General features: G+C 44.1%; 1 protein-coding gene and 1 long non-coding RNA gene across 4 annotated transcripts; both read right to left on the reverse strand.

Moving 5' to 3' along the window:
* Window positions 1-6,387: 6,387 nt before the first annotated feature.
* trim46b (tripartite motif containing 46b) lies at window positions 6,388-28,472 on the reverse strand. Of its 3 annotated transcripts, none has more exons than XM_045694608.1 (13): window positions 28,376-28,472; window positions 28,066-28,169; window positions 21,791-22,055; window positions 21,439-21,592; window positions 20,090-20,288; window positions 19,853-19,999; window positions 19,366-19,461; window positions 18,587-18,840; window positions 12,297-12,418; window positions 11,437-11,775; window positions 10,105-10,334; window positions 8,544-8,611; window positions 6,388-8,236 (listed from the first exon to the last, which is right to left on the reverse strand). In XM_045694608.1, exons 2-13 carry the CDS (start codon window positions 28,087-28,089, stop codon window positions 7,771-7,773), a joined length of 2,364 nt encoding a protein of 787 aa, XP_045550564.1. In that variant the 5' UTR covers window positions 28,090-28,169; window positions 28,376-28,472; the 3' UTR covers window positions 6,388-7,770. The 3 variants fall into 3 exon arrangements, with proteins under 3 accessions (XP_045550564.1, XP_013997580.1, XP_045550565.1); XM_014142105.2 differs by lacking the exon at window positions 28,376-28,472 and adding an exon at window positions 26,689-26,760 and having other exon boundaries at window positions 28,066-28,367; XM_045694609.1 differs by lacking the exon at window positions 28,066-28,169.
* A 235-nt stretch (window positions 28,473-28,707) lies between these two features.
* LOC106570102 (uncharacterized) lies at window positions 28,708-38,910 on the reverse strand. The gene is made up of 3 exons (XR_006758859.1): window positions 38,444-38,910; window positions 32,094-32,258; window positions 28,708-29,359 (listed from the first exon to the last, which is right to left on the reverse strand). It is a non-coding gene; the product is annotated as an uncharacterized lncRNA (long non-coding RNA).
* Window positions 38,911-72,089: the final 33,179 nt, after the last annotated feature.

Here is a 72,089-nt window from a genome sequence, read left to right on the forward strand (position 1 = left end):
AGTATGTGTTCTGGCTTTACACCTCCTGCTATTTTGTGGAAAAATAGTTACCTGTCTAACAGATCACAGAGGGTGTTCTTTAATAGAAACCTCTCCAACATAGTCCTGGTAGAATAAGGAATTCCCCAGGGTAGCTGTTTAGGCCCCTTAGTTTTCAATCTTTACTAACGACATGCCACTGCCACTGGCTTTGAGTAAAGTGTGTTTATGTATGCGGATGACTCAACGCTATACACATAAGCTACTACAGCAACTGAAATGACTGCAACACTTAACAAAGAGCTGCAGTTAGTTTCAGAATGGGAGGCAAGGAATAAGTTAGTCCTAAATATTTCAAAAACTAAAAGCATTGTAATTGGGACAAGTCATTCACTAAACCCTAAACCTCAACTAAATCTTGTAATGAATAATGTGGAAATTGAGCAAGTTGAGGTGATTAAACTGAGTAACCCTGGATTGTAAACTGTCATGGTCAAAACATATTGATACAACAGTAGCTAAGATGGGAAGAAGTCTGTCCATAATAAAGTGTTGCTGTGCCTTCTTAACAAGACTATCAACAAGGCAGGTCCTACAGGCCGTATTTTTGTCGCACCTGGACTACTGTTCAGTATTGGGGTCAGGTGCCACAAAGAAGGACAGGAAAATTACTATTGGCTCAGAACAGGACAGCAGGGCTGGCCCTGAAAAGAACACAGGGAGCTAACATTAATGATATACATGTCAATCTCTCATGGCTCAAAGTGGAACAGAGATTGACTTCATTACTACTTGTTTTTGTAAGAAGTGTTGACAAGCTGAATGTACCGAGCTGTTTGTTTAAACTACTAGCACACGGCGCAGACACCCCATGCATACCCTACAAGACATGCCACCAGAGGTCTCTTCACAATCCCCAAGTCCAGAACAGACTATGGGAGGCGCACAGTACTACGTAGAGCCATGACTACATGGGACTCTATTTCACATCAGGTAACTGACACAAGCAGTAGAATCAGATTTTAAAAAACAGGTAAAAATACACTTTACGGAACAACGTGGACTGTGAAGAGACACACACACAGGTACAGACACACGCACAGAAGCGCTAGCACACGCACTCTACACACACGTATATTACAATATTATTCTTTGGTGGTATTATACATTTTGTATGGTAGATATGTAGTGATGTAATAATGTTATATGATGTACTGTTTTATATTTTGTTTGATATGTAATGTATGTGTCACACCCTGATCTGTTTCACCTGTCTTTGAGCTTGTCTCCACCCCCCTCCCGGTGTCGCCCATCTTCCCCATTATCCCCAGTGTACTTATACCTGTGTTCTCTGTTTGTCTGTTGCCAGTTCATTTGTCTGTCAAGCCAACCAGCATTTTTCCCCTTGCTCCTGTCTTTTTCTATAGTTCCCGTTTTCTAGTTTTCCCGGTTTTGACCATTCTGCCTACCCTGACACTGAGCTTGCCTGCCGTTCTGTACCTTGTCACACCGCCCTGGATTATTGACCTCTGCCTGCCCTGACCCTGAGACTGCCTGCCTTTCCCTACCTTTTGACTCTGATCTGGATTACTGACCTCTGCCTGCCCTTGACCTGTCGTTTTGCCTGCCCCTGTTCTGGTAATAAAATGTTGTTACTTCGACACTGTCTGCATCTGGGTCTTCCCTAAAACGTGATAGTAAGTGCCTTGATGTGTTTGAACCCCAGGAGCAGTAGCTGCTGCCTTGGCAATACAGAGTATGCACATTTACAGTCGGAAGTTTACATACACCTTAGCCAAATACATTTAAACTTAGTTTTTCACAATTCCTGACATTTAATCCTAGTCAAAATTCGCTGTCTTACGTTAGTTAGGATCACCACTTCATTTTAAGAATGTGAAATGGCAGAATAATAGTAGAGAGAATGATTTATTTCAGCTTTTATTTCATTCATCACATTCCCAGTGGGACAAAAGTTTACATACACTCAATTAGTATTTGGTAGCATTGCCTTTAAATTGTTTAACTTGGGTCAAACGTTTCAGGATGCCTTCCACAAGCTTCCCACAATAAGTTTGGGGAATTTTGGCCCATTCCTCCTGACAGAGCTGGTGTAACTGAGTCAGGTTTGTAGGCCTCCTTGCTCGCACGCGCTTTTTCAGTTCTGCCCACACATTTTCTAAAGGATTGAGGTCAGGGCTTTGTGATGGCCACTCCAACACCTTGACTTTGTTGTCCTTAAGCCATTTTCCCACAACTTTGAAAGTATGCTTGGGGTCATTGTCCATTTGGAAGACCCATTTGCGACCAAGCTTTAACTTCCTGACTGATGTCTTGAGATGTTGCTTCAATATATCCACATAATTTTCCTACCTCATGATGCCATCTATTTTGTGAAGTGCACCAGTCCCTCCTACAGCAAAGCACCCCCACAACATGATGCTGCTACCCCCGTGCTTCATAGTTGGGATGGTGTTCTTCGGCTTGCAAGCCTCCCCCTTTTTCTTCAAAACATAACGATGGTCAATATGGCCAAACAGTTCTATTTTTGTTTCATCAGACCAGAGGACATTTCTCCAAAATGTACGATCTTCGTCCCCATATGAAGTTGCAAACCGCAGTCTGGCTTTTTTATGGCGGTTTGGAGAGTGCTTCTTCCTTGCTGAGCGGCCTTTCAGGTTATGTCGATATAGGACTCGTTTTACTGTGGATATAGATACTTTTGTACCTGTTCCCTCCAGCATCTTCACAAGGTCCTTTGCCATCGTTCTGGGATTGATTTGCACTTTTTGCACCAATGTACCTTCATCTCTAGGAGACAGAATGCGTCTCCTTCCAGAGCGGTATGACGGCTGCGTGGTCCCATGGTGTTTACACTTGCGTACTATTGTTTGTACAGATGAACGTGGTACCTTCTGGCATTTGGAAATTGCTCCCAAGGATGAACCAGACTTGTGGAGGTCTACAATTATTTTCTGAGGTCTTGGCTGATTTCTTTAGATTTTCCCATGATGTCAAGCAAATAGGCACTGAGTTTGAAGGTAGGCCTTGAAATACATCCACAGATACACTTCCAATTGACTCAAATTATGTCAATTAGCCTATCAGAAGCCATGACATAATTTCCTGGAATTTTCCAAGCTGTTTAAAGGCACAGTCAATTTAGTGTATGTAAACTTCTGACCCACTGGAATTGTGATACAGTGAATTACAAGTGAAATAATCTGTCTGTAAACAATTGTTTGAAAAATTACTTGTGTCATGCACAAAGTAGATGTCCTAACCGACTCGCCAAAACAATAGTTTGTTAACAAGAAATTTGTGGAATGGTTGAAAAACGAGTTTTTACTCCAACCTAAGTGAATATAAACTTGCGACTTCAACTGTATATCACAATTTTGCACAGTGCGTTATTTAGGACAGGTTTATAACCTTAACATCAAAACCAAAAAAATAACTGTCACTTCTTACCATGTGCCTCACTGTGTAGAATCCCTGTTTGAAGCTTGCTCTGCCTTCCTCTATGATGTCACACCAATGAAGTGATGTGATTTTGATCATCAGGTTGATGCATCAGGATTAAGATGTCCCAGTTTACATGATGTCTCACTTTTTCTGAATTCATCTTACACTAGATGACTGAATTGGATGCTGTTTTGTAGCCACCGCACCTCAATGTTGGTGCTCCTCCATTGTAAAAAAGATTTTGGAAGCTAAAGAAATTAATGTATATTTGCCACATTTATTCTATTACATGCGTCTTAATGCATACATTTCAATTATATTGTGAGCTAAACATAAAAAATATATAAATACATCTTCCTTAAAGTAAATTTTTTTGAGAGTACTAATGTTACTGTCCCCACTTCAACAAGAAAATACTTAAATACATGTAATTTGGTCCTTGAAACATTTAACTGAAATACATTAGAATTCCAGTCATTCCTATGGAGGACTGCTCCTTCTGGCCACTGGTGGCTTCAAAGTGTATTAATGGACAATTCATAGCATCAGCAATCTAGTGTTTATATTCAGCACCAGTCAAAAGTTTGGACACACCTACTCATTCAAGGGTTTTTACTTTATATTTTACATTGTAGCATGATAATGAAGACATCAAAACTATGAAATGACACATATGGAATCTCGTAGTAACCAAAAAGTGTTAAACAAATCTAAATATATTTTATATTCTTCAAAGTCGCCACCCTTTGCCTTGATGACAGCTTTGCACACTCTTGGCATTCTCTCAACCAGCTTCACCTGGAATGCTTTGCCAACTGTCTTGAAGGAGTTCCCACATATGCTGAGCACTTGTTGGCTGCTTTTCCTTCACTCTGCGGTCCAACTCATCCTAAACCATCTCAATTGGGTTGAGGTCGGGTGATTGTGGAGGCCAGGTCATCTGACGCAGCACTCCATCCCTCTCCTTGGTCAAATAGCCCTTACACAGCCTGGAAGTGTTACACACTTTGAAGAATCTCAAATATAAAATATATTTGGATTTGCGTAACACTTTTTGGTTACTACATGATTCCATATGTGTTATTTCATAGTTTTGATGTCTTCACTGTTATTCTACAGTCTAGAAAATATTACAAATAAAGAAAAACCATGGAATGAGTAGGTGTTTCCAAACCTTTGACTGGTACTGTACATCATTGGTCAAAACACTTGCAGTAGTCACCCCTATGCAGTTGTTAGGTCCCCCTCACAAAATAGGTAACTGTTGGGGATAGGGGGCAGTATTTGCACGGCCGGATAAAAAACGTACCCGATTTAATCTGGTTACTACTCCTGCCCAGTAACTAGAATATGCATATAATTAGTAGATTTGGATAGAAAACACTCATGGGAACCCTTTTGTTCCCGAAACGTTTAGTAAGACAATGCAATCGTCCGCCTTGAATATTATTGAAGCTCTGGTTGAAAAAGGCCCTAAAGATTTATGTTATACAACGTTTGACATGTTTGAACGAACGTAAATATATATTTTTTGCACATTCGTGACGACAAGTCCCGCGCGCTTCAGTACATTATGAGTAGCCTTCGGAACGCGCTAACAAGAAGGAACTATTGGGACATAAATTATTAACATTTTCGAACAAAACTAAATTTGTTGTGGACCTGGGATTCCTGGAAGTGCCTTCTGATGAAGATAATCAAAGGTAAGGGAATATTTACAATAGTATATTTGATTTTAGATGGTCCCAAGATGGCGCTAACATGTATCGCCTAGCCTATTTTTTTGAGCATAACCCGTCGTTTATTGCAAAGTGTGATTTCCCAGTAAAGTTATTTTTAAATCTGGCAATGCGGTTGCATTCACAAGATGTTAATCTATAATTCTTTGAATGACAATATTAAATTTTAACAATGTTTTCGAATAGTAATTTTGTAAATTGTAGCGCTGATTCACCGGAAGCATTTGAGGGAAAATATTTTCTGAACGTCACGCGCCGATGTAAAATGCTGTTTTTATATATAAATATTTAACGCCCTGGCCATAGAGAGGGGTTTTTTGTTCTTTATTTTGGTTAGGCCAGGGTGTTACATTGGGTGGGCGTTCTATGTTCTGTTTCTATCTGTTTGTATTTCTTTGTTTTGGGCCGTGTGTGGCTCCCAAATCAGGCACAGCTGAAGGTCGTTGCTGTTGATTGGGAGTCACACATAAGTGCATGTTTTTCCGTTGGGGTTTTGTGGGTAATTGTTTCTGTTCTTGTTACAGTGGTTGCACCTGACAGGACTGTGTTGGCTGTCAAGTTTATTGTTTTTGTAATTGTATAGTGTTCCGTTTCATTAAATATATCATGAACACTAACTCCGCTGCGTTTTGGTCCACTCTCTCTAAAGGCAGTCGTTACAAAATATGAACTTTATCGAATGCATGTATTGCATGTATTGTGTAACATGATGTCCTAGGAGTGTCATCTGATGAAGATTGTCAAAGGTTAGTGCTGCATTTAGCTGTGTTTTGGGTATTTGTGATGCATGCTAGTTGCTTTGAAAATGGCAGTGTGATTTTTTGGGGCAGGGTACTCTCCTAACATAATCTAATGTTTTGCTTTTGCTGTAAAGCCTTTTTGAAATCGGACAACGTGGTTCGATTCAGGAGAGGTGTATCTATAAAATGGTGTAAAATAGTCATATGTTTGAGAAATTGAAGTTATAGCATTTATGAGGTATTTGTATTTCGCACGACGCGATTCCACTGGCTGTTGACTAGGGTGGGACGCAAGCCCCACGTTCCCTGACAGGTTAAATAAAATGTTAAATGTTAAATAAAAAGTGAATGGCAAGAGTCTGTTTTGACATGAAAGTACTCAGAAAATGTGACACATGCGGATGCAAAGGACAATGAACTGAAGCTGGTTTGACTACTACTACTACTACCACCCATAACAATAAGGAGGACAGGTTTTTCTTATTTTCAGAATTTGTGTTTATTTAGCGTTAATTGTTGGTCTATGTTTTTTATTTTTATTTTTACAAACATTCTGCCAGCAGGAGAAATCTACATTTCGTCTGCATCCCACTTTTGACCAAGAATCAAGTTGATCGAAAGTAGTGCACGATATAGGGAATAGGGTGCCATTTCGGATACAACCTACATTTCTAGAAAGCTTATCATTCATAAGAAGCACTGCTCATTAATTTACAATCAAGCCCACTTTGAAATAATCCCAAATATTCCTTAAACCTAAATTATCATTTGCCATGATTATCAGACAAGTTCATTACTGCATTCTCGCTCCTTCTCCTACACACACACACGCACGCACGCACGCACACACGCACACACTGCAGAAGTTAAACTTTGGAAAAACAATCAATGCACAAACGTATTAATCAAGAAGCAAGTGATAAAGGTGGCTGAAGCCGAAGCAGTATCATTCAGTTCCTAATTACAGTATTGCCTCATGTTCATGTTATCCTCCTAACTAAATCTACTGTCTACTCAATTACAACAGTATTTAGTCCAGAAAAATCACTTTGGTTGGGGTTGTGATGGAGTGAGTGGGAAGATTTCACTAACAGTCAGGACTTTTTTCCATTGGAGATACACAGACGTAGATGTGTAAATAGTGTCAGTACACAGTGAAGGGGAACCTGTTACATGAAGTATCAAAAAACATAGATCCCTCAAATTCAAATCTGGACCTCAAAGCCAGTTCCACCAGGTACACCAGGTAGGTCCAATTAATTATCAGGTAGAACGGAAACCAGCAGTAGTCCGGACCTTGTAGGGTAAGATTTGAATACCCCTGACATAGATGAACACCCAGACATAACATGACTGAGAAAGAGTGTTTCTAAAATATATATGTTCTTGCATATATATAAACATATATACTGTAAATATATACAGTATAGTGTGGTTAATAGCGCAAGTGTCAAAGATATGAGACATTACATAATTGCTGTGTGTGTAATTTGACAGCCCCTACTTAAGCGATTTAGTATTTCTGACAAACCAAAAAATAATGTAGTAAAGTTAAACACATTTGCATATTGGTTGCAATAAAAACTAGTTTTCTCATACAAATGAAATACAAAACAACACAATCTCTGAGGTTACTAACTTTTTGCTTCGGCCAAGTAAATAGCTTACAATTAACTTTACATTCTATGTCCAATCAATCACCTCAGATGATTGATGCGCGTTTTAAAGGCAATGTTACCGCATTTGCGGAGATCGCATTCAAGGTAAATGTTGCAGATGTTGTCACAATTGGAAATTACCTTTAAATGTCAAGCGCGCTTTCACCGTGGTTTTGGATTGAATCTGGCCTAGTTATTCAGATTAGTGACACGTGATTGGATGGTGACCCTCCTGACTGGAGTCTGGTCTGCCATCCGATTGGCCACCAGCTCCTGTAACTGCAGCGCCCCTCCGCCAATAAAACAGAAAGCCGGGCAAACGGGGCCGGAGCAATCGACAGGCCCTTCCCACAATGGACGGAGCGAGTGGGCATCGTAGAAAGTGACGCGACCCTTCTCGAAGTCAAGGCACACCCCGAGCCTGGGAGGCAGGGGGTAGGTGAGGCCCGTAGGCGAGGAGGCGGGGATGTTTCCGTTGGAGATGGTGGGGCTGCGGCGAGGGCTTGTGCCGTTGGCGGGGCAACCGTGGTTGTTATGATGGTTGGGACCGTGGGGCAGGAAGATCTTGCCCATCCCCATGGTGAGGAAGGAGAAGGGGGGAGGGGAGTCCAGGGAATCCTCCGCCCCACTGTCATGACCACTGTCTGGGTCATAGCTAGAGATAGAGAGAGAGAGAAAATGAGATTGAGTCATACATACACACACACACACACACACACACAAAACTAGGGCCCGTATTCATAAAGCATCTCAGAGTAGAAAGGCTGATCTTCATGTCCCCCTGTCCATGTAATGTTATTAATTACGCTGTAAAAGGCTAAACTGATCCTAGACCAGCACTCCTACTTTGAGACGTTTTTTTGAAAAGCCCTGATGTAGGTCAGTCTCTCCTCAACATATTTTCCATTGACTACTTCCTGTACTCCATGCACTTTACAACCTTAACCTCCAGCACCACTCACCGGGGACTGGCCATGTCTTGGGGAAGATGAAACCACTCCTGTAGTTTTGCCTCTAGGCCCACCCCCACCTGTGGAACAGACAGAGAGAGGCACTGAAAACGGGCAGCAACATACAATGGGGTCGAAAATGATTGGCACCCTTGATAAAGATTAGCAAAAAAGACAGTATAAAATAAATAATACAAATACTGAGCTATATTGTATGCTCCAGAATATTTTTAAATTACATTATTTTATACTAATACAATTGCTCAGAGAAATAGATTTTGCTTAACAAAGTAATATATATATATATTTTTTTAAATTGTTTGTTTTTGTCATCATTATTTTGACGGCAAACCCACCACTGGTGTGTGTGGTAAAAGTCTATTCTAGCTCTATTTTCACTTAATCTTGACCATAGCACCAGTTCCAATCGAAGTGCCAATGCCGTTTAGCAAACTCCAGGCATTTACATTTGTTGGATGACAGAAAAATAGAGATCTTTGGCCATGCATACCAGTGGTGGGTTTATCGTCGAAAAAATAAGTAACGCATAATCAGAAAAGAACCCCATATCTACTGTAAAATATGGTGGTGGATCTTTGATGTTATGGGGTTATTTTGCTTCCACTGGTCCTGGGGCCCTTGTTAAGGTCAACGGCATCATGAACTTTACACAGTACCAGGACATTTTAGGAAAAAAACTGGCTGCTTCTGCCATGAGGCTGAAACTTGGCTGCAAGTGGATCTTCCTGAAAGACAATAACCCCAAGCACACATCGATATCCACAACTGGTAAATTTCCACAAAATCAACATTTTTCAATGGCCATGTCTCCGGACTTGAACCCCATTGAAAACCTGTGGTTTGAATTGAATAGGGCAGTCCATAAGCACAGACGAAGGATATCAAGAATTCTGTATGGAGGAACGGTTTAGAATCCCTCCCAGTGTGTTCTCCAATCTCATCAAATATTTTTGAAAAATAACTTGCAAGGTGAGTTATTGAAAGGTATTGAAAATGGGGTGCCAATAATTTGGACCCCTAACTTTTTGAGAAAAATATGAGTTGTTAACTATAACTCTTTCTCTGAGCAATAATATTATCATACAATATGATTCTTTTCATATTTGTTTTGCATACAATATAGCTCAGTATTTTGTATTATTTATTTTTTACTCATCTTTATCAAGGGTGCCAATAATTTCAGACCCTAGAGTACATCATTACCCACGAGGTCAACATGCAAAAACACATATGATCACACATTCAGTTTCATACACATTTTTGTATATAGCCTACAAAAACCATACAAAATGCACCACTCCATCTACAGTACAGTAAGTGCCAATCCCAAATTGTTCTTGAAACCCTATGCAGTAGCGGAGATCTGAGAGGATTTGATTGGTATAGGTAATATGGGTAAACGTCCACCTAGCCTATCAGAGGGCAAGGTAGAGTTATTACCAAATGGATTTCACCTGTCAAATCCTCTCAGATCTCCACAGGTGAGTATGGTACGGGGCTTTGGGGACGATATGGGATTGGGCAAAACTCTCTTCCCAGCCGTTCCACTTGCCTTGACCAGATAGGAGCCGGGCTCCACTGAGCATGCCCAGTAGTGCCTGCCCTGGGTGATGGCCACGTCGCCCACCAGCAGGTCTGAGGTCAGGTGACAGGAAGTGAGCGCTAGGTCGGCGGCCTGCAGCAGGGACAGACCGGGGACGCTCCGGGCGCAGCGCTGCTCCTTACTCACCACCAGCCGGTCGGCATGGAGGCCCCAGCGAGAGTCCAGGTAAAAATTTAACACTGAGAGAGGAAGGCAGGGGAGGAGAGTGAGATGGAGGGAGGCAGGAGGAGAGGGAGATGGGGGGAGAGAGGGAGGGAGGGTGGAAGGAGGAGTGCATTTTTAGGAAAGAGAGAAGCGGGAAGTGGAGGGTTTTGATGGGATGGAGTAAAGAAGTGAAATAGGAGAGAGGTAGAAGATAAGGGTACAGAGGAGGTAAATACAGGGATAGAGGAGTAGTAAGACTTAGAATCAGGGCAAGGAAAGAACTGAGAGGGTTAAGAGAGGAGTGGTATAGACAACATGCAACTCCTCCTGAATGAGGAGAGGAGACAAGGACTAATAGAGAGGGAGTCAAACTGTCCTTCATCAACAAACTGGAAATTGACAGAAAACATTCAAAGCAAAAGGTCAATCAAAAGAGCAGTAGGAGAAAGGGATGCATCATTCCTAAACTGGGATCATTTTGGGGATTAATATTCCTGAGGGAAATATAACAGGATAGAATAATTTACCAGGGGAGACGAGGGATACATTGACCACTCAGGACTTCTCAGACCCATTAGCACGGATCTCAACCAACCAAATCGATTTGTTAAACCTCAGGTCTTAACAAACAGCAAACCTCATCAACACACTCTGAGATTTCATTATGGGAGAGAGGGAGAAAGAGGGTGGCTGGGAGAACAAGAGATGCATGGTATAAATGTAAAAAAGGTAGAGATATGTGTGAAGCAACAAGACGAAAAAGGAGAAAGGGTGTAGATGCTCACACTAACAGGCAGAGGGAGAAATGTGGATTGGGAGATTGGACCTAGGAGCGGAATGAGTGAGATGAGGAGAGATATCTGAAGACAAAGTGTAAAGAGGAAAGAGGCTGGGTTGGATAGAGAGATGGGATGGGTAAAGAGAGGGATGGGAGGAGAGATGGATGGTATGGGCAGAGAGAAGGATGGGAATGGGCAGAAAAAGAGAGACATTTGTCATTAAGATGATCTCCATGGATACTGTTCTGATGCATATCAGCTATACCAAGACTTATAATGAGGCCAAGTGTGTGTGTTTGTGTATGTGCGTGTGTGTATATAGTGTGTGTGCGCCTTTAGATCAGTGTATAGAACTCACCTGGTGCTGGCGGGGTGTGTAGGTACACCTCCTCACTGTACTCCCCGAAGCCGGCCTTGTTGCAGCCTCTCACCCTCAACACATACACACTGTCCATCTCCAACCTGTCAATCACAGCACTGGTCCCGCCCACTTCCTCCAGCCGCTGCCAGCCCCAGCGGGCCGCAGCCAATCGTCCTTGGATACCACCTCTGGCCCCGCCTCCTGGCACCACCCCACGGCGACGGAACTCCACAGAGAAGTGCCAGGCGGGAGCGGATTCCTGAGGCAGCCGCCAACACAGAAAAAGCTGGTCATAGGCCAGGGTCTTTTGGGTGTCAATGACAGGGGCCAGAGGGGCTGATGGGAGAAAACATTACAGCTGTCATTCAGATGTTAGAGTCACAAACATACAATTCTCTCTGGCTTGATTACATATGCAATACTACCAGATGTTTATTACAGTTTGTAAACAAATCGAATCAAACTTTATTTGTCACATGCACCGAATACGTAGACCTTACCATGAAATACATAGTTGAAGATGCAGTAATATGACATAATTAAAGGTAGACTCAGCGAGATGACGTTGCCTTAACCCTCTCTGGCTGACTCTATCCTCCTTCCCCTTCATATCCCCCTCCGTTATCCTCCTCTCCTCCTCTCTCTCTGACTGACTCTATCCCTCCATGCCCTCCATGTCCCCCTAGACCCCACCTTCATCTTCCTCTCCTCCTCTCTCTCTGGCTGACTATCCCTCTATGCCTCCCCAGCCACCTCCTTTATCCTCCTCTTATCCTCTCTCTCTGGTGGACTCTATCCCGCTACCCCTCCCTAGCCCCCTATCCCCTCCTTTATCTTCCTCTCCTCCTCTGTCTCACCCTGGATGAACTGCAGGTCTGTGAGGAGTTTGAGCTCTTTGGAGACGTCCAGCTGGAAGTGTCTGAAGGAGGGATCAGCGGCCAGAGAGAAACACTGCAGCCCCTCGATGGACGTGGATAACCTTGGAGAGAGCGAGGGGGGGGTGAGATGGAGAGAGGGGAGGGAGAGAGAGGGAGAGCGAGGAGGAAGCGTGAGAGAGAAAGGGAGAAACATTTAGATTAATTGTTTGGGAGTAGACGAGACACAACAAGTCGGGGGAGGGAGACATAACAATTTTATCATTAGGGTAATATGCATAGAGATAGGCAGTATTTCTGTAACATGTACACTACCGGTCAAAAGTTTTAGAACACCTACTCATTCAAGGGTTTTTCTTTATTTCTACTATTTTGTAGAATAACAGTGAAGACATCAAAACTATGAAATAACACATATGAAATCATGTAGTAACCAAAAAGTGTTAAACAAATCAAAATATATTTTATATTTGAGATTCTTCAAAGTAGCCACCCTTTGCCTTGATGACAGCTTTGCACACTCTTGGCATTCTCTCAACCAGCTTCACCTGGAATGCCTTTCCAACAGTCTTGAAGGAGTTCCCACATATGCTGAGTACTTGTTGGCTGCTTTTCCTTCACTCTGCAGTCCAACTCATCCTAAACCATTGTCACGCCCTGACCATAGAGAGCCCTTGGTTCTCTATGGTGTAGTAGGTCAGGGCGTGACTAGGGGTGTTCTGGTATGTCTATTTCTATGTTGGTGCTAATATGGTTCCCAATTAGAGTCAGATGTTTATCGTTGCCTCTGATTGGGGATCATATTTAGGTATCCATTTTCTCACCTGTGTTTTGTGAGATATGTTTTGTGTTTGTGCATGTGCACCACGTAGTCAAGTTTCATTGTTTGTTTATTGATATATTTTGTTTTGCTAAGTTTCACTTTGGAATAAAGATGTGGAACTCTACACACGCTGCGCCTTGGTCCCGTTCTTATGACAACCGTGACAACCATCTCAATTTGGTTGAGGTCGGGGGATTGTAGAGGCCAGGTCATCTGATGTAGCATTCCATCACTCTCCTTCTTGGTAAAATAGCCCTTACACAGCCTGGAGGTGTGTTGGGTCATTGTCCTGTTGAAAAACAAATGATGGGATGGCGTATCGCTGCAGAATGCTGTGGTAAACATTCTGGTTAAGTGTGCCTTGAATTCTAAATAAATCACAGACAGTGTCACCAGCAAAGCACCCCCACACCATAACACCTCCTATTCCATCCATTACGGTGGGAAATACACATGCGGAGATTGTCCGTTCACCCACACTGCGTCTCACAAAGACATGGCGGTTGGAACCAAAAATCTCAAATTTGGACTCCAGACCAAAGAACAGATTTCCACCATTGCTCATGTTTTTTGACCCAAGTAAGTCTCTTCTTATTGGTGTCCTTTAGTATTGGTTTCTTTACAGCAATACGACCAAGGTCTCCTCTGAACAGTTGATATTGAGATGTGTCTGTTACTTGAACTCTGTGAAGTGTTTATTTGGGCTGCAATTTCAAAGGCTGTTAACTCTAATGAACTTATCCTTTGCAGCAGAGGTAACTCTGGGTCTTCCATTCCTGTGGCGGTCCTCATGAAAGCCAGTTTCATCATAGCGCTTGATGGTTTTTGCGATTTCACTTGAAGATACTTTCAAAGTTCTTGAAATTTTACGGACTGACTGATCTTTATGTCTTAAAGTAACGATGGACTGTCGTTTCTCTTTGCTTATTTGAGCTGTTCTTGCCATAATGTGGACTTGGTCTTTTACCAAATAGGGCTATCTCCCCCCCCACACACACACACACCTTGTCCCAACACAACTGATTGGCTCAAACACATGAAGGCACACCTGTTAATTGAAATATATTCCAGGTGACTATCTCATGAAGCTGGTTGAGAGAATGCCAAGAGTTTGCAAAGCTGTCATCAAGGCAAAGGGTGGCTATTGGAAGAATGTGAAATATGAAATATATTTGATTTGTTTACCACTTTTTGGTTACTACATGATTCCATGTGTTATTTCATAGTTTTGATGTCTTCACTGATATTCTACAATGTAGAAAATAGTGAATATAAAGAAAAACCCTTGAATGAGTAGGTGTTCTAAAACTTTTGACCGGTAGTGTATTTTAAATATGTATTTCAATCACTTCTGAGCATTTTGTAATTTGTATTGCATTGGGCTGAAATACATTCCAATGTATTTTGAAACAAGATACTTTTGAGAGCTGTAATTGGAATTTTCAAAATACGAAATACTTTTCTATACCATTTTTTATAGCGGTTCACCATTTTGTGTCCCCCTTTCACCCTACATTGGTATCAGAAGTCTGATGGCACTATGGTATAATAAGAACGTCTGCTAAATGAACTAAATATAAATGTGTCTGTAAAAATGGGCAATTGCAAAGCATGCTCAGTATTATGCTAATGAGATCTGCCCCAAAACAAGGTTTTGTTTAGAAGGGATACAGCTTTTGTCAAAATGTACTATTCATAGCAGGTTTACAAGTAAATATGCAGAGGGTTAGGCAAATTAACGTAGCAGGTTACATACAAATCATTAAAATCCAGACATAAAATAATACAAATCATTAAATCATTAAGAAAAATCATAGAAATCATAAAATCAAATCATTAAAATCCAGACAGAAACATACAAATCATTAAAATCCAGACAGAAAATATTTACACAAGAAGCAACCTAATATCACACAGTCACAAACTCTCAGTCATTTAGTAAGTTCACCATTGTATCCCATCAAGACATGATCCCAAAAAAGGCCAATAATAATACCCAGTGTGCTTTGCAGTTCATTTTGGAATGTTCATTTTCACATACAGTGCCTTCACAAAGTATTCATACCCCTTGACTTATTTCACATTCTGTTGTGTTACAGCCTGAATTCAAAATAGATTAAATACAACATTTTCTCACCCACCTAAACACAATACCCCATAATGACAAAATGAAAACATGTACATTTATTGAAAATTAAATACAGAAATATTAAATGTACATAAGTATTCACACCCCTGAATCAATACATGTTACAATCGCTTTTGGCAGTGATTAGATCTGTGAATCTTTCTGGGTAAGTCTCTATGAGCTTTGCACACCTGGATTGTACAATATTTGACCATTATTCTTTTTAAAATTCTTCAAACTCTGTCAAGTTGATTGTTGATCATTGTTAGACAGCCATTTCCAAGTCTTGCGATAGATTTTCAATCCGATTTTAGTCAAAACTGTAACTCGGCCACTCAGAAACATTCTGTGTCATCTTGGTAAGCAACTCAGTGCAGATTTGGCCTTGTGTTTCAGGTTATTGTCTTGAATAAAGGTGAATTTGTCTTCCAGTGTCTGTAGGAAAGCAGACTGAACCAGGTTTTCTTCTAGGATTTTGCCTGTGTGTACCTCTATTCCATTTATTTTTATCCTAAAAACCTCCCTAGTCCTTGCAGATTACAAGCATACCATAACATGATGCAGCCACCACCATTCTTGAAAATATGAAGAGTGGTACTCAGTTATGTGTTGTTGGATTTGCCCCAACGCTTTGTATTCAGGACAAAAAGTTAATTTCTTTGCCACATTTTTTGCAGTATTATTTAAGTGCCTTGTTGCAAACAGGATGCATGTTTTTGTATTTATATTCTGTACAGGCTTCCTTCTTTTCACTCTCGAGTAAATACAATGTTGTTGATCCATCCTAAATTTTCTCATATCACAACCATTAAACTCCGTAACTCTTTTAATATCACCTTTACCGTCATGGTAAAATCCCTGAGCAGTTTCCTTTCTCTTTAGCAACTGAGATAGGAAGGACGCCTGTATCTTTGTAGTGACTGGGTGTATCGGTACACCATCCAAAGTCTAATTAACAACTTCACCATGCTCAAAGGGATATTCAGCATCTGCTTTTTTTATTTTTACACATCTAGCAATCAGTCCCCTTCTTTGCGAAGCTTTGAAAAACCTCCCTCATCTTTGTAGCTGAATCTGTGCTTGAAATTCACTACTCAATTGAGGGTCCTTACAGATAACTGTATGTTTGGGGTACAGAGATGAGGTAGTTATTAAACATGGAATGAGTCCATGCAACTTATTACGCGAATTGTTAAGCACATTTTTACTTCTGAACTTATTTAGGCTTTCCATAACATAGGGGTTGAATACTTATTGACTGAAGACATTACAGCTTTTCATTTTTTATTAATTTCTAAAAACATAATTCCACTGTGAAATCATGGTGTAGATCTGAAGGCACTGTACATGTTTCATGCCACTGATCCAGTGTCAGTCAAACAAACTATCATTGGAAACAGTGAACACCGGTTGGAGCACAACTAAACTCAGCAAAAAAAGAAACGTTCCTTTTTCAGGACCCTGTCTTTCAAAGATAATTCATAAAAATCCAAATAACTTCACAGATCTTCATTGTAAAGGGTTTAAACACTGATTCCCATGCTTGTTCAATGAACCATAAACAATTAATGAGCATGCACCTGTGGAACGGTCGTTAAGACACTAACAGCTTACAGACGGTAGGCAATTAAGGTCACAGTTATGAAAATTTAGGACACTAAAGAGGCCTTTCTATTGACTCTGAAAAACACCCAAAGAAAGATGCCCAGGGTCCGTGCTCATCTGCGTGAACGTGCCTTAGGCATGCTGCAAGGAGGCATGAGGACTGCAGATGTGGCCAGGGCAATGAATTGCAATGTCCGTACTGTGAGACGCCTAAGACAGCGCTACAGAGAGACAAGACGGACAGCTGACCTCCCTCGCAGTGGCAGACCACGTGTAACAACACCTGCACAGGATCGGTACATCCGAACATCACACCCGCGGGACAGGTACAGGATGGCAACAACAACTGCACGAGTTACACCAGGAACGCACAATCCCTCCATCAGTGCTCAGACTGTCCGCAATAGGCTGAGAGAGGCTGGACTGAGGGCTTGTAGGCCTGTTATAAGGCAGGTCCTCACCAGACATCACCGGCAACAACGTCGCCTATGGGCACAAACCCACCATCGCTGGGCCAGACAGGACTGGCAAAAAGTGCTCTTCACTGACGAGTCGCGGTTTTGTTTCACCAGGGGTGATGATCGGATTTGCGTTTATCGTCGAAGGAATGAGTGTTACACTGAGGCCTGTACTCTGGAGTGGGATCGATTTGGAGGTGGAGGGACCGTTATAGTCTGGGGCGGTGTGTCACAGCATCATCGGACTGAGCTTGTTGTCATTGCAGGCAATCTCAATGCTGTGCGTTAAAGGGAAGACATCCTCCTCCCTCATGTGGTACCCTTCTTGCAGGCTCATCCTGACATGACCCTTCAGCATGACAATTCCACCAGCCATACTGCTTGTTTTATGCGTGATTTCCTGCAAGACAGGAATGTCATTATTCTGCCATGGCCAGTGAAGAGCCCTGATCTCAATCCCATTCAGCACGTCTGGGACCTGTTGGATTGGAGGGTGAGGGCTAGGGCCATTCCCCCCAGAAATGTCCGGGAACTTGCAGGTGCCTTGGTGGAAGAGTGGGGTAACATCTCACAGCAAGAACTGGCAAATCTGGTGCAGTCCATGAGGAGGAGATGCACTGCAGTACTTAATGCAGCTGGTGGCCACACCAGATACAGACTGTTACTTTTGATTTTGACGCCCCTTTTGTTCACGGACACATTATTCCATTTCTGTTAGTAACATGTCTGTGGAACTTGTTAAGTGCATGTCTCAGGTGTTGAACCTTGTTATGTTCATACAAATATTTACACATGTTAAGTTTGCTGAAAATACACGCAGTTGACAGTGAGAGGGTGTTTCTTTTTTTGCTGAGTTTACATAGAACAACATCACTAAAACAAAGCCATGTTACTTTTATCTAACAGGTATAATGGTTCCCTCTTGTGTCCATTTGTTATTTTGCTGGTGATGTGGGATGAGCAGCGAAAACACAAAAAAAGGAAAGAAGCATAGACAATAGACATTGATAGAAGGAGTGGGAGGAGAAACGGAACAATAAGAACAGAGAAACAAAAACAAAGGAACAGAAAAATGAACAAACAACAAAACTAGGGAGTTAAAGAGCCCTGGGTATGTCCCAAATAGCACCCTATTCCCTACAGTGCTTTTGACCAGAGCCCTATGTGGAATAGGGTGTCATTTGTATAACAATAGGGTGCTATTTGTATAAGTTGCCACGCTGTCTGCTGTCCAGCCAGTCAGACCTATTGTGTGTACCTGCTGTGTGTCTGGCGCGCTGCCTGGACGAAGCAGGGCGGGTCCGTCTCCTTCAGCAGCTCCTGGGAGAACGCCATGAGGCCTGCATGCTCCAGCAGGCTCCGCCTCTCCGCCACCTGGCCCGCCAACGCCTCGCCCCGCTTCTGCCTCGCCCTCTCCAGGGCTTCGGTCAATGAGGCGTGGCGCTCGGCGAGGAGGGCAGTCAGGTCCCTCACGCTCTGAGACAGCTGCTCCCGTGCCGCTACGCTGTTCGCCTGGGGACAGACAGCAACACACAGGGAGGTTAGGACTATATAGATATACTGTATATGAATCGATATTATTCTAGAGTTGTGTTCTATTTCATTCTGTGATTAACACTGGCTACGCTGTTCAACAGTCAGACAGCAACACACAGGGAGGTTAGGTGGACCACAGAGATGATGTATTACACAGCAACACACAGGTTAGGACCATAGAGCAAGATATTTTATATACAGTATACAGTAGCATATGATGTTTACTGTGGTAAACAATGTTGTCCATCGTGGTGTGGTCAGTAGGATCAATGATCCTAATTTGCCTAAATATTCTGAAATAACTTGAAATGGCCATGGTCTAATTGACTCAACAACCAAAAACACATATCTAAGTTGACCTTTCTTCACAAACCAGAAAACCTATAGTTATTGCTGGTTCTTTATCAAAGTTAGCTGGCTAACTCATTGATTCTGCTTTGTGGTATACTCCTCTGGTGGGGTATTTCTGGAGCTTTGCAGACTGCAGTATTATTTAGTCACCTCTGTCTGAGTGATGGCACTCTCCAGCTGTGTGATCTGGCCCAGCACCGTCTCCTGGTTGGCCAGAACGTAGTTCATCTCCTTGGTAATCTTGTCCTGACAAATAAACAGTGACGACAAACAAAGAGTTTAACACCCCAGACTAGACTTAATCCTAATGCACAACAGTAGCTCTGTATTACCCTACATTTTAACTGTACTCATCTCTTACACACTGGATGATCTAAACCCACAGTTCAATGGCTACTCTTACCCCTTTTCTGTCACGCACTGTACTACTAGACTAACCACCAACCATTGAGGGCCAATCTCCATTGCATGTGATATCCACTAATGCCACTGAGTATAACTAACATTGCCATTTAGCAGGTACTTTTATTCAAAGCAGCTAAAGGGTATTACACACATTATTCAGTATATTGTACAGTATAAGGCCAATGCAGGAACCATGCTATAACCAATTAAGCTATTGCACCCAGGTGCCCACCTTGAGAGTCTGGTAGGCCTGGGCGACTGGCGCCACTTTGTGCCCGGCGTGTACACGGCGCAGCTTGCAGAGCGGGCACAGCAACCGCTGGCACGTCCTACAGTAGAAGTGCAGACGCTCCTGGTCATGCTCAGGACACGACAGAACCTGGAGGAGGAGAGGCAAGAGGGATGAGAGAGAGGAGAGAAGAGAGGGATGAGAGAGGATAGAGAGGGATGAGAGAGAGGCAGGCCTCACCTTGGGCCTAAAGTTGAGGGTGGGCTGGACGTGTTCGTGCTGGGCGCGCGGTGTCCCCCAGGGGTGGTAGAGCTTGAAACACTCGTTACAGAAGCTGGCTCGGCAGTCGGCGCAGCCCTTAGTGGCCTCCAGGGACTGGGGAGGCTTGCAGAACTGACACATTACAGCCACACTGCCCAGGCTCACTGTGTGTCTGTACCTAAGAGGAGGAGGGGAGAGAGGGAGTGGGGGGAGGAGAGGGGAATGATTAAAGGGAGGAGGGTAGGGGAGAGAAAGAGAGAGCATCGGGCGAATTAGGGCTGGATAGTAGTAGAAAGGGCGAAAAGAGGTGGAAAAAAGAGAGACAAAAAAATAATACGGTGGAAGGAGAAAACGGTGCCAAGACAGAGAGAGAGTGGATGGGTAGACATGGTGATAAATATCATAAAGAGATTACAGTACAAGGGGAAAATAAGTTGTTTGCAGTTACACTGCAGTAGTCCAGTGGAAGTGCAGTGTATGTCTGCTGCAGTAGGTTGCAGGAGCTCTGCTAGCTTGGGAGATCTGCTAGTTTCCTCTCTAGCTGAGCTTCACGCTGATTAACAAGAGTCAGCACTTGGCACCCTATTCCCACTATATAGTGAGCTACTTTTTACCAGGGTGCCATTTGGGACGCAGAACTTGGACACGTTCTCTCACTCACTATTTAAGGGGCTAAAGCTGCTACTAATTGAAATGTTACACTATAGCCTACCCTGCAGCATATAGGCATGTAACAACCGACCACAACACAGTGTGAATGCTGTTTTAATATGTATCTTTGTGTGAGTGTGTTTGTGCACGTGTATGTGTGTGTGCGTGTGTGTCAGGGGCAGCAGGTAGCCTAGCGGTTAAGATGTTAGGCCAACAACCGAAAGGTCGCTGGTTCAAATCCCCGACTAGGTGAAAAAACTGCCGAGGTGCCCTTGAGCAAGGCACGTAACCCTAACTGCTCCTGTAAGTTGCTCTGGATAAGAGTGTCTTGGGAAACAAAAATCTTAAACAGAAATTCCATCCCGATGGTGACAGTGATTTTGCAGGCAGGGAGGGCTACATCCTCCCTTACAGAAAAACCACGATTTCACAGAAAATTCAGAAAATCATGTGAAAACGTCATTTCGGAACACCAAATGTGATCATGTTTTTGCATGTTGCTTTACATGTTATCACATTAACTTCACATAAGATCACATGGGATCACGTGAAATTCTCGATTTTTCAAGTAAGGGCTCACAAGACACCGACACCTCCACTCCATATGATTGTGCATATGTGCGTGTGTGCGTGCGTGCATGTACAAGTGTAAGTGTGTATAAGTGTGTGTGTGTTACCTCTCTACAATGCGCTCCAAGGTGAGGTTACGTAGGCAGTCAGTCAGGCCCTTCTCTCCCAGCTCTACCTCCCTCCCACAGGGCGGGCATGGAAATAACATTGCATGGGGTGGTTCCTTACGACGTCGCCCCGGCGACAGATAGGTCCCAAATCCTGGATAGAGGGTGGGAGAGGGGATGGGTAAAGGGTGGAGGAGAATAGAGTAAAAAAAGAATCAAAGGAGGATGTGTGTATTCCCATCGAATCCCCAGACTAGTCCTATTAATCGTCACATTCAACATTGAATCTAAAGACACACACACTCTCTCTCTCATGTGCACACACACTCACACACACACACACAAACATTACCTGAACGTAGCACCCGGTCAATGGGTCGATGGTCGGCCTTGCTGGGCATGGGCCTGCGTGCCTGGTGGGGAGAGCGGGTGTTGGGGGTGGAGGCAGGAGAGTTGGGCTCGGGTGGCAACTCCGGAGGAGGGTAGCCATTTTGAACCAGGACCTCGGAGGCACACATCAGACAGACGCTGTGCTGACATGGCAGGACCACGGGCTGCTTGACGATCTCCTTACACACCGGGCAATGCAGCTCCCGCTCCATGCTCTTCATGTTAGACTGGGGAGGAGGGAGAGGTAGAGAGTCAATGAATCACACAGGTACAGCAAATAGACAGACCTAAGGTTGTCCCATGTCGCTCAGTTGGTAGAGCATGGTGCTTGCAAGGTCAGGGTTGTGGGCCACTACTGTAAGTCGCTCTGGATAAGAGTGTTTGCTAAATTACCTAAATGTAATGTAAATGCGGAGTCTCTACTACCTTGATATTCAAGGGAATTACTGTAATTAATTGAACTAAAATGAACCCACCAAGACAAAAAAAAGAAGGGGTCCAGGGATGAATTTATAATAAATGTTTTGAAAAGAGACTGAAGTATGTACGGGACAGAAACAGAGGAATGACATGAAGAAAATTTAAGAGAGGTATAGAAATAAAAGAAATAGCTGTACCACCAACTACAATAAACTGCAGCACTCAAGATCCATAAACATGCAAGTCACGAGAACACAGAGCACAGGAGATGAACGGTCTCGGTAACTGAGTGAGATACAGAGAGGCTGAGAGGTTGAAGGAGGAGAGGTAGGCTGGCATCCCAAATGGCACCCTATTGCCTATATAGTGCACTAACTTTGACCAGAGCCCTATGGGCCTTGGTAAAAAAGAATGCACTATATAGGGCCATCAAACTGAACTCTGGGCCTCGAAGCCAATTCCACTGCGATTTTTCATTGTTCCCCTATAATCAGGGACTGATTTAGACCTGGGACACTAGGTGAGTGTAGTTAATTATCAGGTAGAACAGAAAACCAGCAGGTTCCGGACTTCGTAGGGTAAGAGTTGAATACCCCTGATATAGATAATAGAGTGCCATTTGGGATGCAGCCGTAGCGTGAGAGAGGGGCAGAGATTTCTCTAGCTAAGTGTTAACATGTGACATTATGACAGTGGGCTTTATAAATAGCTGTCCTCAATGGGCTGTCAAAACAGTGTGAGACTCGTTAAATATCAATAAGGAAGGAGGACCAGACGTTTTGTAATTCCTGCACACGCCTCATCCGGAGTGTGTGTGTGTGTGACCCCTGGTCCCGATGAGTTCATTCCACACACCTCTGCTGTATAGACTGGTGCTCCCTGCTGTCACACACACCATACCTGGGTGTATTCATAAAGTTTCATGCAGAAGTGCTGATCTAGGATCAGTTTTGCCTTTTAGAGCATAATGAATAAGATCTATATGGACAGTGTGACCTGATCCAAGACCAGCACTCCTACTCTGAGACGTTTTATGAATACAGACCTAGATCGGAAGGATGAATGGAGGAAATGCGTTTGTAGTGCTGAAGATAGCGTGTCCCTTAGAGCTAGACAGTGGACACTGATAGGTCCAAGACTAGGTGTGTTGCTTCTGTGGTTTCCCTTGACAGAGGTCTGGGACATAAAGCTCTGGCTAAAACAGCTAGCGGCTAGATTCTAGCTGTTTAACTTTTTAGATCATAATGAGTAAGATTACATGGACAGGGGGGACCTGATCCTAGATCAGCATTCCTACTCTGAGTGAAGGAAATTAATGAATTAATGAGTGAGTGAGTGAGTGAGTGAGTGAGTGAGTGAGTGAGTGAGTGAGTGAGTGAATGAATGAAGGAAGGAACTCCCCCAGTAAACTGTAGCAGCATCAGGAGACTTTACTCTTAGAAAAAAGGTGCTATCTAGAGCCTTAAAGGGTACTTTGGCTGTCCCCATAGGAGAACCCTTTGAAGAACCCTTTTTGGTTGCAGGTAGAACCTTTTCTACAGAGGGGTTCAACATTAAACCCAAAAAGGGTTCTCCTATGAGGACAGCCAAAGAACCCTTTTGGAACCCTTTTTTTATGAGAGTGTAACTGCTGCAGGAATGCATCAATACTGATAACGCACACACACACACATTGACACTCACAGTGGCACACTCACACTGACACTCACTCACTCCCTCACTCCCTCACACACACAGACATGCACACACACACACACACACGCACAAACACACACACACACACACACACACACACACACACACACACACACACACACACACACACACTGACACAATTTAATCAGACGGATTACATTGAAAACCACTTAACCTAACAGATATCCATTATATTGATTGCTCTCATGCAGAGGGGAGAGGAAGAGGATAACAACCTCCCTTTGAATTTTCTAAACTGATCACATCCACTTAAATTACATTATTTATATTTCATTATATGATTTAAGCAACAATATAAACTGAGTGGTTCAAGCCCTGAATGCTGATTGGTTGACAGCCGTGGTATATCAGACCATATACCACTGGTGTGACAAAACATTTATTTTTACTGCTCTAATTACATTGATAACCAGTTTATAATAGTAATAAGGCACCTCAGGGTTTTGTGGTATATGGGCAATATACCACGGCTAAGGGCTGTATCCAGGCACTCTGCGTTGTGTCGTGCTTAAGAACGGCACTTAGCTGTGGTATATTGGTCATATACTACACCTCCTTGTGCCTTATTGCTTAAATATAGCACAGCCTAAATCAATTGATACATTTCCCACATTACAGCTTTTTCAATCACTTTGGTAAAATGTTCAGATGTAAGTAGTACATTTTCAAAATTTTAAGTAAAAAACTCTTAACTGATAACACTTGTAATGCCCCCTATCTTATGTTCAGAACCTTTGACTGTGCATTCACTGGGGTTTCACACATCTTTCACCCCTGAGCCATTCATGAAAAATCTAAGGTTTCCGTGAAATACCGTGTGCACATTTGGTTCAAGTCACCAATACATCAGATAATGATAGGCTTACCATTTACTCATTTTAACTACCATTTAATCCAATCGCATTTTCCATACAGTATTTGACTATAAATTGACATTTTTTGTATCCAATGGCAGGTTGTGAGGATGTTGAGAAATATGTCAGTCTTACAGTTTTATTATCCTTATACAGTACATACGTAGGACAAATCATCAGAAATAAGGGTATTGTGAAGCAGTTTTCTAAAAACGTTGCATAGTGTTTTCTGCCCCATGCAACATTGTACAAGATCACATTTTCTATGTGACTTGTCAACTGAAGCAGTACCACCTATCTATCTGCTTGACAAAATGTATTAGCTTACAGTGCATCAATGAAATTCAGATAGTGAGTGGAATATATTGCTATACACAACCCAGATCTTTCAGCAGTACATTGTACACTACACTCTTAGAAAAAAAAGTTGCCATCTAGAACCTTAAAGGGTTCTTCGGCTGTCCCCATAGGATAACCCTTTGAAGAACCCCTTTTGGTTCTTCGGTTTGCACAACCGAAGAATTTCTGCACAAACTGTCAGAAACCGTCCCAGGGAAGCTCATCTGCGTGCTCGTCGTCCTCACCAGGGTCTTGACCTGACTGCAGTTCGGTGTCATAACCGACTTGTGGGCAAATGCTCACCTTCGATGGCCACTGGCAAGCTGGAGAAGTGTGCACTTCACAGATGAATCCCGGTTTAAACTATGCCGGGCAGATTGCCGGGCAGTATGGCGCCGTGTGGGCGAGTGGTTTCAACGTTGTGAACTGAGTGCCGCATGGTGGTAGTGGGGTTATGTTATGGGCAGGCATAAGCTACGGACAACGAACACAGTTGCATTTTATCGATTAGCAATTTTAATGCACAGGGATACCTTGAAGAAATCCTGAGGCCCATTGTCTTGTCATTCATCACCTCATGTTTCAGCATGATAATGCACGGCCCAGTGTCTCAAGGATCTGTACACAATTTCTGGAAACTGAAAATGTCCCAGTTCTTCCATGGCCTTCATATTCACCAGACATGTCACCCAATGAGCATGTTTGGGATGCTCTGGATCGATGTGTACGACAGCGTGTTCCAGTTCCTGCCAATACCCAGCATCTTCACACAGCCATTGAAGAGTAGTCGGACAATATTCCACAGGTCACAATAAACAGCCTGATCAACTCTATGCGACGGAGAAGTGTTGCGCTGCATGAGGCAAATGGTGGTCACACCAGATACTGTCTGGTTTTCTGATCTACACCCTTACCTTTTTTTTAAGGTATCTGTGACCAACATTTGCATATCTGTATTCTCAGTCATGTGAAATCCATAGATTAGCGCCTAATGAATTTATTTCAATTGACTGATTTCCTTGTATGTAAGTAAAATATTTTTAATTGTTGCATGTTGTGTTTATTTTTTTGTTCAGTGTACAGTATATACGTTAACTAGACACTACATAATTTTGGTTCAGCAGTTATCAGTTTTGAGCAGTTTGATTAAGTGATAGTTAATTGTATTGTTAACAAATGACAAGAACATCATATCAAAAGTAGGCCTATTGCATTTTGAAAAGCAGATACTTCGATTGAATCCAACTTGAAAGAGTGATTTGATGCAGTTAACAAGTGACTGTGAATTAATTTGTTGTACTCAGTTCATTTAAAATGTGCTTAGAGTTTTGAAACATGAGCCATTTTCGTTTGGATTTTTGTGCTTAGAGTTGTGAAAATGTACCACATAGCCTACTTGTTAAAATTGCACCAAAGTGACATTTTTTTATTTTTATTATATGAAGCAATACTAAACAATCCACACACACATCACATCATTAAAAAAACATGCAGACCTGGAGGTTAAAGAAAAAGATAATGTATAATTTACCAGCAGGACATGGTTAGAGATCCTGTCTCGCTGTCATTCACCAATGTCAACTCCGTCCTGTCCTTTCTTGTTCTGTTCAAAACAGCCGGCGGCTAAATTAGCAATAGGCTAGACAGGCTATGCTACACTGGCTACAATCTATTGACGCCCACAAATTATTTTTCCAAATAGGACCTATATTCGATATTACAGCGAAATGTAATTTGCAATGCGATGTCTGTCTGTCACCGGTTTGGTTTCCAGAACACGTGTTGTGCTACAGCGTATTTCTTACCTTCAACTGGAATCTAGGCACCATGATATGAAGGTTTTATTCCATGATAATCTGAGCGACGCACCCAGATGGGATAGTAGAAACTGAAAGCGAGGCCTAGGCCTATTTCTGCCTCGCCACAAGGTGTGGCATGGGAGATTTGTGAGATGCAAATATTTAAGGACTCCCTTTTCATTCCTTAATATAGTGCGTAAATGGAGTTATTTTCAGTCTCTCATAGTTACATTTTTTTTTAAAACTAGGTTAGGCTATTGCGCTGTGCAATATTCGGTACCCTATTTTTTTTTATCTCCCCGTCTGCAGCGCAAGACCGGGCCGCTTTCCTGCATCCCGTCTCCATGGTAACGAGCATCCCTGGTCCCTGCGCATCCCCAGAGCAAGCACAAAACGCGTTGCATTTTAGTTGCACCGCTTCTTTATTTGTTTCCAGTGTGTCTAATGTTGCATTTGAATAGGCATATGGTCTACATTTCTTTAGCATTTTTGTTGTCCACCCAAAAATATATATACACGATAGAGCACCTTAAAGCCTAGTTCTCAGAAATGTTCCCCAAAAAGGGTAACGCCTGTAAAAGGCCTATAAGTAGTTCAATACATTTGGTAGGCATCCACATATTTGCAGGTGAATTCAATGGAAATTGGAATATTGCCTAATGGGAATAGTATGGTAAAGGATAGTGTTATTTAAAACATAAATATATGTTTCCTTTTGGTCTAGGTTGAAGACTATTTAGGCCATCATAACGAATTCATGATCACATTCAAGATAGAGGAATGGGGTGGAAGGGGAATAGCTTTTCTAGAAAACAGTGTATAGACAGACTTATATCACATAAAAAAAAGATATCAATGTGTTACATTGAGCCGTGTTAAATGTTGGAAATTATTACGTCGACTAATAAGAGGGGTCCGACAGATGCATATGGGGGCGAATCAGACACCTGAAAATAAATGGTGATCTGTTTCTGGTAGCCTAGGCTTTAGGCAACTGCCTGCATCATTAGCCTATACAATGTAATAGGCTATTAGTAGACTACAACGGGGAAACAACAAACCATGTAAACATATACAAACACTGACATGACCAGATACATGTTACTCACACTAATACGAACCAGAGCGTCCATCACTGAAGAAGTAAGCGTTCAATCCGATTGTGCCTCCTTCGATGAATTAGACATGATAGGCCTACCGTTATCATAACAAACTGCAAAATAGATATTCATAACTCCTGGATCAATATAGCGTGTTTAGCCATAATAGACATCGGTTTTGCGCATTATTGGAAATGGACGCATGCGCATGAGCCTACAACCCTCAAAAAAACTTTAAAATAAAAAATGAAGCCAAATGGAAGAGAGAAATGGAATTTGTAACGAAATGAAATGAAAGCGATCATGAAAATACACACACCGTTCCAAATGCTGCCAGATTATGCGCTTGGTAGGCTACTCCCCACCTAGTCGTCTCTCAACCTTCCTTTACCGAATCACATCAGCCTCGGAAATTCTGTCACGATTCAGTTTTTTTGTCTCTGTCGGGGTGAGTACTACAGTAATCGGAGCATGCGTAATAAACCCGGCCTGTTACTAAAAAGAGTGACCTCATTTTTTAATTTTTATTTTACTTAAAAAATTGCTACAGCTTTATAAACAGACTAAAAAGTACACTAGAGTCTATAGCACAGGCGGGATTGCAAATGTTTATAAACGTGTGCAAAACAAACCGCTTTCCAAACGTGGATCTTTGGTTGGGTATTTTGCCCATTTATTAGCAGCAAAGATAAAACATATCACGGTAAATACTTAGGCCTACACATAGCCTACACACCCTGTTTACTATCTCACATGCTATGCTCTGTTTAGCAGCCTTCTTGAGATCTTAATATAATAATATAATCTAACAATATACGCCATTTAGCAGAGGCTTTTATCCAAAGCGATTTAGTCATGCGTGCCTAAATTTTACAACGGGTGTTCCCAGGAATCAAACCCACTAGCCTGTCGTTGCAAGCGCCATGCTACTTTCTGACAAAGAATCCATGTGGGTGCATGTATTTGAGGATCAGTCTCATAATTATTGCAGTTATGCAAACCTTTGTGTCTATGTGTGCGTGCTGGCGTGCTTGCATGCGTGTGGACACAGGGAGGAGGGCATTTACCCAATTTACTCAATGAGATATGAGACATTAGTGTGACATGTAGGCCTAATGCAATACACTGTAGAAAGCAGATGGAAGCAGGCAGGTCTTTTCATGAAATGCAAAAACATTTTCCCTTCCAGGACGCAGTTGCACATGCAGGCAAGGGATACAATCAGGGTAAGGTACTCCATGAAGTTCAGAGCGCCGTCCTGGTCCAGCATCGTCATCAGGTCATCCCCTTCAGGACCACCCTTCTGCTCATGACAACGTAATATAAGATCACAAGGAAGACACAACACATTAGGATATCATTATTTTGTTGTCAATCGCACTGAATGGCTGACACTTCACACATGTCAAGAGAACGTGAAGGGAAGGGATTGGATCACAAGGAAGACAATACATTAGGATATCTATACTTTGCTGTCATTAGTAGGCTACTAAATGAATGAGACTCCAGGCATTTTAATCAGTCAATCTCAATTAAACTATATTTCATGTTAATGTTTTATTAAAATCACAACACATAACAATAACCGATAAATCACCGATAAATCCACTATAATTGAGAATTTCAATAAACATTTCTCTACGGCTGGCCATGCTTTCCACCTGGCTACCCCTACCCCGGTCAACTGCCCAGCACCCTCCACAGCAACCCACCAAAGCCCCCACCATTTCTCCTTCACCCAAATCCAGATAACTGATGTTCTGAAAGAGCTGCAAAATCTGAACCCATACAAATCAGCTGGGCTAGACAATCTGGACCCTCTCTTTCTAAATGATATGCCGAAATGATCTGCCGAAATTATTGCAACCCCTATTACTAGATTGTAAAGCTGCCACGGTCATCCTCCTCTTCAAAGGGGGTGACACTCTAGACCCAAACTGCTACAGACCGATATCTATCCTACCCTGTCTTTCTAAGGTCTTCGAAAGCCAAGTTAACAAACAGATTACCGACCATATCGAATCACACCGTACCTTCTCCGCTATGCAATCTGGTTTCAGAGCTGGTCATGGGTGCACCTCAGCCACGCTCAAGGTCCTAAACGACATCATAACCGCCATCGATAAGAGACATAACTGTGCAGCCGTATTCATCGACCTGGCCAAGGCTTTCGACTCTGTCAATCACCACATTCTTATTGGCAGACTCGACAGCCTTGGTTTCTCAAATGATTGCCTCGCCTGGTTTACCAACTACTTCTCTGATAGAGTTCAGTGTGTCAAATCGGAGGGCCTGTTGTCCGGACCTCTGGCAGTCTCTATGGGTGTGCCACAGGGTTCAATTCTCGGGCCGACTTTTCTCTGTATACATCAATGATGTTGCTCTTGCTGCTGGTGATTCTCTGATCCACCTTTACGCAGACGACACCATTCTGTATACTTCTGGCCCCTCTTTGGACACTGTGTTAACTAACCTCCAGACGAGCTTCAATGCCATACAACTCTCCTTCCGTGGCCTCCAACTGCTCTTAAACGCAAGTAGAACTAAATGCATGCTATTCAATCGATCACTGCCCGCACCTGCTCGCCCGTCCAGCATCACTACTCTGGACGGCTCTGACTTAGAATACGTGTACAACTACAAATACCTGGGTGTCTGGTTAGACTGTAAACTTTCCTTCCAGACTCACATTAAGCATCTCCGATCCAAAATTAAATCTACAATCGGCTTCCTATATCGCAACAAAGCATCCTTCACTCATGCTGCCAAACATACCCTCGTAAAACTGACCATCCTACCGATCCTCGACTTCGGTGATGTCATCTATAAAATAGCCTCCAACACTCTACTCAACAAACTGGATGCAGTCTATCACAGTGTCATCCGTTTTGGCACCAAAGCCCCATACACTACCCACCATTGCAACCTGTACGCACTCGTTGGTTGGCCCTCGCTTCATACTCGTCGCCAAACCCACTGGCTACAGGTTATCTACAAGTCTTTGCTAGGTAAAGCCCCGCCTTATCTCAGCTCACTGGTCACCATAGCAGCACCCACTCGTAGCACGCGCTCCAGCAGGTATATCTCACTGGTCACCCCCAAAGCCAATTCCTCCTTTGGTCGTCTTTCCTTAAGTTCTCTGCTGCCAATGACTGGAACGAACTGCAAAAATCTCTGAAGCTGGAGACTCATATCTCCCTCACTAGCTCACAGATCACTGCACCTGTACATAGCCCATCTGTAAACAGCCCATCTATCTACCTACCTCATCCCCATACTGTATTTATTTATCTTGCTCCTTTGCACCCCAGTATCTCTACTTGCACATTCATCTTCTGCACATCTACCATTCCAGTGTTTACTTGCTATATTGTAATTACTTCACCACCGTGGCCTATTTATTGCCTTAACTTACCTAATTTGCACTCACTGTATATAGACATTTTGTTTTCTTTTGTTCTACTCTATTATTGACTGTATGTTTTGTTTATTCCATGTGTAACTCTTGTGTTGTTGCATGTGTCGAATTGCTATGCTTTATCTTGGCCAGGTCGCAGTTGCAAATTAGAACTTGTTCTCAACTAGCCTACCTGGTTAAATAAAGGTGAAATAAAAATAAATAAAAATAAAAAATAGCATTAGAATAGCATTTGCTGGTTTATGAAGGACTAGTTTCCCAGACAGAGATTACGCCTAGTACTGCACTTTAAAACTGGCACGACCGTTTGCGATATTAGAACAAAAACATTACTGCAAACAATTTATACTTTTCAATCGGATATCCTTGCACGCGCTATAGAACAGCACAATACATACTGCATTTCCTTTTTACCACATTGCACGACGCTCCTCACCAATGCTTTGTCAACAAAGCAAAAAATATAACAGCGGTTGGGCCGACCGTGTCCTCACTGCGGATTCCATCTTTTAAAAAAAGCATGCTCAATTGATAATCTTAATTGAAAGTGCTTTTTAGTCCAGGACTATAGGCCTAATCTGTGTCCGGGAAACTGGTCCGAGGTGTTGCAATGACTCACCACAGCGATGTTGGACAGCTCTGCCTTGATAAGGTTGGTTAGCTTTCTTGCTGAGGGTCTTGGCATCTCCACTGCCAGCATGCTTGTGGAAGGCCATAATGAGAGCTCCCAGGGAGGCTTCCAGGGGTGTGGGCTGTGCCATGGTGTCTGAGACTGATGGTGATCCTGGGGGTGGAAACTATTATAAGTAGGCTACTAGGCAAGCAGCTTACATGTGGAATGCCTTATGTTTTGCATCGAAATAAAGAGGACTAAGTCAGTAAGTAAGTGAAACTACATACAGTACTGTAAGTAGGCGTTTACCACATGCAGAATATGCATGGTAAATTGATACGTTTACTCAGACCGATGATATCACACAAGTAACTGACATTTGAACTCTTGTGAATGCATGAACAGTAAATTAATGTTCATGTTTGAGACATTCTAAGTATTTTTATGACAAAGTAGCGTGTGTAGGTATAGAACTAAACAGATATGAATAGTACACGTTAAGGAAAAAAACATTAACAGAAGAATAATGTGCATTTCTCAAAAGTGTTTTAAAAGTATTTATTTCCTGCATTCTACCCTATTGATCAATGTACTATTTTGTTCTTCAGTCTAATCAGCAGATTAAAAAAGGAATAGCCACATTGTAAAAAATAAAATTAATAAAAATGGTATGTAGGGAAGACCAGGGATGGCTGTAACACTTTTTGCATTTTTGTCAATTTCTCAGAGATTGTTTGAGGTACTAAATTCAAAATTTGATACAAACAACTTACATCTGTCTGCTACAAATTGATATAGGTGTTATTTCTCTAAATCAAACTGACAAGGTGTGACTTTTTCCTCAAATACAAGGAGTGAAATTACAATTTACACCACCTCCCAGGTCAGTTGTAACAGGGCTTGGGGGTGAAACGTAACAGTTTGAAAAATTGCATAAATCATGACATGAAACAAAAGATTGAAAGCCTTTATTCAGAACATGAGAACAACATTGCCATGTTTAACATATGTTTTTGTGTGGCAGAAATAATAAAATAATTTAAAAAATGTACACTCCATTAACTGTCCCTTCTCAACTAAACAAAAACATCTGACAACTAAACAACTGAACAAAACAGCTGAATGTTTGTGGTGTGAGTGCCGCTTGTGTTTGTGTGTGTGAGTGACTGAGTTTGAGAGAGACAGAGGGGTGGTGTGTGAGTGTGTGTGAGAGAGAGCGGTGTTTGTGTGTGTATGACTGAATCTTGGACATGTTCACTGAATCAGAGTCACAGTTGTGACAGTGGTATGGTATTCCTGGGGTACAGGCTTGGTGGGACCTGTCATGCCAAAAAGTGTCCCTACCCCCTGCGTCACAATGGGATTCAATGACCTCTAGGTTCCATTGATAGGGCTGTTGCTTGAACTTGCAAAATTCTGACTGGCCTACGTAATGAAACAAAGTGTCCTTTGCTATGTTGGTTGCTTCGCTCTATTTTACCTTGTAGCGTCACGGAAGAGGGACGACGTTCTAGATCTATTTCACCTCATAAGTGCTCGCTCGGTCAGCGCAAATATATCACCTCAGAATCGCTCTACAAGGACGTTGTTTTTACGGTGAATACCTGCTGACTACCTCCTGCTTCAGAAGACCGAAAATACTGAAAAGGGTTAAAACTCTTTCTTTGATATTTGTCTTTATATAAGATAATATTGTCAAATAGGAAGAAATAATTGAAGCTGTTCTAAGATTGATTTTAGATTGACTTTGCTAGCTACGTATTTACAGTGCATTCGGAAAGTATTCAGACCTCTTGGCTTTTTCCACATTTTGTTACGTTACAGCCTTATTCTAAAATGGATTTAAACATTTTTTGAAATCATCAATCTAAACACAATACCCCATAATGCCAATTCCGAAATTTGTTTTTAATTTCGATTTTTTTTTTTTTATGAAATATTACATTTAAGTATCCAGACCCTTTACTGAGTACTTGGGTATGATGATGCTACAAGCTTGGCACACCTGTATTTGGGGAGTTTCTCCCATTCTTCTCTTCAGATCCTCTCAAGCTCTGTCAAGTTGGATGGGGAGCGTCACTGCACAGCTATTTTCAGGTCTCTCCAGAGATGTTCGATCGGGTTCAAGTCCGAGCTCTGGCTGGGCCACTCAAGGACATTCAGAGACTTGTCCCGAAACCACTCCTGCATTGTCCAGTTGGAAGATGAACCTTCGCCCCAGTCTTAGGTTCTGTGCACTCTGGAGCAGGTTTTCATCAAGGACTTCTCTGTACTTTGCTCTGTTCATCTTTCGCTCAATCATGACTAGTCTCCCAGTCCCTGCCGCTGAAAACATCCCCACAAGATGATGCTGCAACCACCATGCTTCACCATAGGGATGGTGCAAGGATTCCTCCAGAAGTGACTCTTGGAATTCAGGCCAAAGAGTTCAATCTTGGAATATTCTTTCTCATGGTCTAAGAGTCCATTAGGTGCCTTTTGGCAAACACCAAGCAGGCTGCCATGTGCCTTTTACTGAGGAGTGGCTTCCGTCTGGCCACTCTACCATAAAGGCCTGATTGGTGGAGTACTGCAGAGATGGTTGTCCTTCTGGAAGGTTCTCTCATCTCCACAGAGGAACTCTGGAGCTCTGCCAGTGACCATCAGGTTTTTGGTCACCTCCCTGACCAAGGCCCTTCTCCCCCGATTACCCAGATTGGCTGGGCAACCAGCTCTAGGAAGAATCTTGATGGTTCCAAACTTTTTCCATTTAAGAATGATGGAGGCCACTGTGTTCTTGGGGACCTTTAATGATGCAGAAATTACCCTTCCCCAGATCTGTGCCTTCGACACAATCCTGTCTCTGAGTTCTACGGACAATTCCTTCGACCTCATGGCTTGGTTTTTGCTCTGACATGCACTTTCAACTGGGGACCTTATATAGACATGTGTGCCTTTCCAAATCATGTCCCATCAATTGAATTTACCACAGGTGGACTCCAATCAAGTTGTAGAAACATCTCAAGGATGATCAATGGAAACAGGATGCACTGAGCTCAATTAGAGTCTCATAGAAAAGGGTCTGAATACTTATGTAAATAAGGTATTTGTTTTTTATTTGCAATAAATTAGCAAAAATGTCTAAAAACCTGTTTCCACTTTGTCATCGTGGGGTATTGTGTGTAAAGTGATGTGGGACATTTTTTATTTAATCCATTTTAGAATAAGGCTGTAACGTAACAAAATGTGGAAAAAGGGAAGGGGTCTGAATATGTTACGAATGCACTGTACATCAGCCTGCCTAGTCAGCTAGCTAGCCAGACAGTTTTATTTAGCTAACGATAGCTAGCTAACTGTTATTGTAGCTTTCTGTTTGTATGTAGCTTGCACTTTAATGGCATCCCTCGAGGAGATTTTGTTTCATCTTTCCAATCTTGACAAGAGTCGCAACATTCGTAGGGCAGAGAAATTCACAGGGTAAAGTTTAATACTTAACTTCAATTAGATCACTGGAAGGATTTACTGAACAACCGTTTTTCAACACTTAGCCATCTAGTTGGTCATCTACATGTTGCTAACTACAGTGGGGGGAAAAAGTATTTAATCCCCTGCTGATTTTGTACATTTGCCCACTGACAAAGAAATGATCAATCTATAATTTTAATGGTAGGTTTATTTGAACAGTGAGAGACAGAATAACAACAAAAAAATCCAGAAAAACGCGTGTCAAAAATGTTATAAATTGATTTGCATTTTAATGAGGGAAATAAGTATTTGACCCCCTCTCAATCAGAAAGATTTCTGGCTCCCAGGTGTCTTTTATACAGGTAACGAGCTGAGATTAGGAGCACACTCTTAAAGGGAGTGCTCCTAATCTCATCTTGTTACCTGTATAAAAGACATCTGTCCACAGAAGCAATCAATCAGATTCCAAACTCTCCACCATGGCCAAGACCAAAGAGCTCTCCAAGGATGTCAGGGACAAGATTGTAGACCTACACAAGGCTGGAATGGGCTACAAGACCATCGCCAAGCAGCTTGGTGAGAAGGTGACAACAGTTGGTGCGATTATTGGCAAATGGAAGAAACACAAAAGAACTGTCAATCTCCCTCGGCCTGGGGCTCCATGCAAGACCTCACCTTGTGGAGTTGCAATGATCATGAGAACGATGAGAAATCAGCCCAGAACTACACGGGAGGATCTTGTCAATGATCAAGGCAGCTGGGACCATAGTCACCAAGAAAACTGAAATCCTGCAGCGCCCGCAAGGTCCCCCTGCTCAAGAATACATATACATGCCCATCTGAAGTTTGCCAATGAACATCTGAATGATTCAGAGGACAACTGGGTGAAAGTGTTGTGGTCAGATGAGACCAAAATGGAGCTCTTTGGCATCAACTCAACTCGCCGTGTTTGGAGGAGGAGGAATGCTGCCTATGACCCCAAGAACACCATCCCCACCGTCAAACATGGAGGTGGAAACATGCTTTGGGGGTGTTTTTCTGCTAAGAGGACAGGACAACTTCACCGCATCAAAGGGACGATGAACAGGGCCATGTACTGTCAAATCTTGGGTGAGAACCTCCTTCCCTCAGCCAGGGCATTGAAAATGGGTTGTGGATGGGTATTCCAGCATGACAATGAACCAAAACACATGGCCAAGGCAACAAAGGAGTGGCTCAAGAAGAAGCACATTAAGGTCCTGGAGTGGCCTAGCCAGTCTCCAGACCTTAATCCCATAGAAAATCTGTGGAGGGAGCTGAAGGTTCGAGTTGCCAAACGTCAGCCTCGAAACCTTAATGACTTGGAGAAGATCTGCAAAGAGGAGTGGGACAAAATCCCTCCTGAGATGTGTGCAAACCTGGTGGCCAACTACAAGAAACGTCTGACCTCTGTGATTGCCAACAAGGGTTTTGCCACCATGTACTAAGTCATGTTTTGCAGAGGGGTCAAATACTTATTTCCCTCATTAAAATGCAAATCAATTTATAACATTTTTGACATGCGTTTTTATTTTTATTTTTTTATTCTGTCTCTCACTGTTCAGATTAACTGACCATTAAAATGATAGACTGATCATTTCTTTGTCAGTGGGCAAACCTACAAAATCAGCAGGGGATCAAATACTTTTTCCCCCCTCACTGTATACATTTAGTTATATGTCTGTCATATTGAGGTATCTAGCTATAAGTTAACCTTGATCAATCAAATGGATAGGTGTGAGCAATTATAGTAGGTCCAACTGCCCTTAACTAGGTTTCTTCGCTAGACAGAGAGAGAGACAGACAGACAGACAGACAGACAGACAGACAGAACCAGAGAGAGAGGAAGAAAGTGAGAAAGGATGAAAGTGAGAGAGGGAGAGAGAGGTGGGAAGAGAGTGAAAGACAGAGAGAGAGAGGGAGAAACAGAGAGAAAGAAAACAGAGCAAATTTACTTAGACTAGTATTTCAGCAACCCTTGTCTTCCAACTTGTTAGACAATCACAACAAATCCTATTGCGACGCGGGGGGCGGACACTATTTGGCCTGACAGGCCCATAATTTGCATTCCCAGCACTGAACCCATACCTCCGAAGGCTTGTTACAACTAACCCTGACCCTTGCATTGTTATCTTACATGAAATAAATCTACACACACTGGTTATAAACCTGATACAAGTTTGGTGAATCTAACTACAAAGCAGGTAATGCCATCGCATAAACAATTTTGGTTAAAAAAAGTATTTCTTACCTCAAAATCATATTCTTGTCAATGAAATCTGCTGTCTATCACAGGTCCTTGCTTCTTCACATGAGGGTTGAGGACTAAACTGAGCATGTGCACAGCCAGTCACATAATTCTAGCTTGTTCCTGATTGGAGATATTGAGAGCGTTACAACTATCCTATGTTACAAACAACCCTGGTCTCCCCTAATTTACTGGCAGACAGTTAATCACCATAAAAACAATGGTTTTTTTTAGAGTGCAGGCAGGATACTCCACAATCCACTGGTACTCACAAACAATTTGTCCAAATAGCCTATTACAGCGCAAATTGCTGTGCAATGCGATGTCTGTCTGTTACCGGCTTGGTTTTCCAGAACAGCGCATTTCTTACCTTCACCTGGAATCTAGCCGCCATGATAGGAAGGTTTCTTCCATGGTAATCGGAGCGATGCTCCCGGAGAGGATAGACACTGAAGGGGGGTATTTCTGCGGGGGGGGGGGGTATTTCTGCCCGCCACAAGGAGGGGTGAAGGGAACATTTGTCTGCATGCATCATCATTAGCCTATAAAATGTCATAGGCTATAACTACAACGGGAAAACAACAAAACGTGTAAACACAGACAAATCACACACTGACACGATCACAGACACAGGCTACTCACGAACCAGAGCGTCCATCATTGAAGTGAGCGTTCAATCCGACTGTGCCTCCTTCGATGAATTACACATGATACCCCTACCGTTATCATAACAATAACTACAGGTGCCATGAAGGCAAATATTGCAAAATAGATATTCATAACTCCTGGATGATCACCTTATTTAAATGGAGAAGGCCTTGCTTTAATATGGCATATGTTTTGCGCAATAAAATTGGAAGTGGACGCACGCACGTAAGGCTATAGCCTACATTATACAACGTAATAGAGCAATCAATCCAAATGGAAGAGAGAAATTAAATTTGTAACGAAATTAAATTTAGGTCTAAACGATAATCCGATCATGAAAATGCACACACCGTTCAGATTGTTTGCCAGATTATGCGCTTGATAGGCTACTCCCCGCCCAGATTTAACCCACCCACCTTTACCGAATCGCATCAACCTTGGACACCGTGCCACGATTCAGGGATTTCGGGATTTCGGTCTCTGCTGGTACACTGCAATATAATGGGGCGGGGGTAAAAAAGGACTACAATAGTCAGAGCATGTGTAGCCTAATAAACCATGTTAAAGTGGCCTCAGTTAAATTTATATTTTACATAGGAAATGACTGCTGTAAAAGAAATAACAGTGGCGGACATGCCTGTTTACCAATGTCAAGTGGGATTGCAAATGTTTGTAAATGCTTTACAAAACGTACTTGGGTCTTTTTTGCCCATTTATTAACAGCAAAGATAACATATTTTGTAGTGATCATCACTATATGAGTCATTTTTACAATTCCCACCGAGTGAGTTAACCCTATTAGCGCGATGGTGTTTGCCTTTTGTTGGGTTGCGTTAATTCGAATCTGGTATTGGAATAAAATGATTACCACACAGTTTATATCGTCTATGTATTTTAATTAATGCAAACTCTTGAATGGTAAATATGATGTTCATATATACGGGCTCACTGAAACACCAGCAGGGCAGACAGAGAACTCACTGTTTAAGCACAAAGTTCTTCTTTAATACTCTGACAGAGATAGGCCCGCTCTGTGCGGGAACTATCAGAGTAGAGGCTGGGTGTGGTTTAGACTTACTCCAGCCTATCGTTGGCGTGCAGGCTGGTCCAAGCCTCCTGGCGCATCACAGGAGGCATTAATGTCAGAAGTGGGAGGCCTTTAGACCACAGAAACGCACGGCCGGGACGTGTGAAGAGGCGGAGAAGTCCAAAAGCTGGAAGGTGCGTTCAGAGGGGGCAGTGTAGCGATTCTTGCTATATGAGCGACTTCACAATTCCCATCAAGTGGGTTAACCCATAGAGATGTATAGAGGACTCTAGTGCCCAAAAGACAATTTTAGCATCAAATCAAACTTTATTTGTCACGTGTGCAAATACAACAAGTGTAGACCTTACCATGAAATGCTTACTTACAAGCCCTTAACCAACAGTGCAGTTAAAGAAGAGTTAAGAAAATATTTACCAAATAAACTAAAGTAAAAAATTTAAAATAATAAAAAGTAACACAATAACATAACAATAGCGAGGCTATATACAGTGGGTACCGGTACCGAGTCAGTGTGCGGGAGTACAGGTTAGTTGAGGTAATTTGTACATGTAGGTATGGGTAAACTGATTATGCATAGATAATAAACAGCGAGTAGCAGCAGTGTACAAAAAAAATGGAGGGGGGGGGGTCAATGTAATAGTCCGGTGGCCATTTGATTAATTGGACAGCAGTCTTATGGCTTGGGGGTAGAAGCTGTTAAGGAGCCTTTTGGTCCTGGACTTGGCGCTCCGGTATCACTTGCCATGCGGTAGCAGAGAAAACAGTCTATGACTTGGGGGACTAGAGTCTCTGACAATTTTATGGACTTTCCTCTGACACCACCTCTTATATAGGTCCTGGATTGCAGGAAGCTTGGCCCCAGTGATGTACTGGGCCGTACGCACTACCCTCTGTAGCGCCTTACGGTCAGATGCCGAGCAGTTGCCATACCAGGTGGTGATGCAACCGGTCAGGATGCTCTCGATGATGCAGCTGTAGAATTTGTTGAGGATCTGGGGACCCATGCCAAATCTTTTGTGAAAAGAGGGCACAACTGTCTTGGTGTGTTTGGACCATGATAGTTTGTTGGTGATGTGGACTCCAAGGAACTTGAAACTCTCGACCCGCTCCACTACAGCCTCATTGATGTTAATGGGGGCCTGTTCGGCCCGCCTTTTCCTGTAGTCCATGATCAGCTCCTTTGTCTTACTCACATTGAAGAAGAGGTTGTTGTCCTGGTACCACACTGCCAGTTCTCTGACCCCCTCCCTATAGGCTGTCTCATCGTTGTCGGTGATCAGGCCTACCCCTGTTGTGTTGGAGTCGTGTTTGGCCATGCGATCGTGGGTGAACAGGGAGTACAGGACGGGACTAAGTACACACCCCTGAGGGGCCACAGTGTTGAGGATCAGCATGGCAGACCATACCACCTGGGGGCGGCCCATCAGGAAGTCCCGGATCCAGTTGCAGAGGGAGGTGTTTAGTCCCAGGGTCCTTAGCTTAGTGTTGTGCTTCGTGGGCACTATGGTGTTGAACGCTGAGCTGTAGTCAATGAACAGCATTCTCACATAGGTGTTTCTTTTGTCCAGGTGGGAAAGGGCAGTATGGAGTGCGACTGAGATTGCGTCATCTGTGGATCTGTTGGGGCGGTATGTGAATTGGAGTGGGTCTAGTGTATCCGGGAGGATGCTGTTAATGTGAACCATGACTAGCCTTCAAAGCATTTCATGGCTACCGACGTAATCATTTAGGCAGGTCACCTTAGCTTCCTTGGGCACAGGGACTATGGTGGACTGCTTGAAACATGTAGGTATTACAGGCTCGGTCAGGGAGAGGTTGAAAATGTCAGTGAAGACACTTGCCAGTTGGTCCGCGCATGCTTTCAGTACACGTCCTGGTAATCCATCTGGCCCCGCGGCTTTGTGAATGTCGACCTGTTTAAAGGTCTTGCTCACATCGGCTACCGAGAGCATGCAGCGCCATTGAGGACTTTCACCATTTTGAAGTAGTCAACTGGGTGGGACTTCTTATTAATTGAAGGGATACTGTGAGATTTCCTAGCTCCAACAGTGTAGTAGAATCTAACAATTCACAACAATACACACAAATCTAAAAGTAAAAGAATGTAATTAAGAAATATATAAATATTAGATTGAGCAATGTCGGAGTGGCATTGACTAAAATACAGTAGAATAGAATAGAGTATTTACATATGAGATGAGTAAAGCAGTATGTAAACTTTATTAAAGTGACTAGTGTTCAATTATTAAAGTGGCCAAGTCTATGTATACAAGGCAGCAGCCTCTAAGGTGCAGGGTTGCGTAACTGGGTGGAAGCCGGCTAGTGATGGCTATTTAACAGTCTGATGGCCTTGAGATAGAAGCTGTTTCTAAGTCTCTCCGTCCCAGCTTTGATGAACCTGTACTGACCTCGCCTTCTGGATGATAGCAGGGTGAACAGGCTGTGGCTTACGTTGTTTGATATCCTTGATGATATTTTTGGTCCGAAATTTCTTTTTGATACTGTCGCAAAGCTAACTAAAAAGCAGCCTTCGCAAATGGAGGATGGCTTTCACTTCAGCAGTAATAAATTTATGAACTTCTTTGAGGAAAAGATCATGATCATTAGAAAGCAAATTACAGACTCCTCTTTAAATCTGGGTATTCCTCCAAAGCTCCATTGTCCTGAGTCTGCACAACTCTGCCAGGACCTAGGATCAAGGGAGACACTAAAGTGTTTTAGTACTATATCTCTTGACGCAATGATGAAAATAATCATGGCCTCCAAACCCTCAAGCTGCATACTGGACCCTATTCCAACTAAACTACTGAAAGAGCTGCTTCCTGTGCTTGGCCCTCCTATGTTGAACATAATAAACGGCTCTCTATCCACCGGATGTGTACCAAGCTCACTAAAAGTGGCAGTAATAAAGCCTCTCTTGAAAAAGCCGAATCTTGATCCAGAAATTATAAAAAACTATCGGCCTATATCGAATCTTCCATTCCTCTCAAAAATTTTGAAAAAGCTGTTGCACAGCAACTCACTGCCTTCCTGAAGACAAACAATGTATACGAAACGCTTCAGTCTGGTTTTAGACCCCATCATAGCACTGAGACTGCACTTGTGAAGGTGGTAAATGACCTTTTAATGACGTCAGACCGAGGCTCTGCATCTGTCCTCGTGCTCCTAGATCTTAGTGCCGCTTTTGATACCATCGATCACCACATTCTTTTGGAGAGATTGGAAACCCAAATTGGTCTACATGGACAAGTTCTGGCCTGGTTTAGATCTTATCTGTCGGAAAGATATCAGTTTGTCTCTGTGAATGGTTTGTCCTCTGACAAATCAATTGTAAATTTCGGTGTTCCTCAAGGTTCCGTTTTAGGACCACTATTGTTTTCACTATATATTTTACCTCTTGGGGATGTCATTCGAAAACATAATGTTAAATTTCACTGCTATGCGGACGACACACAGCTGTACATTTCAATGAAACATGGTGAAGCCCCAAAATTGCCCTCGCTAGAAGCCTGTGTTTCAGACATAAAGAAGTGGATGGCTGCAAACTTTCTACTTTTAAACTCGGACAAAACAGAGATGCTTGTTCTAGGTCCCAAGAAACAAAGAGATCTTCTGTTGAATCTGACAATTAATCTGGATGGTTGTACAGTCGTCTCAAATAAAACTGTGAAGGACCTCGGCGTTACTCTGGACCCTGATCTCTCTTTTGAAGAACATATCAAGACTGTTTCAAGGACAGCTTTTTTCCATCTACGTAACATTGCAAAAATCAGAAATTTTCTGTCCAAAAATGACGCAGAAAAATTAATCCATGCTTTTGTTACTTCTAGGCTGGACTACTGCAATGCTCTACTTTCCGGCTACCCGGATAAAGCACTAAATAAACTTCAGTTAGTGCTAAATACGGCTGTTAGAATCCTGACTAGAACCAAAAAAATTGGATCATATTACTCCAGTGCTAGCCTCCCTACACTGGCTTCCTGTTAAGGCAAGGGCTGATTTCAAGGTTTTACTGCTAACCTACAAAGCATTACATGGGCTTGCTCCTACCTATCTTTCCGATTTGGTCCTGCCGTACATACCTACACGTACGCTACGGTCACAAGACGCAGGCCTCCTAATTGTCCCTAGAATTTCTAAGCAAACGGCTGGAGGTAGGGCTTTCTCCTATAGAGCTCCATTTTTATGGAATGGTCTGCCTACCAATGTGAGAGACGCAGACTCAGTCTCAACCTTTAAGTCTTTACTGAAGACTTATCTCTTCAGTAGGTCCTATGATTAAGTATAGTCTGGCCCAGGAGTGTGAAGGTGAACGGAAAGGCTGGAGCAACGAACCGCCCTTGCTGTCTCTGCCTTGCCGGTTCCCCTCTTTCCACTGGGATTCTCTGCCTCTAACCCTTTTACAGGGGCTGAGTCACTGGCCTACTGGTGTTCTTCCATGCCGTCCATGGGAGGGGTGCGTCACTTGAGTGGGTTGAGTCACTGACGTGGTCTTCCTGTCTGGGTTGGCGCCCCCCTTGGGTTGTGCCATGGCGGAGATCGTTGTGGGCTATACTCGGCCTTGTCTTAGGACGGTAAGTTGGTGGTTGGAGACATCCCTCTAGTGGTGTGGGGGCTGTGCTTTGGCAAAGTGGGTGGGGTTATATCCTGCCTGTTTGGCCCTGTCCGGGGTATCATCGGATGGGGCCACAGTGTCTTCTGATCCCTCCTGTCTCAGCCTCCAGTATTTATGCAGCAGTAGTTTATGTGTCGGGGGGGCTAGGGTCAGTCTGTTACATCTGGAGTATTTCTCTTGTCTTATCCGGTGTCCTGTGTGAATTTAAATATGCTCTCTCTAATTCTCTCTTTCTCTCTTTCTTTCTTTCTCTCGGAGGACCTGAGCCCTAGGACCATGCCTCAGGACTACCTGGTATGATGACTCCTTGCTGTCCCCAGTCCACCTGGCCGTGCTGCTGCTCCAGTTTCAACTGTTCTGCCTGCGGCTATGGAACCCTGACCTGTTCACCGGACGTACTTGTTGCACCCTCGACAACTACTATGATTATTATTATTTGACCATGCTGGTCATTTATGAACATTTTAACATTTTAACATTTTGACCATGTTCTGTTATAATATCCACCCTGCACAGCCAGAAGAGGACTGGCCACCCCTCATAGCCTGGTTCCTCTCTAGGTTTCTTCCTAGGTTTTTGGCCTTTCTAGGGAGTTTTTCCTAGGGAGTTTTTCCTAGCCACCGTGCTTCTTTCACATGCTTTGCTTGCTGTTTGGGGTTTTAGGCTGGGTTTCTGTACAGCACTTTGAGAATATCAGCTGATGTACGAAGGGCTATATAAAAATAAATTTGATTTGATTTGATTTGGTCTTCCTGTGACACCGGGTGCTGTAGGTGTCCTGAAGGGCAAGCAGTTTTCCCCCGGTGATGGGTTGGGCAGACCGCACCACCCTCTGGAGAGCCCTGCAGTATCACCATACCAGGCGGTGATACAGCCGACAGGATGTTCACAGTTGTGCATCTGTAAAAGTTTGTGAGGATTTTTAGGGGCCAAGCCAAAAGCAGTGGAGTAGACCTTCTAACTTCTCCAAAACTGGATGGTTGGTCATTTATAGTCTTACAAAGCTATACATAATAACTCATATTTTATTATTCCTTAATTTCACTGATAATCATAAGAAACGAGATTCTATCCACTACCTTATTCTTTCCGGTTGTCCCATAGAGATCGCAGCGTTGTATCTGTCTAAATGGCGCTGCTTGTGTGCTCACAGACGACATAATGGGACAGATACCATGATTTGGCTGATTTTGACTGAATGTCAGAACGCCACACATCTAGCTAGGGCTAGGCTATACTTTTATAGGAAACAGCTTCATTAATCTACTAGTAGGTACTACCAGTGCAACCAAGTGAATACAATTTGATCTCAACTACCCTTATAGTAGCCTACAAGGAAATGGTTTCACAGCATGATGTTATTACATATTAATTTGCCTACTAGCTACTACATATTTTATACACAAAACCTTTCATTCCTTATAAATTCCTTAATCCACAAAACCTATTCACAAAGAAAACACAAACAAATGAAAATTAAACAGCCATTTATTAATGTAGAATTTACAGTATATTTTAATACTGTAAGCCTCTCAACTGCGGTTGATTTGGCGCTGATTTTCTTCATTTTAGGCTTAAAGGAAGCACGTCGTCTTGTGTTTTGTATTTTCTATTTATTTTCCTGTTTTTTGTGTTTTGGAATGTCCGGTATCCCTGGGATACCATGCTGTCACAATATAAATTATGTAAGCACTTGTAGCCCAATTTTGATTCTGTAGAATCAATTGCGCATTGACTGGACATTCCAAATTACCATGGCAATTATGCATCACATTAGTAATATTAATATGCAACATGCAGCAATCCAAGGTATACTATCAACAGTGCTGCTGTGCTTTTAGCACCCTATTCCCTTTGCATAACATTTTCAAAGGCAGATCTCATGGCTCACTGCCCTGTTTTCCCCAACTCTTAAACTAACCCTCAAAGCCTTTCAAATAATGCTGTTAAATAAAGCAAGTTACTGTACATAATGAGTCAAACAAGCACTAGGCCTAAACATAGGCAACAAACGTGAGCTGGTAGATTAGTCAGCCCACTCTGGAGAGGTGAAATGTACATCCCACTCCTAGTTTGGATGTGCGTCCTGCGCATCAGACATGCTGGGCCAGCCCTAGCCTACAGGCCTACTGTTTTTTAATAGAAATAGATAACATGAGTTCATGGTGGGCCTATCAAAACATAGAATTTTAAAGAGAAAGTATGTGCCATGATCCGACAGGAGATAGGCCAATGGGAGGTTTTCTTTATGCACTGGAGTTGAGAATATTACCAGTATATCCAGACACATTTTGATTTTCAGGATGGGGGAATTGCATTGCAATCATGCATCACAATAGTAGGCCTAACTCTATTTCTGTTGTAGAATACTGTTTTTAATAGATATGGATAACATGGGTTCATGGTAGGCCTACCAAAACACACTCCACCAAGTCAGTGACACACGAGGCAGCAAGCAGCCATTTCGCACATCTTGCTGACTTAAGTAATGGTCATGAAAGCAAGTGCCATGATACAAAGGGAAATATGGGATTTTTTTTACATTCCTCCACAGATAATAGCATTGGTAGTCTATCCAGATACCAAAAATCTGAACAGATCAAATCAAATCAAATGTATTTATATAGCCCTTCTTACATCAGCTGATATCTCAAAGTGCTGTACAGAAACCCAGCCTAAAACCCCAAACAGCAAGCAATGCAGGTGTAGAAGCACGGTGGCTAGGAAAAACTCCCTAGAAAGGCCAAAACCTAGGAAGAAACCTAGGGAGGAACCAGGCTATGAGGGGTGGCCAGTCCTCTTCTGGCTGTGCCGGGTGGAGATTATAACAGCACATGGACAAGATGTTCAAATGTTCATAAATGACCAGCATGGTCAAATGATAATAATCATAGTAGTTGTCGAGGGTGCAACAAGTCAGCAACTCAAGAGTAAGTGTCAGTTGGCTTTTTCATAGCCGATCTTTGAGAGTATCTCTACCGCTCCTGCTGTCTCTAGAGAGTTGAAAACAGCAGGTCTGGGACAGGTAGCACGTCCGGTGAACAGGTCAGGGTTCCAGCAGGTCTGGGACAGGTAGCACGTCCGGTGAACAGGTCAGGGTTCCAGCAGGTCTGGAACAGCAGGTCTGGGACAGGTAGCACGTCCGGTGAACAGGTCAGGGTTCCATAGCCGCAGGCAGAACAGTTGAAACTGGAGCAGCAGCACGGCCAGGTGGACTGGGGACAGCAAGGAGTCATCATGCCAGGTAGTCCTGAGACATGGTCCTAGGGCTCAGGTCCTCCGAGAGAGAGAAAGAAAGAAAGAGAGAAAGAGAGAATTAGAGAGAGCATATTTAAATTCACACAGGACACCGGATAAGACAAGAGAAATACTCCAGATGTAACAGACTGACCCTAGCCCCCCGACACATAAACTACTGCAGCATAAATACTGGAGGCTGAGACAGGAGGGGTCAGGAGACACTGTGGCCCCATCCGATGAAACCCCCGGACAGGGCCAAACAGGCAGGATATAACCCCACCCACTTTGCCAAAGCACAGCCCCCACACCACTGGAGGGATATCTCCAACCACCAACTTACCATCCTGAGACAAGGCCGAGTATAGCCCACAAAGATCTCCGCCACGGCACAACCCAAGGGGGGGCGCCAACCCAGACAGGTAGACCACGTCAGTGACTCAACCCACTCAAGTGACGCACCCCTCCCAGGGACGGCATGGAAGAACACCAGTAAGCCAGTGACTCAGCCCCTGTAATAGGGTTAGAGGCAAAGAATCCCAGTGGAGAAAGGGGAACCGGCCAGGCAGAGACAGCAAGGGCGGTTCGTTGCTCCAGCCTTTCCGTTCACCTTCACACCCCTGGGCCAGACTACACTTAATCGTAGGACCTACTGAAGAGATGAGTCTTCAGTAAAGACTTAAAGGTTGAGACTGAGTCTGCGTCTCTCACATGGGTAGGCAGACCATTCCATAAAAATGGAGCTCTATAGGAGAAAGCCCTGCCTCCAGCTGTTTGCTTAGAAATTCTAGGGACAATTAGGAGGCCCGCGTCTTGTGACCGTAGTGTACGTGTAGGTATGTACGGCAGGACCAAATCGGAAAGATAGGTAGGAGCAAGCCCATGTAATGCTTTGTAGGTTAGCAATAAAACCTTGAAATCAGCCCTTGCCTTAACAGGAAGCCAGTCAGGATTCTAGCAGCCGTATTTAGCACTAACTGAAGTTTATTTAGTGCTTTATCCGGGTAGCCGGAAAGTAGAGCATTGCAGTAGTCCAACCTAGAAGTAACAAAAGCATGGATACATTTTTCTGCATCATTTTTGGACAGAAAGTTTCTGATTTTTGCATTGTTACGTAGATGGAAAAAAGCTGTCCTTGAAAGAGTCTTGATATGTTCTTCAAAAGAGAGATCAGGGTCCAGAGTAACGCCGAGGTCCTTCACAGTTTTATTTGAGACGACTGTACAACCATCCAGATTAATTGTCAGATTCAACAGAAGATCTCTTTGTTTCTTGGGACCTAGAACAAGCATCTCTGTTTTGTCTGAATTTAAAAGTAGAAAGTTTGCAGCCATTATGTCTGAAACACAGGCTTCTAGCGAGGGCAATTTTGGGGCTTCACCATGTTTCATTGAAATGTACAGCTGTGTGTCATCCACATAGCAGTGAAATTTAACATTATGTTTTCGAATGACATCCCCAAGAGGTAAAATATATAGTGAAAACAATAGTGGTCCTAAAACGGAACCTTGAGGAACACCGAAATTTACAGTTGATTTGTCAGAGGACAAACCATTCACAGAGACAAACTGATATCTTTCCGACAGATAAGATCTAAACCAGGCCAGAACTTGTCCATGTAGACCAATTTGGGTTTCCAATCTCTCCAAAAGAATGTGGTGATCGATGGTATCAAAAGCAGCACTAAGATCTAGGAGCAGGAGGACAGATGCAGAGCCTCGGTCTGACGTCATTAAAAGGTCATTTACCACCTTCACAAGTGCAGTCTCAGTGCTATGATGGGGTCTAAAACCAGACTGAAGCATTTCGAATACATTGTTTGTCTTCAGGAAGGCAGTGAGTTGCTGCGCAACAGCTTTTTCAAATTTTTTTGAGAGGAATGGAAGATTCGATATAGGCCGATAGTTTATAATTTCTGGGTCAAGATTTGGCTTTTTCAAGAGAGGCTTTATTACTGCCACTTTCAGTGAGTTTGGTACACATCCGGTGGATAGAGAGCCATTTATTATGTTCAACATAGGAGGGCCAAGCACAGGAAGCAGCTCTTTCAGTAGTTTAGTTGGGGTAGGGTCCAGTATGCAGCTTGAAGGTTTAGAGGCCATGATTATTTTCATCATTGTGTCAAGAGATACAGTACTAAAACACTTTAGTGTCTCCCTTGATCCTAGGTCCTGGCAGAGTTGTACAGACTCAGGACAACGGCGCTTTGGAGGAATACGCAGATTTAAAGAGGAGTCTGTAATTTGCTTTCTAATGATCATGATCTTTTCCTCAAAGAAGTTAATGAATTCATTACTGCTGAAGTGAAAGTCATCCTCTCTTGGGGAATGCTGCTTTTTAGTTAGCTTTGCGACAGTATCAAAAATAAATTTCAGATTGTTCTTATTTTCTTCAATTAAGTTGGAAAAATAGGATGATCGAGCAGCAGTGAGGGCTCTTCGATACTGCATGGTACTGTCTTTCCAAGCTAGTCGGAAGACTTCCAGTTTGGTGTGGCGCCATTTCCGTTCCAATTTTCTGGAAGCTTGCTTCAGAGCTCGTGTATTTTCTGTATACCAGGGAGCTAGTTTCTTATGACAAATGTTTTTAGTTTTTAGGGGTGTAACTGCATCTAGGGTATTGTGCAAGGTTAAATTGAGTTCCTCAGTTAGGTGGTTAAAACTGATTTTTGTCCTCTGGCATCCTTGGGCAGGCAGAGGGAGTCTGGAAGGGCATCAAGGAATCTTTGGGTTGTCTGAGAATTTATAGTACGACTTTTAATGCTCCTTGGTTGGGGTCTGATAGATACATATTTGATTTACAGGAGGGGGGGAATTGCATTGAATCCAATTATTAATTTCAAATTATTTACCGCTCAGAAGGGCAGGGTGCACTAGTGTAATGTAATACACTGAACAAAGCATATGGAAGCAGGCATTTTCCACTATAGAACACAGTTGCACATGCAGGGGATCCAATCAGGGTGATCTACTCCTTAAAGTCCACAGAACCGTCAGTGTCCTGGTCCAGCATTGTCATCATTCTGCTTATGTCAATATAATATAGGACCACAAGGAAGACAAAACAATTGGATTTCTGTATTTTGTTGTCAGTTAGACTTAATGACTGACTGTAACGGCTGTCGTTGGGAATGGATGACCAAAACGCAGACGGGATATGAATGCTCATCTTTATATTTAATTAGAATAAAGTGAACATAGAAAACAAGAAAACGAAGAACGGCAGGTGACAGTTTCACAGGCTATACAGAATCTAGCAGTGCGAAAAACAACAACCCACAAACCCAAGTGAAAAACACACACCTAATATATGACTCCCAATCAGGAACAACGATAACCAGCTGTCCCTGATCGGGAGCCACACAGACCAACATAGAAACATACAACCCAGAACAAACATACACAGACATCTTCTGCCACGTCCTGACCAAAATACTACACAACTACACCCTCTGCTGGTCAGGACGTGACACTGACACTCCACACAACATACAACCAATACAGTCAAACACCCTTCTGCTCATGTCAAGAGAATGTGGGCATGGGATATAAGATCACAAGGAAGGCACAATACATTAGGATTTCTGTATTTAATTGTTATTCGCACTGAATGGCTGAGACACCATGCAATATAGCAAGTCAGTCAAAGTTCAATAAAACTTTTTTTCAAGTGTATTTTTTATTAAAATCCTGACACACTTACAAGCTTTTACTGCAGTGGGCTAAAGCAGGGTCATACAGAGTCTTTCTTGGTAGTCTTAAACAAATCTACCAAAGTATACACCTCACACACATGGTTATGGGCTTAAGAAAATAAGTCACCTGTACCATGTCAGATATAGACTTGAAATGTATTACATTTTGGGTTTGCATCCCAATATTACACTTTATATACCAAAACCGTTCGCCATAGAAACACCAGATTTTCGGCTGTTTAAAAAAAGTAACGTTTATTAATTAGGAAATTATGCAAAATATTAATAACATTGCACCCAGGAGGCCACTAGCCATTTGACTGCAGGAAAGGGCTACAGTGATGCTACAGAGCTTTTGTATAATTTCAGCCAGTAGTTTTGAAAATAGTGCTCACTAGCCAAAATGGTCCCCAAAAATGTTGCACAATTGTGTGCTATATCAAATCAAGTCAAAGTGTATTGGTCACATACACATTATTAGCAGATGTTATTGTGGGTGTAGCGAAATGCTTGTGTTCCTAGCTCCTAAAGTGCAGTAGTATCTAACAATTCACCACAATACACACAAATCTAAAAGTAGAAGAATGGAATTAAGAAATACATAAATATTAGGACGAACAATGGCATTGACTAAAGTACAGTAGAATAGAATACAGTATTTACATATGAGATGAGTAAAGCAATATGTACGCATTATTAAAGTGACTAGTGTACCATTATTAAAGTGGCCAGTGATTCCATGTCTATGTATATTAGGGCAGCAGCCTCTAAGGTACAGGGTTGAGTAACCGGGTGGTAGCCGGCTAGTGACGGCTATTTAACAGTCTGATGGCCTTGAGATAGAAGCTGTTTTTCAGTCTCTCGGTCCCAGCTTTGATGCACCTATACTGACCTCGCCTTCTGGATGATGGTGAACAGTTCGTGGCTTGGGTGGTTGATGATCTTTTTGGCCTCCTTGTGACATCAGGTGCTGTCCTGGAAGGAAGGCAGTGTGCCCCCGGTGATGCGTTGGAGAGCCCTGCAGTTGCGGGCAGTGCAGTTGCCATACTAGGCGGTGATACAGCTCGACATGATGCTCTCAATTGTACATCTGTAAAACTTTGTGAGGGTCTTAGGGGCCAAGACACATTTCTTCAGCCTCCTGAGGACGAAGAGGCGCTGTTGAGCCTTCTTCACCACGATCAGCTCCTTCATTTTGTTGAAGTTGAGGGAGAGGTTATTTTCCTGGCACCACTCCACCAGGGCCCTCACCTCCTCCCTGTAGACTGTCTCGTCATTGTTGGTAATCAGGCCTACTACTGTTGTGTCGTCTGCAAACTTCATGATTGAGCTGGAGGTATGCGTGGCCAAGCTTTCATGAGTGAACAGGGAGTACAGGATGGGGCTGAGCACGTACCCTTGTGTGGCCCCTGTGTTGAGGATCAGCAAAGTGGAGATGTTATCTCTTACCTTCACCACCTGGTGGTGGCCTGTCAGCAAGTCCAGGACCCAGTTGCACAGGGTGAGGTTCAGACTCAGGGCCCCAAGCTTAATGATGAGCTTGGAGGGTACTATGGTGTTGAATGCTGAGCTATAGCAAATGAACAACATTCTTACATAAGTATTCCTCTTGTCCAGATGGGGTAGGACAGTGTGCAGTGCGATGGCGATTGCATCGTCTGTGGCTCTATTGGGGCGGTAAGCAAATTGAAGTGGGTCTAGGGTGTCAGGTAAGGTTGGGGCGGCAGGTAGGCTAGTGGTTAGAGCATTTGGCCAGTAACCAAAAAATTGCTGGATCAAATCCCTGAGCTGACAAGGTAAACATATGTTGTTCTGCCCCTGAGCAAGGCAGTTAACCCACTGTTGCCTGGGTGCAGTGGATGTTGATTATGGCAGGCCCCTGCACCTCTCTGATTCTGATGGGTTGGGTTAAATGTGGAAGACACATTTCAGTTGAATGCATTCAGTTGAACAAATGACTCCCCTGTTCCCTAAAGATAAAGGTAGAGGTGATATGATCCTTAACTAGCCTCTCAAATCACTTTGTGATGACAGATGCTAAGGGGCGATAGTCATTTAGTTCAGTTACCTTTTGATTTCTTGGGTACAGAAACAATGGTGGACATCTTGAAGCAAGTGGGGAGAGCAGAATATGTCCGTAAACACTCCAGCCATCTGGTCTGTACATGCTCTGAGACCGCCGATATGGTTTTCCCTTTGTAATCTGTGATTGTCTGTAGACCCTGCCACATAAGGGCCCTTGCCTTCACCCTCCGATCCAACAGGTCCCAGACGTGCTCAATGGGATTGAGATCCGGGCTCTTCGCTGGCCATGGCAGAACACTGACATTCCTGTCTTGCAGGAAATCATGCACAGAACGAGCAGTATGGCTGGTGGCATTGTCATGCTGGAGGGTCATGTCAGGATGAGCCTGCAGGAAGGGTACAACATGAGGGAGGAGGATGTCTTCCCTGTAATGCACAGCGTTGAGATTGCCTGCAATGACAACAAGCTCAGTCCGATGATGCTGTGACACAGTGCCCCAGACCATGACGGACCCTCCACCTTCAAATCGATCCAGCTCCAGAGTACAGGCCTCGGTGTAATGCTCATTCCTTCGACGATAAACACGAATCCGACCATCACCCCTGTTGAGACAAAACAGAGACTCATCAGTGAATAGCACTTTTTTCCAATCCTGTCTGGTCCAGCGACGGTGGGTTTGTGCCGATAGGCGATGTTGTTGCCGGTGATGTCTGGTGAGGACCTGCCTAACAACAGGCCTACAAGCTCTCAGTCCAGCCTCATGGCCACATCTGCAGTCCTCATGCCTCCTTGCAGCATGCCTAAGGCACATTTACGCAGATGAGCAGGGACCCTGTGCATCTTTCTTTTGGTGTTTTTCAGAGTCAGTAGAAAGGCCTCTTTAGTGTCCTAAGTTTTCATAACTGTGACCTTAATTGCCTACTGTCTGCAAGCTGTTAGTGTCTTAACGACCGTCCCACAGGTGCATGTTCATTAATTGCTTATGGTTCGTTGAACAAGCAAAGGAAACAGTGTTTAAACCCTTTACAATGAAGATCTGTGAAGTTATTTGGATTTTTACGAATTATCTTTGAAAGACAGGGTCCTGAAAAAGGGACGTTTCTTTTTTTGCTGAGTTTACGTCTCATGTCTGAGCCATTGAATTGCGACTCCACTTTGTCTCTGTACTGACATTTTGCCCTTTTGATTGGCTTACAGAGGGAATAACTACACTGTTTGTATTCAACCATATTTCCAGTCACCTTGCCATGGTTAAAAGCGATGATTCGCGCTTTCAGTTTTGTGCGAATGCTGCCATCTATCCACGGTTTCTGGTTTGGGTAGTTTTTAATAGTCACAGTGGGATCAACATCTCCTATACACTTCCTGATGAACTCAGTTGCTGTGTCCGTGTATACGTCAATGTTATACTCAGAGGCTACCCGGAACATATCCCAGTCCCCGTGATCAAAACAATCTGGAGTCGTGATCTGATTTGAAGGGAGACCGGTGTGGGCCTTGGAAGATTTTTGAAAGGGGGAGTAGCAGTGGTCGAGTATTTTACCAGAGCAAGTACTACAGTCAATGTGTTGATAGAAATTTGGTAGCGTTTTGCTCAAATATCATCCATTTTGTATGATATCCTAAATCCAGCCCAAAAAACGGTATGATATGATATGTGCTTAAGCTCCCGGGCTGCATCTTTAACAATAAAAGTTAGCATTAGAAAAGCATTTTCTATCTCATAAGGTGGCGGACTTTTTAAATAAGCATACTCAATGGATACTCTTCATTTTAAGGGATTTTTAGTCCAGGACTATAGGCTTAATCTGTGTCCAGGAAACTGTCCCGAGGTGTTGCAGTGACTCACCCCAGCGATGTTGGGCAGCTCTGCCTTGATGAGGTTGGTTAGCTCTTTTTTGTTGAGGGTCTTGGCATCTCCACTACCAGCGTGCTTGTGGAATGTCATGATGAGAGCTCCCAGGGAGGCTTCCAGAGGTGTGGGCTGTGCCATGTTTTCTGAGGATGATGGGGATCCTGGGGGTAGAAACTATTATAAGTACTAGGCAAGTAGCTTACATGTGGAATGCCTTATGTAGCTTACATGTGGAATGAAGAGGACTAAGTAAGTAAGTACATACGTACATAGGTAGGTAGGTAAGAGCTTACCGCATGCAGAAGATATGTTAAATTGATAACAGTTTACTACTCAGACAGATTATATCACACAGGTAACTGACATTGCAAATCTTGTTTTAAATGCATGAACCGTTGGGACATTTCCAAATATTTTTCTGACATAGGTCATACAGGTCATAAAAGTGTACTAAAGAACTAAACAGTTATGAACGGAGAGTGGTGGGATGATGACAAACTCTTTGCGAGAGGAAGGGAATCTAATTTGATTGGTCCTCAACTCCCCGCTCAGGATTTCTGAGATGCAAATTATTTGAAATTGCACATTGAGTGGTAAGGTGAAAGCAACCGACTGTAGACGAAAGTCAAACCTCCCTGGTGCATCTGCGACAGCCGAAAGTCAGACACTGATGTGGTTTTCCAATAGTAGGGCTCACTGCAACATGGAAGTGTTGCCATTGTTTATAAAAGTTTTTATTTGTAATGTCAAAGTAAACATGTCTCTAACCTCCATATCACACACTCACAAACTAAATATGTGTGTACATTGTACTATCATTTGGTGAGAGAGAGCCTCAAACTACATTCAATTGTACATATCCACTGTACACATGAATCGAAGCAAAGTTGGTTCTTGTTTCAGTCACATATGGTCAAACAAAAACAGCTTGATGATTGGTTGAAAATAGATCCTCCCACGATGCAGGTGATGGCTGCAGGATGAAGTTGGTGAAAAGGAACTGCAGATATCTGCAGTCAACTGCAGTCAAAACTTCATGACCTTTGATCACATGGTTTTTGTAATGTTCAGGCAGTCACAAATTGGGACATTTTCATCCCACACTTTGGAAGGTGCCACTCGAACTCCCTTTTAATTCCTATTAATATAGCCTAAAGTGTAAAAAGAGTGATTTTCAGTCATTGTTCTCTTTTTTTTAAATTAGGTTACTACCATATTTTGGGGGGGCCGAGGTTGCGGATCTAAAGGTAACCGCCCCATTCTGCCCTCTTGAAACCCTCTTCCCCAGAGCTAAAGATCCTAATCACCTTCTGCACAGCGCATGTGTTATTTTACGCACACATTCTTTTTAGGCAGAGGCTTCGGATCTGACTTTTCTGGACCCTGCTTCCTGGTGGCTGGGGGTCCCGGAGATCCTCTACTTTTTGCGCATTCTCTGCTCTACTCGTATAAAGAACGTACAGTTATGAATATACAGTGGGGAGAACAAGTATTTGATACACTGCCGATTTTGCAGGTTTTCCTACTTACAAAGCATGTAGAGGTCTGTAATCACATTGTATGATTTTTAAGTAATTCATTTGCATTTTATTGCATGACATAAGTATTTGATCACCTACCAACCAGTAAGAATTCCGGCTCTCACAGACCTGTTAGTTTTTCTTTAAGAAGCCCTCCTGTTCTCCACTCATTACCTGTATTAACTGCACCTGTTTGAACTCGTTACCTGTATAAAAGACACCTGTCCACACACTCAATCAAACAGACTCCAACCTCTCCACAATGGCCAAGACCAGAGAGCTGTGTAAGGACATCAGGGATAAAATTGTTGACCTGCACAAGGCTGGGATGGGCTACAGGACAATAGGCAAGCAGCTTGGTGAGAAGGCAACAACTGTTGGCGCAATTATTAGGAAATGGAAGAAGTTCAAAATGACGGTCAATCACCCTCGCTCTGGGGCTCCATGCAAGATCTCATCTCGTGGGGCATCAATGATCATGAGGAAGGTGAGGGATCAGCCCAGAACTACACAGAACTACCTGGTCAATGACCTGAAGAGAGCTGGGACCACAGTCTCAAAGAAAACCATTAGTAACACACTACGCCGTCATGGATTAAAATCCTGCAGCGCAAGGTCCTCCTACTCAAGCCAGCGCATGTCCAGGCCCGTCTGAAGTTTGCCAATGACCATCTGGATGATCCAGAGGAGGAATGGGAGAAGGTCTGATGAGACAAAAATAGAGCTTTTTGGTCTAAACTCCACTCACCGTGTTTGGAGGAAGAAGAAGGATGAGTACAACCCCAAGAACACCATCCCAACCGTGAAGCATGGAGGTGGAAACATCATTCTTTGGGGATGCTTTTCTGCAAAGGGGACAGGACGACTGCACCGTATTGAGGGGAGGATGGATGGGGCCATGTATCGCGAGATCTTGGCCAACAACCTCCTTCCCTCAGTAAGAGCATTGAAGATGTGTCGTGGCTGGGTCTTCCAGCATGACAATGACCCGAAACACACAGCCAGGGCAACTAAGGAGTGGCTCCGTAAGAAGCATCTCAAGGTCCTGGAGTGGCCTAGCCAGTCTCCAGACCTGAACCCAATAGAAAATCTTTGGAGGGAGCTGAAAGTCCATATTGCCCAGCGACAGCCCCGACACCTGAAGGATCTGGAGAAAGTCTGTATGGAGGAGTGGGCCAAAATCCCTGCTGCAGTGTGTGCAAACCTGGTCAAGAACTACAGGAAACGTATGATCTCTTTAATTGCAAACAAAGTTTTCTGTATCAAATATTAAGTTCTGCTTTTCTGATATATCAAATACTTATGTCAGGCAATAAAAGGCAAATGAATTACTTAAAAGTCATACAATGTGATTTTCTGGATTTTTGTTTTAGATTCCGTGTACCTATGATAAAGAATTACAGACCTCCATTGGGAATGGATGCTTTTGGCGTATCCGTGGCCCAGGCTAGGTTTAGGAGAGACCCGGTGTTCGGAACCGGGTCTGGCTCTCGACCCGTAACCTGCCCCTCTGCCTGCCCTGCCGGAAGCTGGGTCCGCGGTTTGTGGGGCCATTTAAAGTCCTGAGGAGGGTGAACGAGGTATGTTACAGATTACAGCTTCCTTCTGATTATCGTATTAACCCCTCGTTCCATGTGTCTCTCCTCAGGCCGGTGGTGGCTGGTCCGCTCCGGAATCTGAGGTGCGGGAGGTCTCTCCGCCCCCTTTGGACATTGGCGTACATCGTTCGTTCCATCCTGGATTCGAGGCGTCGGGCGGGGGGCCTTCAGTACCTCGTGGAGTGGGAGGGGTACGAGGTGCTGGGTTCCGGTTGCAGATGTTCTGGATCCTGAACTGCTGCGGGAGTTTCACCGTCGCCGTTTTGTTTGTAATGTGCGCGTTTGTAATTTATCAGTCATATCTTGTGTTGTTTTTGTTTAGAAAAATATATATTTAATTCTTAGACAAACTTTAAACTTTTAAAGAAGAATGGATTATGTGAAGACTATGAAGACACGTCTAGCCTATGGAGAGACGGCTTGAGAATGTGTGGTGCATTTGCATCAGTGGATGTCATCCAATATGACAAGACAAAAAGGCAAATATCGTTTTCCTTCTTTACTTATTATTTTTCCCCTTCTTTACTCTCACTGTTAATCAAAAAGTGTAATTAGAAAAACTATTTGTCGACAAGGAGCCAAATGTCCCTAATCTCAAAGGGGTTCTTAGGTCATTTAGGTGAAACATAAGTATCTAAATTGTGAAATTACATTAAAATAATAGTCAACAAAAAAGTTTATAAACAAATCGGTCTACAATAAAGTTAATAACTCAATTACTACAATAGTACTACTACTACATCATCAACAGACCTACTCCTTGCAATCTTCCTGAATTGACTGAGCTGAAATGGAATTGACCCCAACCCTGGTATTGTCACGTCCTGACCAGTAGAGGGTGTAGTTGGGTCAGGACGTGGCAGAAGAGAAGTGTGTGTTTTGATTGTTTCGTTTATTTTGGCCATGTGACTTCCAATCAGGCACAGCTGTAGAGGGTTGTGGCTAATTGAGAGTCACACATAAGGAGCCTACTTTTCCTTTGGGGGTTGTGGATAATTGTTCTTGTTAAAGTGTTTGCACCTGACAGGACTGTGTTGGCTGTCAGTTTATTGTTTTTGTAATTGTATAGTGTTCCGTTTCATTAAATATATCATGAACACTAACTCCGCTGCATTTTGGTCCACTCTCTCTAAAGACAGCCGTTACAGGTATCTGTCAATATAGAAATAAGATGATTATTTAAACATATTGGGAAACTTTATTCTGAGAATGTCTATCATCCTCATCACCTGGATATAGTGCAGATGCCCATCTATCACTTGTTTTGGGCTATGTAGTATAGACTATAGATTACAATCTCAAAGACTTATTCCACTGCAAGCTCTCTGTTACATCAAACATAAATTACCCCTTGGCTTTGAGACGTGCCTATGTCTCTATTGCTATTTGTGTCTGCACTTCAGGAGCCCTAATTCTCCTTGCATAAGCACTTCACATAGTAGTATGGCTAACAGCCAGCCTGGTCACCGGTGATACAAGTCAGTATTCGATGTCCTTCCATGTCGGAGGACGTCGGGAGATGACGTGGAAACCAGGCACTAATGGCAACAGTGAGCGCTATTACCTTCAAGTAGGTTTTGGTTTTGCTAGGGCGTTGTGGAAGGGTATTGTGGATGGGCGTAAGCCTCTGATTCCAAGGGTTGCAAGTTCGAATTCAGAGATAGAAAGTAGTTTTTTAGATTTTTGTTTTAAGCCTATCCCAAACCATTCCGAGTTAATGCCTAAACTTAACCTTAAACACTTCGAAATTTGACGTTTGACAAACATCTAATTCTGACGTGAGACTGAGAGCTAGCTGCAACAGCAACATTCTTGTTATTTATTTTCACTCTCCTCTGTGGTGCCCAGCTGTTGCTTTGATTGACAGGCCTTCAATACTGTAATGCGATGCTACTGGCGGCAGAGAAGTCAGGCACAGGAGAGCGGAAACTGATTTACAACGGTTGTGTTTAATAACCATAAACCACCGTCAACAGAACAATACAATAAATGGGTCAAACAAAACCCGGTAAATACCAGCATACCGTGCACAAGCACTACAACAAACAATTACGGACAAGGACATGGACATGGAGGGGAACGGGGGTTAAATACACAACATGTAATTGATGGAATTGGAACCAGCTGTGATGGAAGACAAGACAAAACCAATGGAAAATGAAAAGTGGATCGGCGATGGCTAGAAAGTCGGTGACTTTGACCGTCGAACGCTGCCTGAACAAGGAGAGGGACCAACTTCGGCGGAAGTCGTGACAGTACCCCCCCCCTTGACGCGCGGCTCCAGCTGCGCGTCGACACCGGCCTCGGGGACGACCCGGAGGGCGAGGCACAGGGCGATCCGGATGAAGATGGTGGAACTCCTGCAGCATTGAAGGGTCCAACACGTTCTCGACCGGAACCCAGCACCTCTCTTCTGGACCGTACCCCTCCCACTCCACAACATACTGAAGGCCCCTCTCCCGATGCCTCGAATCCAGTATGGAACGAACGGAGTACGCCGGGGCCCCCCCGATGTCCAGAGGGGGCGGAAGAACCTCCCGCACCTCAGACTCCTGGAGCGGGCCAGCCACCACCGGCCTGAGGAGAGATACATGGAACGAGGGGTTAATACGGTAATCGGGTGGAAGCTGTAACCTATAACAAATCTCGTTCACTCTCCTCAGGACTATAAATGGCCCCACAAACCGCAGACCCAGCTTCTGGCAGGGCAGGCGGAGGGGCAGGTTTCGGGTCGAGAGCCAGACCCGGTCCCCCGGTGCGCACACTGGGGTCTCACTGCGGTGGCAATCTGCATTCTCCTTTTGGCGCGTCACGGCCTGCTGAAGGTGGACACGGACGGCTTCCCATGTCTCCTCCATGTGCCTGAACCAGTCGTCCACCGCAGGAACCTCGGTCTGACTCTGATGCCAAGGCGCCAGAACTGGCTGGTACCCCAGTACGCACTGGAAGGGAGAGAGGTTAGTGGAGGAGTGGCGGAGTGAGTTCTGTGCCGCCCACTCCCCCGGCCGGTCCTGGCAATAGGACCGCAGAAACCTACCCACATCCTGGTTCACTCTCTCCACCTGCCCATTACTCTCAGGGTGAAACCCTGAAGTAAGGCTGATCGAGACCCCCAGACGTTCCATGAATGCCTTCCAGACCCTAGACGTGAACTGAGGACCCCGATCAGACACTATATCCTCAGGCACCCCGTAGTGCCGGAAGACATGTAAACAAGGCCTCCGCAGTCTGTAGGGCCGAAGGGAGACCGGGCAGAGGAAGGAGATGACAGGACTTAGAGAAACGATCCACAACGACCAGGATCGCGGTGTTAAGAGGTGTTGAGTGTGGGAGATCAGTCAGAAAATCTACCGACAGGTGCGACCAAGGCCGCTGTGGAACGGGTAAGGGGTGTAGCTTACCTCTGGGCAGGTGCCTAGGAGCCTTACACTGGGCGCACACCAAGCAGGAGGAAACATAAACCCTCACGTCCTTAGCCAAGGTAGGCCACCAGTACCTCCCGCTCAAACAGCGCACTGTCCGACCGATCCCAGGACAACCAGAGGAGGGTGACGTGTGGGCCCAATAGATCAACCGGTCACGAACAGCAGACGGGACGTACAGACGCCCAGCGGGACACTGGACGGGAGTGGGCTCTGCACGTAAGACCTGCTCTATGTCCGTGTCCAGCTCCCACACTACCGGCGCCAGCAGGCAGGAGGCGGGGAGTATGGGAGTGGGATCCATGGGCCACACCTCTGTGTCATACAGCCGGGACAATGCGTCCGCCTTAACGTTTTGGGAGCCTGGTCTGTAGGAAAGGGTAAACACAAAACGGGTGAAAAACATGGCCCAGCTTGCCTGGCGAGGGTTCAGTCTCCTCGCTGCCCGGATGTACTCCAGATTGCGGTGGTCAGTCCAGATGAGAAAAGGGTGTCTAGCCCCCTCAAGCCAATGTCTCCACACCTTCAAGGCCTTGACAACGGCCAACATCTCCCGGTCCCCCACATCATAGTTTCGCTCCGCCGGGGTGAACTTCTTCGAGAAGAAGGCACAGGGACGGAGCATTGGTGGCGTACCCGAGCGCTGAGAGAGCACCACTCCTATCCCAGCCTCGGACGTGTCCACCTCCACTATGAGGTAAACAGAGCCCTCAGGTGACTAAAAACCCTGTCCGCCTCAGCCGACCACTGCAAACGCACCGGGCCACCCTTCAGCAGTGAGGTAATGGGAGCTGCTACCTGACCAAAACCTCGGATAAACCTCCGGTAGTACTTGGCAAACCCTGAGAAGCGCTGCACCTCCTTTACCGTGGTGGGAGTCGGCCAATTACGTACGGCTGAAATGCCGTCACTCTCCATCTCCACCCCTGAGGTGGAGTTGCGATACCCTAGGAAGGAGACGGATTGCTGGAAAAACAAGCATTTCTCAGCCTTGACGTACAGGTCATGCTCCAACAGGCGACCATGCACCCTGCGCACCAGGGACACATGCTCGGCGCGTGTAGCGGAGTATGTCAGAATGTCATCAATATACACCACTACACCCTGCCCATGCAGGTCCCTGAAAATCTCATCTACAAAGGCTTGGAAGACTGATGGCGCATTCATCAACCTGTACGGCATGACGAGGTACTCATAGTGCCCTGAGGTGGTACTGAAAGCCGTCTTCCACTCGTCTCCCTCTCGGATACGCACCAGGTTGCAAGCACTCCTGAGATCTAGTTTGGTGAAGAAGCGCGCCCCGTGCATTGACTCAATCACTGTGGCTATGAGTGGTAGAGGGTAACTATACCTCACAGTGATCTGGTTCAGACCCCGATAGTCATTACACAGGTGCAGACCTCCCTCCTTCTTCTTCACAAAAAAAAACTTGAGGAGACGGGTGAAGTGGAGGACTGAATGTACCAATGACGCAGGGATTCGGAGACATATGTTTCCATAGCCTCCGTCTCCACCTGTGAGAGGGGATACACGTGACTCCTGGGAAGCGCAGCGTCTACCAGGAGATTTATCGCACACTCGCCCCATCAATGGGGTGGTAATTGAGTCACCTTTTTAGAGAAGGCGAGAGCCAAATAGGTATATTCAGGGGGAATGCGCACAGTGGAGACCTGGTCTGGACTTTCCACTGTAGTAGCACCAACGGAAACCCCTAAACACCTCCCCGAGCACTTCCATGACCACACCATGAGAGCCCTCTGTGGCCAAGAAACAGTGGGGTCATGACAAACTAACCAGGGTAAGCCTAGCTCCACAGGAAATGCAGGAGAGTCAATAAGGAAGAGACTAATTCTCTCCTTGTGCCCCCCCTGCGTCACCATGCCCAGAGAAGCGGTGGCCTCCCTGATCAAACCTGACCCTAATGGTTGACTATCTAAGGCGTGAACAGGGAAGGGCACAGCCACGGGAACGACGGGGATCCCTAAACTATGGGCGAACAATCCATCTATAAAATTCCCAGCCGCACTTGAATCAACGAGCGCCTTATGCTGGGAATGCGGGGAAAACTCAGAAAAAGTGACATAGACAAACATATGAGCAACAGAGGGCTCTGGGTGAGAATGGTGCCGGCTCACCTGGGGTGACGCCAGAGTGCCCTGCCTGCTGCCTCGATCCCCAGAGGAACCAACCCGGCACCGACCGGCAGTGTGATCTCTGTGGCCACAGATGATGCACGAGCTGGAACCCCCTCCGGTCTCCTTGCGCACCGCCCCTCCCAGCTCCATAGGTATCGGAGAGGGTGTGCGGGAGGATGGAACCACCAGACCCCGATCTGAATGTCCACGTGTAGCCAGCAGGTTGTCCAGCTGGATGGACAGGTCCACCAGCTGGTCAAACGTGAGGGTGGTGTCTCTGCAGGTCAACTCCCGACGGACGTCCTCGCACAGACTGCAGCGGTAATGGTCGATCAGGGCCCTGTCGTTCCATCCCGCGCCGGCAGCCAGGGTCCTAAGCTCCAGGGCGAACTCCTGGGCGCTCCTCGTCTCCTGCCTCAGATGGAAGAGGCGCTCATCCGCCGCTCTACCCTCGGGCGGGTGGTCGAAGATTGCCCGGAAACGGTGGGTGAACTCCTCAAATTGGTCCAACGCCGCATCTCCCTCTCTCCACACGGCGTTGGCCCACTCCAGGGCTTTCCCGGTGAGGGCGGATACCCTCTCACGGCACGACGGAGCCGGGTGGACGGTGGCCAGGTATAGGTCCAGTTGTAAAAGGAACCCCTGGCAGATCGCAGCCTTCCCATCGTATTCCTGGGGCAGGGAGAGACGAATCCCACCGGGACCAGGATGAAGAGGGGCGCTCAGTGGAGACCCCGGTTGTGCTGGTGGAGGCGCTGGAAGAACTCCCTGTCTCTCCCAGCGGTTCATTGTCTGGACAATGCGGTCCATGGCGTTGCCAAGATGTTGGAGCATTGCTGCGTGCTCCCGGACGCGCTCCTCCACCCCTATACCTGCTCCTGCTGACTCCATAGTTTTGGTCCGTAATTCTGTAATGCGATGCTACTGGCGGCAGAGAAGTCAGGCGCAGGAGAGCGGAAACTGATTTACAACGGTTGTGTTTAATAACCATAAACCACCGTCAACAGAACAATACAATAAATGGGTCAAACAAAACCGGGTAAATACCAGCATACCGTGCACAAGCACTACAACAAACAATTATAGACAAGGACATGGGGGGGAACAGAGGGTTAAATACACAACATGTAATTGATGGAATTGGAACCAGCTGTGATGGAAAACAAGACAAAACCAATGGAAAATGAAAAGTGGATTGGCGATGGCTAGAAGGTCGATGACTTCGACCGCTGAACGCCACCCGAACAAGGAGAGGGACCAATTTCGGCGGAAGTCATGACAGATAGTCTTTCCAAAGGATGTCCATGTGCTTATTGCTTCCTTCAAGGCACACGCACACGCATACACTATAAATTGTACACTGACTCATTAGCTCATAGATTAGTTGAAAAGACCAGGTTGTGTCACAGCTACAGAAATGACATCACTGAAATGTCATCAGCGATCAGTGGAGTAGTGAAGGGTATTTGTATTTATTATGGATCCCCATTAGCTGCTGCCAAAGCAGCAGCTACTCTTCCTGGGGTCCAGCAAAATTAAGGCAGTTTATACAATTTAAAAAACATTACATTCACAGAAACAATAACGCCTAGGGAAGGAACCAAAGGGAGTAACATATATAGGGAAGGTATTCAGGGAAGTGATGGAGTCCAGGTGAGTCTGATTACGCGCAGGTGCGCGTAACAATGGTGACAGGTGTGCGCCATAACGAGCAGCCTGGTGACCTAGAGGCCAGAGAGTGAGCACACGTGACAAGTACTAAATCCATGTGAATGTATAGTGTGTATGTGCCAATGTTTGTGTTGCTTCACAGTCCCCGCTGTTCCATAAGGTGTTTTTTAAATCTAATTTTACTGCATGCGTTAGTTACTTGATGTGGAATAGAGTTCCATGTAGTCATGGCTCTACGTAGTACTGTGTGCCTCCCATAGTCTGCAGTTTACCCCAACTTTGAGGTGCTGCAGCCCAATATGGCGACCAGACTATGGGCGTGTGGAAAGGACTGGGTCAAATGGAGAAGGTGTATGGAAAGCGAATCAGCTAATTGGGCAGATTGGTTGCCACTCAAGACTCAAGTTTTGCGTGGCTGATTGGGCTGCATGACGAGTCGATAAGCCGGTGCGAATGACTAGTGCACTGGTGTTGTATGGAGGTGCTTGCTGACCTGAGTTGTTTCCCACTGGGCAGCTGTATAACAGTGTCACAGCTATCGTGCCAATTTTTTGCCCTCCCATGATTTTATTTCAAGTAGGATTGCACCTTACACAAGAAATAACTAACATTGATAACCATCTAGACGTCACCTTGACACATACATATACACTGCTCAAAAAAATAAAGGGAACACTAAAATAACACATCCTAGATCTGAATGAATTAAATAATCTTATTAAATACTTTTTTCTTTACATAGTTGAATGTGCTGACAACAAAATCACACAAAAATAATCAATGGAAATCTAATTTATCAACCCATGGAGGTCTGGATTTGGAGTCACACTCAAAATTAAAGTGGAAAACCACACTACAGGCTGATCCAACTTTGATGTAATGTACTTAAAACAAGTCAAAATGAGGCTCAGTAGTGTGTGTGGCCTCCACGTGCCTGTATGACCTCCCTACAATGCCTGGGCATGCTCCTGATGAGGTGGCAGATGGTCTCCTGAGGGATCTCCTCCCAGACCTGGACAAAAGCATCCGCCAACTCCTGGACAGTCTGTGGTGCAACGTGGTGTTGGTGGATGGAGCGAGACATGATGTCCCAGATGTGCTCAATTGGATTCAGGTCTGGGGAACGGGCGGGCCAGTCCATAGCATCAATGCCTTCCTCTTGCAGGAACTGCTGACACACTCCAGCCACATGAGGTCTAGCATTGTCTTGCATTAGGAGGAACCCAGGGCCAACCGCACCAGCATACGGTCTCACAAGGGGTCTGAGGATCTCATCTCGGTACCTAATGGCAGTCAGGCTACCTCTGGCGAGCACATGGAGGGCTGTGCGGCCCCCGAAAGAAATGCCACCCCACACCATGACTGACCCACCGCCAAACCGGTCATGCTGGAGGATGTTGCAGGCAGCAGAACGTTCTCCACGGCGTCTCCAGACTCTGTCACGTCTGTCACATGTGCTCAGTGTGAACCTGCTTTCATCTGTGAAGAGCACAGGGCGCCAGTGGAGAATTTGTCAATCTTGGTGTTCTCTGGCAAATGCCAAACGTCCTGCACGGTGTTGGGCTGTAAGCACAACCCCCACCTGTGGACGTCGGGCCCTCATACCACCCTCATGGAGTCTGTTTCTGACCATTTGAGCAGACACATGCACATTTGTGGCCTGCTGGAGGTCATTTTGCAGGGCTCTGGCAGTGCTCCTCCTGCTCCTCCTTGCACAAAGGCGGAGGTAGTGGTCCTGCTGCTGGGTTGTTGCCCTCCTACGGCCTCCTCCACGTCTCCTGATGTACTGGCCTGTCTCCTGGTAGCGCCTCCATGCTCTGGACACTACGCTGACAGACACAGCAAACCTTCTTGCCACAGCTCGCATTGATGTGCCATCCTGGATGAGCTGCACTACCTGAGCCACTTGTGTGGGTTGTAGACTCCGTCTCATGCTACCACTAGAGTGAAAGCACCGCCAACATTCAAAAGTGACCACAACATCAGCCAGGAAGCATAGGAACTGAGAAGTGGTCTGTGGTCACCACCTGCAGAACCACTCCTTTATTGGGGGTGTCTTGCTAATTGCCTATAATTTCCACCTGTTGTCTATTCCATTTGCACAACAGCATGTGAAATTTATTGTCAATCAGTGTTGCTTCCTAAGTGGACAGTTTGATTTCACAGAAGTGTGATTGACTTGGAGTTACATTGTGTTGTTTAAGTGTTCCCTTTATTTTTTGGAGCAGTGTATTATACTCAATGGGAGGGCATGAACAGCAATAACACTGGGACACAGTGTCCTTCGCTCCCGCTTGCCAAGTACTACAGTCCCACAACGGCATGTGAAGTAGCTACCTAGTAGCTAATATCAGGGTGAAAGTCACGGTAAGCACACACATACAACACATACAAGAAACAGTAAACCCATCATCGGTACTTTTAATCAAAAATGAACAATTGTCAGTTTTATAGCTTCAAAACAGAAGTCCAAACTCTAAGTGAAGTAGTTGGGTGGTAAGAAACAGAAGAAAATAAACACAGTTCAATCAAAATCGTCTAACCTTTAGCGAAATGTTTTTGGCACACCCAATCCTTTCCATAAGCCCACAATATGCAACTCCAGTTGCCATATTGGGCTGCAGCTACCCCTATCTCGTTTACCTACTTTTTATTTTATTACATTTTTTACAGTTAACCCACCTTTTGCGGAAAAATGCATTGAAAGTATAGAGTGCGTTACTTTTTTCACCTCGATCAGAGTTTACCTGTAACGGATCCCCCGGTACTGCTGCTCATTCTGTTCTCCAGTTCCGGAGGTCTATGTCACCGGTTTTCTAGGCTTCACTGAACGGGTTTCATTATCATAAACCCCGAACTGTCTTGTCTGATTACACACACCTGGCTCCCATTTCCCCTGATTAGTATGCTATATATGTGGCATCTGTTCCCTCTGTCTTTGTCAATTATTGTTCCCATGTCCGTTGGTGTTGTGAGTACCTATGCGTTGGTGCAGCTGTTATGCTGCGTACTATATATATTGTGTATAACGGGTATTGGCCCGTGTCGTTCAACGAGGTTTACCCTCGCTCTTTTGTTTGGGTACAGCCCAGTGTTTTTGTATACATGTTTGTTTTGGGTGTATTAAAAACCCCTATTGTGTATTCCTGTGCCTGTCTCCAAATCCTTTATACCAGCGTGACATTACCCCCATATTTTTTTACCACTACATCACAGGCTGCATCATTACATTGCCTTACGGTACATTTTACGTAACTGTCGCAATCCATGCACCGCATCACAACACAAATAATCACACTACACATTAGCACCTTCTTCTCTGGTTTATCTACTTCTGTTTCTGATACCGCATGGCAAAGCAAGTTGGAAAAATTCGACACATGCGACACACTTCATACACTGCAACCTATTCTGGCAGATGAGTCGCAGCAGTGCAGATTGCCTCCCATTGAAATTAATTGATTTCCGTAGACAGCAGTTGGTGTGCACTAGGCTTAAAGGAACATTCCATTCGGGGTATGATAGTAGGTGACGGGTGCACCGGTTTCAGTGTGTCAAGAACTGCAATGCTGCTGGGTTTTCACGCTCAACAGTTTCCCCATGTGTATCAAGAATGGTCCACTACCCAAAAGACACCCAGCCAATTTGACATCTGAGGGAAGCATTGGAGTCAACACGGGGCAACATCCCTGTGGAGCGCTTTCGACACCTTGTAGAGTCCATGCCCCGATGAATAGAGGCTCTTCTGAGGTGCAACTTATTAGGAAGGTGTATATTCAGTGTATTAAAAAACATGTCTGTTTCCTTTAGGTCTAGGTCGAATAATATTTAGGCTAACATAACAAATGAATGACCACATTCAATGTAGAGGAATGGGGTGATGATGAGGAGGATGAGGCTATGGCTTTTCCTTAAAATAGCCTATAGATAGGCCTATAGGGCTATCATATAAAAAAGTAGCAATGTGTTACATTGCGCTGTGTTAAATGTTGGAATGGAATGACATGATGTATTGTACATGCATCATCAGCCTATAAAATGTCATAGGCTATAATAGACTACAATGGGGAAACAACAAAACATGTTAACACAGACAAAACACACTGACATGACCACAGACACAGTAAACTCACTAATACGAACCAGAGCGTCCATCATAGAAGTGAGCGTTTTCAAATCCGACTCTGCCTCCTTTGCTGAATTATATATGATACTGTAGCAGTCGTCTGTGGAAGAAGGAGTAGACCAAAGCGCAGCGTGGTACGTGTTCATGATGTTTATTATAACTAGAACACTGAATCAAAAAAACAAAGTGGAACAAAACGCGACAGCTCTGTCAGGTGAACACACCAAACAGAAAACAACTACCCACACCAACCCTGTGGGAAAAAGCTACCTATGTATGGTTCCCAATCAGAGACAACGATAGACAGCTGTCCCTGATTGAGGACCATACCCGGCCAAAACAAAGAAATAGAGAGCAAAAACCTCTGTCACGACTCCCGCCGAAGTCGGCCCCTCTCCTTGTTCGGGCGGCGTTCGGCGTTCGGCGGTCGACGTCACCGGCTTACTAGTTGCCACCGATCGATGTTTCACTGTTCGTTTGGTTTTGTCTTTATTGTGTACACCTGTTTTTGATTTCCCTAATTATGTTCATTATTTAACCCTCTGCATTTTCTGTTTGTGTTGTCGGTGATTGTTTCCTGTTCTGTGTTGTTGGAGGGGTTGTTCCCCAATCCTGTATTTTTGGATTTGGAAGAAGTTTTATTATGAATTTTAGTAAACACATATTTGTTTACATTCATTCCATGTGTCCTGCGCCTGACTCCAACACTTCTTCTAACTAGTGCATTACAACCTCTCTATGGCCAAGGCATGACAGATACCCCTACCGTTACTATCACAAAAATGCAAGGTGCCATAAAGGCAAATACTGCAAAATAGAAATTCATAACTGCTATTTAGATGGAGTAGGCCTAGCCCTAATATGGCATCGGTTTTGAGCGATAAGATTACTGAAACTGGACGCATGCACATACTGTAGGGCTATAGCAGTTCACAATGGAAAAATGAATCCAAATGGAAGAGAGACATTGAATTTGTAATGAAATGAAACGTAAACGACCATGAAAATACACACACTGTTCCAAATGCTGCCAGATTATGCGCTAATGTGACTCCCCGAGCGCCCAGATGTCTCCCAACCTTCCTTTATCGAATCGCATCAGCCTCGGAAAGTCTGCCGATTCAGGGGTTTCTGTCTCTGCTATACACGGTACGAGAATATATAGGGGCGGTGGGTGAGAAGGGCTGCACTAGTCGCACCATGCACAATAAACCCTGTTTAAAAAGAGTGGTCTCTAAAATAATTTATTGCAATTAAATGAATCAGATATTTTACATAAGAAATTGCTACTGCTGCACAAACAGAATAAAAAGAACACCGTAGTAGGCCTAGCCAATGATCTATATTAACACTAGATGGCTGATGTTATGTATTGGTCAATGAGAGGCCCTGAAGCCATATGGTACTCATTAGAAGGACCTGTCCTCCATAGGAATGAATGTTATTCTTCAGTTCTAAAATTCTACTATATCAGTATACATGTTATTGGTAGTAGCCAACATCCCTGTTAGCCACACAGGTGGGATTGCAATGTTCATAAACACATGCGAAACAATCAGCTTTCCAAACATTGATCTCTGTTTGAGTCTTTTGCCTTATAAGCAGCCAGGGGCATTGGCCTGGGTGGACACAGGCCCACCCACTGTGGAGCCAGGCCCTGCCAAGCCCACCCAATCAGATTGAGCAAAAACAAAAAAAGAATACATTATTATTTAAAAAATACTCCTCAGCATTCATTGCGTTACCGGTGAACACGGTGAGAACAATACAATATGCTCTCCATACCTTTGCTAAGAATTTAACTACAGTGTTTAACATACTACAAAGAACTCTGATTGTAAAATGTCTACACTTTTTAGTCAATAGGCTATGGCTATCCATACCTGTGCATCCCTACTTCTTGGTCACCTATGTGTCTCTAAATACACCACATGACCAAATGTATGTGGACATCTGTTCGTCTAACATTTCATTCCAAAATCATGGCAATCTTGGAACATTGCAGCGGGGACTTGCTTCAATTCAGCCACAAGAGCATTAGTGAGTGAGGTCGGGCACTGATGTTGGGTGGTAAAAGATGGCGTCGACAGTGAGGGCTGCCTCGCTTCTTGCTCTTAGGAAACTTTGCAGTATTTCGTTTTTTTTATGTATTATTTGTTACATTGTTAGCCCAGAATTTTGTTGTGTTATTACATACAGCCGGGAGGAAATATTGGATATCAGAGCGGCGGTAACTCACCAGCACTACCAGCATTACGACCAGGAATACGACTTTCAATCGCTGGAAAATAAATGGGACGAACTGAAAGCACGTACAGTATATCCTAACAATGGGACATTAAAAACTGTAATACCTTATGTTTCACAGAGTCGTGGCTGAACGACGACATTACGAACATACAGCTTACAGCTTCTTAAAACTGCATTGTTGGTTAAGGGCTTGTAAGTACACATTTCACTGTAAGATCTACACCTGTTGTATTCAGCACATGTGACAAATACAATTTGATTTCACATTTGATTTGATTTTGATTTGATTACCAGGCATGCACAACACAGTAAATACATAGGTCTAAACTATAGCCTACACATAGCCTACACACCCTGTTAAGATCTCAATTGCTCGGTTTAGCAGCATTCTTGGGGTCCTACTTTCTGACAAGAGAATCCATGTGGGTGTATATGAGGATCAGTCTC

Source organism: Salmo salar, chromosome ssa14 (genome assembly GCF_905237065.1).
Source record: "Salmo salar chromosome ssa14, Ssal_v3.1, whole genome shotgun sequence".
Classification (NCBI taxonomy): domain Eukaryota; kingdom Metazoa; phylum Chordata; class Actinopteri; order Salmoniformes; family Salmonidae; genus Salmo; species Salmo salar.

Bases quoted from the DNA above. Each gene is read 5' to 3' on its own strand.
- trim46b (XM_045694608.1), bottom strand. From the start codon at position 28,089: ATGGACGCTCTGGTTCGTATTAGT. The intron at 21,593-21,790 runs GTAATGTTTGTG...CCCTCTATCCAG, and splicing joins TGACCGGGTGCTACGTTCAG to GATTTGGGACCTATCTGTCG. The intron at 8,612-10,104 runs GCAAGTGGAACG...TCTGTTCCACAG, and splicing joins CCGGCTCCTATCTGGTCAAG to GTGGGGGTGGGCCTAGAGGC.